The sequence below is a fragment of the Protobothrops mucrosquamatus genome, unplaced genomic scaffold (genome assembly GCF_001527695.2).
Source record: "Protobothrops mucrosquamatus isolate PMUCROS unplaced genomic scaffold, P.Mucros_1.0 scaffold6, whole genome shotgun sequence".
Taxonomy (NCBI): Eukaryota; Metazoa; Chordata; class Lepidosauria; order Squamata; family Viperidae; genus Protobothrops; species Protobothrops mucrosquamatus.
Genome location: NW_015386393.1, coordinates 6,142,923 through 6,214,821, shown reverse-complemented (window position 1 = coordinate 6,214,821; position 71,899 = coordinate 6,142,923). Strand labels below are relative to the sequence as shown.

General features: G+C 43.0%; 1 protein-coding gene across 1 annotated transcript; it reads left to right on the top strand.

Annotated features, from left to right (window-relative positions):
• Positions 1 to 30,813: 30,813 nt before the first annotated feature.
• Positions 30,814 to 69,973, top strand: MKNK2 (MAPK interacting serine/threonine kinase 2). The gene is made up of 13 exons (XM_015810024.1): positions 30,814 to 30,916; positions 42,075 to 42,156; positions 43,378 to 43,479; positions 46,168 to 46,265; positions 51,893 to 51,972; positions 53,182 to 53,255; positions 53,579 to 53,683; positions 55,065 to 55,120; positions 55,383 to 55,478; positions 65,092 to 65,286; positions 65,446 to 65,610; positions 66,746 to 66,789; positions 69,510 to 69,973. The coding sequence occupies exons 1-13, from the start codon at positions 30,869 to 30,871 to the stop codon at positions 69,760 to 69,762; spliced, it is 1,398 nt and encodes a 465-aa protein (XP_015665510.1). The 5' UTR covers positions 30,814 to 30,868; the 3' UTR covers positions 69,763 to 69,973.
• Positions 69,974 to 71,899: the final 1,926 nt, after the last annotated feature.

Here is a 71,899-nt window from a genome sequence, read left to right as displayed (position 1 = left end):
CTTTTTCACTGGTTGATCTTCCCATTGGCCATTTGCGATCTGAATTTTTATTTAAAATTAGACTTTGATCTAAACAACCTCTACCCATTTTAACTGGGAAGCCATACAGAAGTAAATCTGTGCCTGTACCATTCCTCTGGTTTGTATGTGCATCTGTGAAAAATGAGTTTAAAGTACGTACGTGGGCACAGTAAGACTGGAGTTTGTTTGAATGTTATGTGAAGAGCCAGTTTGGTGTACTGAATATAGGTATCAGGTTAAAAACCAGGAGACTGCGAGTTCTAGTTCTGCCTTAGGCACAAAGATTGCTGAATGGTGCCGGGCCAGTCACTTTACCTCAGCCCTAGGAAGGAGGCAATGCCGAACCACTTCTGGAAAAAAAAAACTTGCCAAGAAAACTGCAGGGACCTGTCCAGTCAGTCTCCAAGAATCAGACATGACTGAACAGGGAGGAAAAAAACCCTGTAAAACAATTTCTGTGTGTCTGTTTGTGTGTCCCTGTGTGTGTCTCTGTGTTTGCAAACCCTTAGACTAATCTCTGTGTATTAAGGGTCTTTAGGTGTGTGTTGATCCTATCTGAGCTTTCGCTTTCTGCCTTGCTACAGAAGATTCCTATTTTTATCAACGCTGACTCTATTTCAATGTGGTTCTTGCAAGCACATTGTCCGGCAGCAGAATCCCGTTATTTGATGACATGAGTGACTGATCCCACCCCCAGCTCAAGGTGGGAGTTAGATCCACCTTGCCCCTCTTTCCCCTCTCTCGGTTCTGTTTTGGGGACCCCGTGGCCATGTATGGCTCGAAGGCAACACGCTGGCCGGGCTTCCTCTGAACTTTGTCTTCCTGGCTCATGAGCCAGAATTCCTAGAATCAGGAGGGTGTCTACTCTTTCCTTCTCAGAAAGAAATTGGAGCTGGTAGGCTTATGATTCATCCTGATTGGCTGTGGGGGGAAAGCTTTTGGGGCTTGGATTGTGGCCTTGGAGAAGGCCAGGCGTGGTTAACCACGGAAAGGGAGCTGTCGCAGAGCAGAAGAACAGCTGGCGCAGGGAAATAAATTTCTTTTCCATTGCTGTCTGTCTCAATTGTAGGCTCAATCCCATCCCCCTTCTACTGGCTTCTGCAGCAGCACGGAGAAAGTAATATGGAATAACATAACCTCTAGATCAGTGGTTCTCAACCTGTGGGTCGGGACCCCATTTGGGGTCGATCGACCATTTCACGGGGGTCGCCAAGCAAGGCTGTCTGCCATTTTTTTGTCCGCCATTTTTTTGTCCACCATTTTTTTCCCTTTTCCGGCGGGTGCCTTACCTCCCTTGGGCTGGGCCAGCTGGTGGTCGGCCTGCTCCGTCTCTGCCGCTTGCCAGCTACGCCTCGGCCGGCGCAGGGGGCGGAACCACGCATGTGCGGCGCTCCCAGGCAGAAAAGTCCTCGACTTATGACTGGTTGGGTAGTCCTCGACTTACGACCGGTTTAGTCCTCGACTTACGACCGGTTTAGTCCTCGACTTACAACCGGTTTAGTCCTCGACTTACGACCGGTTGGGGTCGTGGCATTAAAAAGGTTGAGAACCACTGCTCTAGATGCATGCAGAATGCTTTCCTCATCTCATTGTAGATTCTGAGCAGAGACGGGAGGCTGTAATTTGGGACCGACAAGATAAACAGCTTCTTTGCGCCACATGATGTGGGAATAGCTCCCCTTTTCAAAAGGTTTTAACCCCACTGTGGTTTAAATCAGCATACAAATAATAGGATAGGATAGGATAGGATAGGATAGGATAGGATAGGATAGGATAGGATAGGATAGGATAGGATAGGATAGAGCTGGAAAGGACCTTAGAGGTCTTCTAGTCCAGTTACCTGCTCAAGCAGGAGAACCTATACCAGGAGTCTTCAAACGTGGCCCTTTTATGTCATCATCATCATCATCATCATCATCATCATTCATAGTCAGACAGATGTTCAGACTGGATTTGGCATTTTTATCCACCTATCAAGTCCTTCCCAAGGACCTGGGATAGGCAGATGTGGTTGCTTGGTGGTATTAAAGGTATTGTGATATTAAAGGTATTGTAAGTTGTTCCAAGTAAAGCTGCCTTTTGCAATTCACGGATGCGGATTTTGTTGGCAGCCACACAGACTGTCCTTTATGTAACTAGAAGTTTCCAGGGGGAAAAGGATTGGGGAGCATCTTTCCATGAAGAAAAGCCAAGCAGACGGATGTTCATGATTGCCGTACTGTTCTTGCTAAGACATGGGTTAAGCAGGTGATTGGCTCAAGTAGCACTACCACCCCACATTTGGGTTTGTTGTGCCCAAGTGTGCATGCACTTGTGCGTGCACAAGTATAGAGGCAACAGGAAATTCTCTGCTTCGGATGTTGCTTTGCATATTGTTTTACACCACCATTTTGACTGAAGAGGTTACTTGATGAGTAACAAAATATCCCAGTTTTAATAAACTTTGGTCCAGTTGCCATGGTTTAACCTTTTAGATACCCACAAAGGGGCTGCCACAAAGAAGAGGGGGTCAACCTATTCTCCAAAGAACTTGAGGGCAGGAAGTAACAGGTGGAAAATAATAATAATAATAATAATAATAATAATAATAATAATAATAATAATAATAATAATAATAATAATAATAATAATAATAATAATAAAGTTGGAAGGGACCTCGGAGGTCATCTAGTCCAACCCCCTGCTCAGGCAGGAAACCCTATACCATTTCGGACAAATGGCTGTCCAGTTTCTTCTTAAAAACTTCCAGTGTTGNGAGGCAGGTTGTTCCACTGGTTAATTGTTCTAACTGTCAGGAAGTTTCTCCTTAGTTCTAGGTTGCTTCTCTCTTTGGTTAGTTTCCACCCGTTGCTTCTTGTCCTGCCTTCAGGCGCTTTGGAGAATAGCCTGACTCCCTCTTCTTTGTGGCAGCCCCTAAGATATTGGAACACTGCTATCATGTCCCCCCTCGTCCTGTCAATGAGAGCAATTAATCAACGGAACGACTTGCCTCCAAAAGTTGTTGGTGCTCCAACACTGGAGGTTTTTAAGAAGAGACTGGACAACCATCTGTCTGAAATGGCATAGGGTTTCCTGCCAGAGCAGGGAAGTTGGACTAGAAGACCTCCAAGGTCTCTTCCAACTTTGTTATATGCTTAATGTATTTCACATAACAGGAGCATCTGCAGGCTGATCAAAAAAGTCAAGATGGTGGGCATGTCTGTGCAATTGAAATCCTGCTTTCTGTATAAAGGGTAAGGCTTTGGCTGCACAGATACAATTCACTTGAGTGTCTGGACATCCTGATGTTACCCCTGGTGCACAGAAAATAACAATCATTCTTTAAGAAGTTACATTTAATGTTCTTTGCCCCCCCCCCATTCTGTTAAGGAGCCACTAGGCTTTAGATCAAGTGTTATTGGGTTTCAAATGATTAACAATAATGAAAAGCTAAATATACATTTTTTAAAAAATTAAGAGTTGGTTTCGTGTAGCATCCCCAGATGCTTCCTCAGATACCTCTCCAAATGTCAGCTCGGAGGAGGACGAACCAGTTTCAAGCACATCTGGAGGGGAATTGGTCAATACGTCCAAGCAGCCGTCTGAGAGGGGTTTGGCTCAAGCATAGCTGCAGCAGGACAGCCCTGAGGCTTCAGGTGGGGAAAGCATGCAGCTGCAGTCGGTCAGTGATGAGGAAGAGAAGCTGCCCTCTGCACCTGATCCAAGAACAGGTAAGGCAGAGAAAAGGCAGGAGCAGAGAAGGTCAGCCAGAGTACTCATGAGGAGGCAGCCTTGCCCTTCTTGATGGGCTGCATCAGAAGCTGGCTATTTAGCATAGCAAACAGATGGAGGCGATGCTGGGAACAATGTATTCATTTCCTAGCTATGTGTTTCCTGGTTGTTGATTCCTGCCTTGCTTTGGATTGGCACCTTGACTTGGATTGTGCCTTATGAACTCTAGACTTTCCTTGCCTCATGAACCCTCTTGTATTGCGGATTTAATTTTGCCTGGTGGATTTATCTCGTTTGGGAAACTTTCAAGTGCCTCGTGGACTCATTAGCCATTGTTCTATGGACTAACATTGGTCTGCTTTTGGCCGGACTTAATTGGGACAGTTCTGGGTTTGGGGTGAAGGGAATTGCTGGGGAATATTAATAAACCCATTAAACCACCATTATGTATATGTGTGAGTGAACAGCACAGAACCTTATGCACAAAAGCCTGCTTGGTCGCTTTGGACGAATTGCCAGGAGACTGTGAGTTCCAATCCTGCCTTAGCATGAAAGCTGGCAGTCATTCTCTCTCAGCACAACCCAGTGGCAGCTGTTTGCTGGTTATCTGACACTGGGGAAGAGTGACCTACAAGAGTTGAACCACCTGGAGAAGCAGCCATCGCAAGGATGCTCACATCGTTGCCTGCATTCAGACTGGCATTTCGCAGGGAGCTGCAGCAACCAGGGTCAAGGTACTGGCCTACCCCAGGATCTAAAATTAAGTTTGAAAACCAAAGGGGGGATTCAGCATAAAGCATCTGCTTCATCACTCATGCGCTTTGAAACCTATAGAAAAAAAATCACTCTGCAATTTTATGAGTTGAGATATTTTGATCAGACCACGATTTCCAAAGCAAAACTTATTTCTGTAGTGCAAAAGGCCGCCCTGCACCAATATTTTATTCGTTTCACATATTTCTGTGCTAGATTTCTTTCTTGTCTTTCCACCAGAATCCTAAATCAGCACATGACCTTTATTTTTTTCACTGTTAAGATCTAACTCACCCCTGTATCTTCCCGGGAGTGTTAATCATGAGGGAATTCTGGGAGATGAAGTCCAAACTCCTCTGAAAGACATTCCTGGGCCGCCATCTTGTTTATAAAATATTGCTTGATATTCCTGTCAGTTCTTTACAAAATCGTAAACTCACACAAATTATCTTCTCAGGTTTATTATCTATCTATGACTGTTATTAATGCAAGAGAGCATATGGATTTCAACACAGGAAGCCAGAGCTTTTTATCACATGAAATTATTGGTACATTTTTAGTTGACTAACATTTCCTCGATGGGTGACTGCCTTCCGGAAGATTTTCTCAATCCCTCTAATGTTTGTTCCTGGAGATGTGAAGACCAGAAACTATTTTGATGCCACGAGGCATCCTGCCAAATTTGGGTTCCAATGGTGAACCACAATCCTGAACATTTTTGTCTAGCATTTGGTGTAAACCCAGCCTTGGTGTTTTTTTTAGCGTTTTGGGAATTCAGGCAATGGAGTTAACTTCATAAACTGTGATACAGGAAAACATATAAGCACAGGCATACAGTTCCATTAAGCCCAAAATTAAAGCTTTAATCCACATGTGTGCTTTTCAGAGAGGTAAATTTTAGGGGTTTTGAAAATGGGGAGGGGCTGTCCCAGTTCATTAATTGATTGTACACAAGTAGTCCTCGACTTGCAACAGTTCGTTTAGTGACCACTCAAAGTTACAATGGCACTGAAAAATGTAACATGACCGTTTTCCAAAGTTACGACTTTTTGCGACATCTCTATGATCATGTAATCAAAATTCAGCCGCTTGGCAACTGGTTCATATTTATGACCGTTGCTGTGTCCCAAGGTCATACGATCAACTTTTGTGACCTTCTGACAAGCAAAGTCAATGGGGAAGCCAGATTCACTTAACAACTGTGGCAAGAAAGGTCATAAAATGGGGCAAAGCTCACTTTACAAATGTCTCACTTAATAGAAATTTGAGGCTCAATTGTGCTGTACTGTATGCAGATCTGGCATGGCGTAGCTCTTCAAGTTGATTTTCTTTTGGATAAGATTCCAGTTTTTGCAATTATTTTTCCCTCGTGCCATGGCTATTTTAGGTTCGCATTGCTGTTTTCATGAGTTTCCCTCTGCAGAAATGGCCAGGAAAAAAAAAATACCAGAAAAACAGGTTTAGAGACATAAGCAATGAAACTTGCTTTAGGAAACCATATGTGAGTTTACTCAGCTAGCTAATTAATCTTGTGTGTGTGGATACAGACTACCCAACTTTATTCTCCTTCCAAGGTGAACATCTCACGATTTTATTATAATTGCACATCTACAGGCTGGCGTGAGAGTGATTTGAGCCAGGCACAAAAATATGTGGAGGCAGGCCTGTTTTTCTTAAACTGGAGTTCTGCAAATAAAGGCTAGGAAAACCTGTAATTACTAATCTGATGGTTTTTCTGTGTTGCCTTGGTTTTTTTTTTCTTGCACATAGTAGCATAAGAATTTTGCAGCTAATTCTTGTTGTTTTTTTTAACAAAAACACTATTAATCCGAATTTGAAGCAACTGCGCTTTTCAAGATGTGTGCAAAGGACAAAAAATAAAGCTGTGAATAAATGGATCTATATCAATTTATAATGGGACAAATGTACACTGTGTCTCTGTTGAGGAACATACCTTATTTTAGATCTTTCATGGAAATATGTCTGCCCTACTCTGCTCCTGCTGGGAGGATTTCTCTGCACGTATCAGAAATGCTCAGACCCAGAAAGTTTGAAAACAAACTGCAGACTTGTGGGGTCTGTTCTATTTCTTCAAGCTCCCACCCCCTTTGGCCGTTCTCCAGGGAATTTTGCAAATACCAACAAACCAACGTGGACAATTTGGGTTCCACTGATCCACAGCAATTTTCCCCTGGTTGCAATTTTGCAAAGGTCACATTGAAGTCAATTTGCATTCCTTGGCTATTTTGCCACTGGGGGAAAAAAGTGTGTGTGTGGGGGGGGGGAGAGAGATCGTTGCTTTTGAACACAAAAAAACGGCAGCTTTGGAAGCAGTTGAGCCAAGCAGTGTCCTGGACGTGGCCCCACGCTTTGGCGTATCCTTCAGAACGTTCTGTTTCCACAGGGTCATATGCTCTGGACCGCCCGGTTGCCAGCAAGTTGATGGACTACGGGTTTTCCAACTGGGCTCTCTGCCAAACACGCAAACAGAATCTCCCCAGCATCCTAAGAGGGGTGGAACTGCAGCATTTCGACCTTGGGCTGGCAGAATTCAAGTCAGGGAATATCACCACCTGTGTTTCTGTGTTGGGACTGTGTGACAACTGACAAGTTTCTGGTTTCTTTGGGTTTTGTTTTGATTCTAAAACAACAACAACAATAATAATTGTATGCTGAGACAAATGCAACTTTTCTGCAAAATGATCCTTAGAGAGAGGCAGGAGTGGTCTAACAACAACAACAACAACAACAACAACAACAACAACAACAACAACAATAACAATAATAATAACAATAATAATAATAATAATAATAATAATAATAATAATAATAATAATAATAATAATAATAATAATAATAATAATAAAGTTGGAAGGGACCTTGGAAGTCATCTAGTCCAACCCCCTGCTCAGGCAGGAAACCCTATACCATTTCAGACAAATTGCTGTCCAATCTCTTCTTAAAGACTTCCAGTGTTGGAGAATTCACCGCTTCTGGAGGCAGATTGTTCCACTGATTAATTGTTCTAACTGTCAGGAAGTTTCTCCTTAGTTCTAGGTTGCTTCTCTCCTTGATCAGTTTCCATCCGTTGCTTCTTGTCCTGCCTTCAGGCGCTTTGGAGAATAGCTTGACTCCCTCTTCTTTCTGGCAGCCCCTGAGATATTGGAAGACTGCTATCATGTCCCCCCTCGTCCTTCTCCTCATTAAACTAGACATACCCAATTCCAGCAACCGTATGTTTTAGCCTCCAGTCCCCTGATCATCTTTGTTGCTCTTCTCTGCCCTCTTTCTAGAGTCTCAACATATTTTCTACATCGTGGTCTTGCTTTTTACAAGAGCCGGAATTACAGCTAGTTCTTGACTTGCAAGCACAATTGGGACCAGACATTCTGTTGCTAAGTAAGGCAGTTATCAAGTGAGTCGTGCTCAATTTTATAATATTTTTGCCATGGTTGTTAAGTGAATCACTGCAGTTGTTAAGTGAATCACAAGATTGTTAATCGAATCCAGATTCCACCATTGACTTAGCTTGTTGGAAGCTGGCTGGGAAGGTCACAAATGGGGATGACATGACTCCAGGATGCTGCAACTGTCATAAATATATGTGGAGTACCAAGCACCTGAATTTTGATCACACAACTCTGAGGATGCTGTGATGGTCATGAATATGAGAACTGGTTGTAAGCCACTTTTTTCAGAGTCTCTGTAACTTTGAACGGTTGCTAAACAAATGGCTGTAAGCTGAGGAATTCCTGTACTGTTTATAATAGGAAAAAGGATGGGAGAAAATTAAATCTCCAATTTTTAGGTGGCGAAATAAGACTTAACAATTTCTCTTTCCTCCAGAATTTGCTCAAACTGGACTAATTCCCCACTTTACTTTAAGTTCTGTCTCTAAAACTATGTATCTGGAATAGTTTCTTTTATTAGCTTTCATCCTAGTCCTCAAAAGAAACTTTTGTTGGTGCTTAACAGACTTCATGCCCCTATTAATGTTTGTTTGTCCAATTTGATTTTTTTAAAAAATAAATGAGTTTGCCTGCTGCAAAGTAAAGCATTCGTGGTGCACGTACTTATTTCCCATAATTTATGTATCTGTGTATTTATAGACCACTACAGTAAACGAAGCAATCTAGTAATTCAATCTAACCAACCTACAACAGATGCAAATAACCTATGACACATGCAAAAAAGAGTCAGAGTTAGGATGACATGTGGGTGACAGGCAGGTTGAATTGTTTGAGTCCTCCAATAACCCTGTGGAACAAGAGTTCTCAAGGCCTACTTAATACTGGGGGATTGGGGTTCTTCCTTGCCAATTGGGATCCATGTCTTCCGAAAATGAGGATTCATATTATTAAGGCCGGGGGGTTGGGGGCCATGTCCTCCAAAAATGAGGCTTGCTATTAGAAGGTGCACTCTCAAGTCTTGACTCCTTGACTCTCTCATGAGTCACCTCCCTTGGAAGGTCCCACAGGATGGGGCAAATCTGGGTTGGAAAAATGTAGCTGTAGTCTCTAAATATCCAAGCTACCAGTATGGGTCTTAAGAGGGCCTTAAGAGGGGGAACATTGGATTGAGCCTGAAAGCAAACAGATGACCAATGCAGTCAACACTGCATTGTCACACAGTTGCATCTGCTACTTCAACAGATGGTCTTCTACATTTTGGACCAGTTGGAGCTTCTGAGTTGACTTCCGGGACAGCTCCATGTAGAGAGTATTAGAGTAGGCTAGGTATGAGGTGATGATGATAGGAGTCACTGTGGCCAGGCCAAAATGGAGCAAAGCATCTTCTGCTCTGTCAGGAACTCCAAGATGACCCTTATACTGCAGACATATTATTAAAGCTGCCATCCTTTGTGTGAGCTTCGCATTCACTAGCTGTCCATCTGCCATGAACTATGGGGGAGGGAGTGGACAGGAGGGGAAAACTACTCATCGGTAGGAGAGACACTTTCTCAAGGTTAAAACTCTGGGAATGCAACAGGTCACCAATTAGCCCACCATTTAAGAGACTGTTTCCAAAACAAATTATTCAAATATTTATAATAGAATAGAACTGGAAGGGACCTTGGAGGTCTTCTAGTCCAGACCCCTGCTCAAGCAGGAGAACCTATACCAGTGGTGGCGAACCTTTGGCACGGGTGCCAGAGGCAGCACTCGGAGCCCTCTCTGTGGGCACACGTGCCGTTGTCCTAGCCTTGCCTCCCTCCGCGACCCCCTCCTCTCCAGCAGCCCCCCTGAAGGAGACTTGCCCTCGAGCATGGCCCACACGGAGCAGCACAGCCAAGGATATGGCAGCCAGGCAGCATAGACATGACTCTGCCCTCACACCCCATCATGCAATTGATGCTGCAGGGTGCGGGCAGATTGTGTGGCCACCATAGCGCTGCTGGGCTGCCTGGATGATCTGCGGCGGACCCTGGAGGCAGTGAGTGGTCCTGTGGGCAGGCGGAGCGGGGGATGGGGGGCAGAGCGGGGGCGGGCAGGGGGCTGGAGTGGGGGCGGGGCCAGTTTTGGGGCACTCGGTCTCTAAAATATTCGCCATCACTGACCTAAACCGTTCCAGACATATGAATGTTCAGTCTCTTCTTCAAAATCTCCAGTGATGGAGTGCCCACGATTTCTGGGGGTAAGCTGTTCCACTGGTTGATTGTCCTCACTGTCAGGAAGTTTCTCCTTAATTCCAGGTTGCTTCTCTCTTTGATCAGTTTCCAACCATTGTTTCTCGTCCTGCCCTCTGGTGCTCTGGTGAACAACCTGGCCCTCTCTTCCTTGTGGCAGCCTCTCAGATACTGGAACACTGCTATTATGTCTCCCCTATTTCTTCTTTTCTTTAGACTAGCCAAACCCAAGTCCCGTAGCTGTTCTTCATATGTTTTAGATATAATTGGACAATGAGGAACCAGGGGAGGAGAGGAATGGTCGGGGAAAGTTAACCGGGAACTTTTGGCGTGAGAATTTCAGTTCTGGGTTTGCTATATTGTAATCCACTTGGCTTTTAGTAAAAAATATGCCTTTGACTACAAATGGGGTTGAGAGTCTTTCTTGCCTAAAGGACCAAGTTGGGGCAGGTCTGACACAAGTTTCTTTAGGGAGGATGGGACTGTGCCCAGAGACAAAGGTGAAACTGGGATAAGATAATCAATCCCCAACAAACCACAACTCTGGCTTGTAAGGACTTAATCTGAGTTTGTTTTGACCTGGCCATCAAAAAGGTAACGTCTCAGTCCGGGGGGGGGGGGGAATGCAAATGTTTATTGTATGCCAGCTTATGGAGTTTAGTGACTTTAAATAAANTTGACCTGGCCATCAAAAAGGTAACGTCTCAGTCCGGGGGGGGGGGGGGAATGCAAATGTTTATTGTATGCCAGCTTATGGAGTTTAGTGACTTTAAATAAAAAAAATCTGATTCCTACCAATAGTGCATCAACTGCTTGAGTTTCTTTCAACCATTATAATTCTGCAATATACTAATCGCTGTTATTCCTTTATCTGTAATAATTAGCGAAGAACCCCCTTTTGTCGTGATTGCCCCTCTCCTTATGCAACACTCTCCCTAAAGGCTGTGCTTCTCCGTGGGAGCCCAGGGGAGACAGTTGTGATTGCTTGGGATTTTAACTGCTGCTTATTGCTGACATTTAGATCAAATTACTCTACAGTATTGCATTTTATTGGCAATATTAAGGTATGGGATTGATGGCATTGTGACCTGGAAGAGTCACGCCAGACAATTCCATGCAGCTAAGCAATGCTTTGGGAGCGTTTGCCACCATCCCCAAATGGAGGTCAAAAAAGAAAAAAGAAAGAAATAAGTCTCCCCACTAACCTCTGAACATTCAAATCTTCCAACTCCATTCCTAGAGTTGCTACATTGAGCCACACCTTTGTTATTACCTATTATTTTATCTGCAAGAGGGATTCCTGGACCCAATATTTTCCCCTAGTGCAGGGGTAGGCAACCTTGGCTCTTTTATGACTCATGGACTTCAACTCCCAGAATTCCTGAGCCAGTCATAAAAGAGCCAAGGTAGCCTATCCCTGCCTTAGTGCAATTGGTGCACAGATTAGTACCCCGATTCAATGGGGGGGAAACCAAATTTGCTTAATGACCATATGATTCAGTTAGCGATTGCACTGATTTGCTTAACCATGGCAAAAAAGATTATAAAATCAAGCATGCCTCACTTAACAACTGCCCCACTTTGCAATAGAAATTCTGGCCCCAACTGTGGTTTTAAGTCAAGGACTTCATATAATTGTATACTATTTAGTATACAGCAGGTATCAACAGTAAAGGCAGAAGTTGAGATATACAGTATGCTGCAGATCGCACTTTCTAGAGTAGCAATGATACCTTGGGAAAGATATTCATCTATTCCTGGTATGTCTACTCAGGTAGTCCTCAACTTGTTTAGTACCCCGTTCAAAGTTTTAAAAAGTTGTAACTGAAAAAAGTGACTTAAGACCAGTCCTCACACTAAGGACTATGATCCTAAGGGTCACAGTTACAAGATCAAAATTCGGGTGCTTGGCAACCAGTATATATTTAGGACAGTTGGAGCGCCCCAGGTTCATGTGACTGAGCCGTGGTGGCACAGTGGTTAGAATGCAGTACATAATTCCACTGCCAGGAATTCTATCGTGACCGGCTCAAGCTTGACTCAGCCTTCCATCCTTCCAAGGTCGGTAAACAAGGACCCAGATTGTTACGGTAATATGCTGACTCTGTAAAACGTTTAGAGAGTGCTGTAAAGCAGGGGTCCCCAACCTATAGGCCGCGGGACAGGTTGGCCAGTGTGTGCGTATATGCCCCCTCACTTGTGGTAGCGCCACGGCTGCAGGGCACAAAACAGGCCACCGCTGCACCTCGGGGTGTGAAAATGGGACACCACTGCATCTTGGGCCATGAAAAGGGGACGACGATGATGCACCTTGGGGTGCCCCGTGGGGTGCAAAAACGGGCCGCCGCTACACTGCAAGGTGCAAAAATGGACACTGCCATGATGCGTGGAAATGGGCCACCGCCACACCGTGGGGTGCAAAAACGGGGCGCCGCCATGCCACAGGGCACAAAAATGGGCTGCCGCCACGCTGCAAGGCACATAAACAAGACACTGTGCCACGCAAGAACGGGGCAAGGCTAGTGAGTATCACGTGGATGTTAGCCCCACCCCGTTTGTGGCACACACAAGACATGGCCCTGTGCACACGCGCGCGCATGCACGCATGTAAAATGCTTCCCCCTCCCTTTTCCTCTGGTCCGCCAACTGACAAATGTTGGTGACCTCTGCTGTAAAGGACTATGAAGTGGTATATAAGTCTAAGTGCTATTGCCATTACTATAGCCATTTGCAACCTTCCCAACCCGGTTTTGACAAGCAAATTCAACAGGGGAGGCTGGATTTGCTCAAGATCATGTGATTCACTTAATACCCGCAGTGATTTGCTTAACAACTGTGGCAGTAAATGTAAAAAAAAAATTGATATGACTTACTTAAGAAGCAGAAGTTCTAGCTCCAACCGTGTTTGTAAGTCGAAAACTACCTATAAAGATCAGAATTCTGCAAGCCATGGTATTCCCTGTGACACTCCACAGAAGTGAAGGTTGGACTTTGCAAAAGCAGGTGAGGAACAATATTGGCACTTTTGAACCTTAGAGTTGGAGAAAACTCCCAAGAATCCCATAAATAGCCAAGAAAACAAACAAATGTATCCCAGAACAAATATCAACAGCAATAGCACTTAGACTTATATACCGCCTCACAATGCTTTACAACCCTCTCTAAGCAGTTTACAGAGTCATCATATTGCCCCCAACAATCTGGGTCCTCATTTTACCGCTCTTGGAAAGATGGAAGGCTGAGTCAACCTTGAGCCGGTCAGGATTGAACTCCTGGCAGTTGGCAGAATTAGCCTGCAATACTGCATTCTAACCACTACGCCACCACGGCTCACAAATCAATATACAGTGTTCTCCCTCAAAATCCAATCAACAAGCTCAGAATATCATACTTGAGACACATAATGCAAAGATCTAGCTCTCTTGAGTGGTCCATAGTGCTAGGAAAGTGGAAGGAAAGAGAAGAAACCAGCTTCAAAGGTGAAAAGACTTGTTTACAACTTATGATGAGTGCACCACTGGAAGACCCAAAGGACTAGATTGGGGGAAAATCAATCTGGTGAAAGTTATTAAGAGTCACCACCAACTTGATGGTACGTAAAACTCAGACTACAAATTCTACAATACAGCATCCTTCAGAGGAAAAAAACCTGCACTGGAAAATGTTGCAGGAATAATGTTTTTCAGATTGCTCTCTCTTCCAAGTAGAACATGCCAAGTGCCAATGCTTTTGTCTGAGATGCCCTCAACCCAGTGGTGGGATTCAGCCAGTTCGCACCAGTTTGGCAGAACCGGTAACTAATTCTTTGTTGCCCGGGCCCAGAATGGAAATAATAATAATAATAATAATAATAATAATAATAATAATAATAATAATAATAATAATAATAATAATAATAATAATAATAATAATAATAATAATAAAAAAGTTGGAAGGGACCTTGGAGGTCATCGAGTCCAACCCCCTGCTCAGGCAGGAAACCCTACACCATTTCGGACAAATGGCTGTCCAGTCTCTTCTTAAAAACTTCCAGTGTTGGAGCATTCACCGCTTCTGGAGGCAGGCTGTTCCATTGGTTAATTGTTCTAATGTCAGGAAGTTTCTCCTTAGTTCTAGGTTGCTTCTCTCCTTGATGAGTTTCCATCCATGGCTTCTTGTCCTGCCTTCAGGTGCTTTGGAGAATAGCTTGACTCCCTCTTCTTTGTGGCAACCCCTGAGATATTGGAACATGGCTATCATGTCCCCCCTCGTCCTTCTCTTCATTAAACTAGACATACCCAATTCCAGCAACCGTTCCTTATATGCTTTAGCCTCCAGTCCCCTAATCATCTTTATTGCTCTTCTCTGTACTCTTTCTAGAGTCTCAACATCTTTTTTACATCGTGGTGACCAAAACTAGATTCAGTATTGTAAGTGTGGCCTTACCAAGGCATTGTAAAGTGCTATTAACACTTCATGTGATCTTGATTCTATCCCTCTGTTAATGCAGCCCAGCACTGTGTTGGCTTTTTTGGCAGCTGCAGCACACTGCTGGCTTCCGGAAGCTTCTGGAAACGGCATCCACACAGAGAACCGGTTGTTCACATATTTGAATCCCATCACTGCCTCAACCCAGCCAAAAAAAGCTCCTTTATCTAATGCCAACATTAGGAATGCTGTGAGGATTATTTGCCAGTAACATCAAAGGAAACTGCTGGGAAGAAATGCCATCTCCCAACGAACGTTTGAATATCCTCAGACCTGGACAGAGAGATAAGAGCAGTCAGTGTGATTTGTCTGTTCACCCAAGGCAAGCAGAGAATTCTTCAAACTGTTACTGGGCCTGCAAACTCTTGATTATTTTTTTAAGCAAGATGTGTCTAATAGGAGAAGAACAGTGGAAATATCAGAACCCACCTTGAGTTGCACTTAGTACCACAGTTTAACAATGAATCCTGTCAAATGGAATGGGTACAATAAAGAGAAGCCAACAGAAATTAAATCCTAAAAGGAGAGATTGTGGGAAAGCGATTATGCTTAGCCTTAAGAAATTAGATGACTAAAAGGGGATATGATACCACCCTTCGCAATATCTGAACGCAGAAGGTCAAGATCTGTTCTTTTGACATTCCAGATGGGTTTTAAGTTGCCAGAAAGTAGATTCCAACTGAATGCTAGGAAATAAAAAAAAACCCTTCTTAATACAGATAGTCATCGACTTACAACTGTTTATTTAGTGGCCATTTGAAGTAACAATGGCACTGAAAAAAAGTGACTTATGGTTGTTTTTCACGGTTACGACCATTGCAGCATCCTTGTAGTTCACGTAATGAAAATTGAGATGCTTGGCAACTGGCTCGTAGTTATGACGGTTGCAATGGCCCAGGGTCATGTGATCAACCTTTGCAACCTTCTGTCAAGCAATGGGGAAGCCAGACTCACTTAACAACCAGGTTACTAACTTAACAACTGCAGTGATTCATTTCACAAGAAAGTTTGTAAAATGGAGCAAAACTCACTTAATAACTGGCTTGCTTAGCAACGGAAATTTTGGGCTCAGTTGTGGTCATAAGTTGAGGACTACCTGTACTTAAGAATAGCTGAAGAGTGGACTATAGCAAAGTCTTGAGCAGCCCCCTCCCCTCAAGAATTTAATTTTTAATTTTAGTTGATTTGGAGGATAAGTAGCAGAGCAGAGCAGGGCAGCAATCTTCGTGCCAAACTTATAGGCTTCTTGGAAACAGTATCAGACACTGGATTTGATTTGACAATATTTTTCTTATGGGGAAGATCACGGAGATCCAGAGATCCTTCTCTTCAGCTGACACAGCTTCTCTCTCTCTCTCTCTCTCTCTCTCTCTCTCTCTCAAATCAGATTATGGATTTCATAATGTTGTTGCCTCTAATTGATGCTCCTAGGAATCAGTTTGCGTTTTCCCTTGAGGCAATTAAGTCTGAAGAAATCAAACAATAATGTAGGTGTATATGCGTGTGTGTCTGTGTTTCTTTTATATTTTTTCATGAATCACTGAGCTAAGGTGTGGCTCCCAATTGGAGAGATGAACCCTGGATAGTGACTCATACAGAGCTGCAACAGACCCCTTTTGCAGAGAACCAAGTCTTTGCAATGGGAATTACGGGATAATTCAGTGATAGCTGGTATTATAGCATAAATTATATGCATTATTGAGATTTCCCATGAGGTCCGATGAAAGAAGAAAAACTTTAACCGAATAACAGAGTTGGAAGGGATCTCGAAGGTCTTCTAGTCCAACCCCCTGCTCAAGCAGGAGACCCTGTACCATTTCAGACAAATGTTTGTCCAATCTCTTCCTTAAAAACCTGCAGTGTTGGAGCACCCACAACTTCCGAAGGCAAGCCCTTCCACTGGTTTATTTTTCTCACTCTGAGGAACTTTCTCCTTAGTTCTAGGCTGCTTCTCTCCTTGATTAGATAATTGAATAACTATTAAACAATTAATTAAATAATAGATCATTAAAAGGCTAACACGGGGGAACTTTTATTAAGAACCAGCCATTCTGCTGTGTTCCTGCATGGAAAAGTGGGGTAATTTGCTGCTAGGAAGCAGCAGAAGACTCTCCATTCGTTATCAGAAGGAATCATCAAATGAGCAAGGCATCATACAGAGGCACAGAGGGAAGCCTCCTCTCCGGATGGAGGGCTTCAGAATTTATTGCTTCAGCTGCTCCAAGAGGATCTTCCAAAGTGCTTTTATGGAGAAGGCCAGCCTCGTTCCAGGGCTCCTCCGTTTCTCAGAAACCTCTCTCAGCTCTGTTCCGAGTTCTTGATGAAAACATGTTTTGCTGGCTTGTGGAGGGCGGGCCAGAGGCCGGAAGGGGAGGAAGCCAATGGGAGAGAGCAAATGGTCAGCTCCTCCTCGTGGCTGCTTGCTTCAAATAATAAATATACAGAGTGGATCTCTTCCTCCACAATCTTTTGCCCCTGGAGGGGAACTGCCTCCCTCCCAGAACGAATCAGCTTTCCATCTTCGTCTTCTTTAACTTCTAAGCTTTTGACAGCAGCTCATGAATGTGAAAGTGCAATATTGGTTTTATATTCTCAGGTTATCGAAAACCAATGCAAACGAAATCCCTCAGCATCAGGGTTATCTGGGAAAACGGAGAGGAAAAGCACGCTTGTCATTTTTGAAAACATGCCAAGCAGAGTTTCTAAAGCTGACACTTGCTAAAACACACATGTACTTTACATTAAGGTGACCAACTTTTTTACAATGAAAAGGAGGACACAAATAAATTGAAGAAGAAAATATCGTAAATAAAAGAAACATTTTATTCATTGCAACAATAATACAGAATACACTATAATATGATAAATGCATAATAAAAAACATTTGTAACAATAACATTTTATATTGTAATTATGCTTACATGCCACGCCCCCGCCCACAGCTGCCCCGCCAGGACCGCTGCCCCACCGTGTAGAGTGGGCCCCGCGGCTCCCAAAGCACCAGCTGCACCGGCTCTGGCCACGGGGGGGCAGCCCGCCATCGACACACCCCATCTGTAGCCGCCCTGCCAGCAGCACTGCCCGCCCTGCACGGCCCCGTGTAGAGCAGGCCCCGCGGCTCCCACAGCATGGGGGGCAGCTGGCCACTGCCGCCCCTCATACCCCCGCCCGCAGCAGCCCCACTGCCCCTGCCTCTTGCGCCCACAGCCATTATTGCCCTTGCAGGGCCGAAGATCAAGAGAAAGTTACCGTGGCGTCGCCGCTCCAGTCTCCTCCAGGTAGGAGATGGTGTAGTTGGGTAGCAGGGAGGGGTGCAAAGTTCCTGCCAATTCGCCTTCGCTGCAGACAACTTGCATGTGCAAAGTTTGCCGGCCGGGTGTTTTGGCGCGCTCAGCAGCAATTCCTATTGGCTTTCGAAAGCCAATAGTGGGAGTAGCACAGCTCATGCAAAAGTTGAAAAAAAACCATCAAAAAAGGGTGCCGGAACGCCGTTCTGAGCGTTCTATGAGGGAAAGAAAAGCCCTGCAGATTAGTCTTCAAATATCGAAAAGGAGGACATGTAGGAGGACACTTTTCGAGGGAGGACAGAACTCACAAAAGGAGGACTCTCCTCCCTAATGGAGGACGGTTGGTCACCTTATTTACATTGATGTCTGTCTCATCAAGCATGTGCCATCTTTTGTTGTAATTTTAAAGAGGGTTGGACTTTTTGGCGAAGAATGCATTGCTTGCATGAACTAACCGCACTGCAAAAGACAGAAGTCTGCAGATTTCAAATGGGAAACGCATTTCGAGTTCAGTTAATCCCTTGAAATCTGCTTAATTATCTCGGCTTGCATTTGGATGCCAACAAAGCATTGTTTCCTTACAGGAGATGTACGGGCTGGCATTCTCCCACCTGCCTGCTTACATAGCGCACCCTGGCAAAGCTACACGTTATTATTATGGACTTTCGTGTGCTTTGTCTTGTGGTAAACCCTTTGGTTAGGTAATATTTGGCTGCCTCTGTGTATATACAGATAACTCTCATCCCTTTACGTATGCAGGGTCCAAGGCTTGTCTTATCCTGCAGAAAGGCAGGCAAAGGAACTGAAGCCAAGGTCCAATCAAGGGGTGTTTCCTGCAGCTGGAGCAACAGGAAAGCCACCAAAGGTGATTGACAGCTGCCTGTAGAGCTGCTTTGCTACCTTGCTTTTTCTCCTGGTAGGGTGTTTGCTGTCTTTGGATACAGGTAATCCTCGATTTACAGCAGTTTGTTTAGTGACCGTTTGAAGTTACAACGGCACTAAAAAAAGTGACTTACGACCGTTTTTCACGCGTATGACCATTGCAGCATCCCCATGGTCATGTGATCAAAATTCAGATGCTTAACAACTGGTTCGTACTTATGACGGTTGCAGGGTCCCACAGTCATGTGATCAGCTTTTGCAACCTTCTGATAAGCAAAGTCAACGGGGAAGCCAGGTTCACCTAACAACCCCTTGTTACTATCTTAACAGTTGCAGTGATTCGGTTAACAACTGTGGCAAGAAAGGTCGTAAAATGGGGCAAAACTCACTTAACACTTGTCTCACTGAGCAACAGAAGCTTGGGGCTCAATTGTGGTTGTAAATGGAACCTGCCCATCACAATCCTAAGTTGTGATGGTGGTAGAGTGGGTGACCAACCTGATTTTACAATCTTTTTTTTTTTGTGGTAAACAAATCAGCACAATCATTAAGTGAATCCAGAGTCACAGAAACAGGTCCAGTCGTACGGCAACTCACCCTACAGTTGTCACAACGTACAACCAAAATTGTTGGCTCAATTACGGTTGTAAGCCGAGGACCACCTGTTTTTATTTAGAATGATGACACTTATTTCTAGTCTTCGTAAGAATTGAATGTTTCACAGAGGGTATTGATAACAAAGGGCAGCTGGCATATTCATTTTTTTTTACCCACCCACTCCTCCAATTATGCAGGAATGGAAGATTTTAAAATTGTGGTACAGTTAAAGATTCTACTCTTCATTGATTTAAAGTTTGAATTGTGTGCCAAACTAAGTTATTATTCTGTACTATTCTGCTAGGTTTTGGAAATACTGGTATATAATGAATAACAATGATTATTATACACCTATAACAATAGCAACAGCATTTTGACTTATATACCACTTCACAGTGCTTTACAGCCCTCTCTAAGCTGTTTTACAGAGTCAGCCTATTGTCTCCAACAATCCGGGTCCTCATTTTACGGACCGTGGAAGGATGGAAGGCTGAGTCAACCTTGAGCCGCTCAGAATGGAACTGGAGTGAGTTGTGAGTTAGCAATACTGCATTCTAAACCCTGCGTCACCATGGCTCTTATAATACTGGTACTAGTGTAATAGGCACCAGGCTAGAAAGCAGAAGACCACAAGTTCAAGTCCCACCTTAGGCATTAAAGGCGGTTGGGTGACTTTGGGCCAGTCATTCTTGTTTAGCCCAATCCACCTCATAGAGTTGTTGTTGTGGGGAAAATAGGAGGAAGAAGCTGTGTTGAACATCAAGGAGAGAAGCAACCTAGAACTAAGGAGACACTTCCTGATAGTTAGAACAATTAACCAGTGGAACAACCTGCCTCCAGAAGCGGTGAATGCTCCAACACTGGAAGTTTTTAAGAAGAGACTGGACGGGCATTTGTCCGAAATGGTATAGGGTTTCCTGCCTGAGCAGGGGGTTGGACTAGATGACCTCCAAGGTCCCTTCCAACTTTACTATTATTATTACTATTATTATTATTATTATTATTATTATTATTATTATTATTATTATTATTATTATTATTATTATTATTATTATTATTATTATGTTTGCTGCTTTGGGTTGCTTGTAAAAAGTAACAAAGGTAGGAGACAAACCAACAGGAAAATATAAATAAATACAGAAATAAATGTTTGTTATTGTTATTTCATCTTAAGTAGATTGTTGCCCATTTGGGACAAGGCATTGCCATTGTGTCATTTACAGCATTTCACTGAATGCTCAAAATAATTTAATAAGGACAGCAAGAACCATGACATATAATTTTATCACCAGGGAATGGGACCTGCAGACAGGGAGAACTTGCTCAGGAGCTCTGGCAAACCCATGCACACATTACACGCCCCACATACTGGGAAGATTATGTTTGAGCGACAGCAATTAAGCCAGCAATCAAGCTAAAGGTGGTTTCCTGCCACTGCTTTGTGAGTTCTTAGGTGCCACACCTGTGTCTGGGAAGTGCTGCCAAGTGACCTTGTTTTCTCCAATCCATAATCTTATTTCACAAATTCTGGTTCCCAAATTGCACGTGGCATGAGAAATCGATGACAGGTTTGTGTGAGCCAAAGAGACACTTCTGAGGTTACCTGCTGCTTTTCTGAATGAGCCCCTGCTGGGTTGTTTGAGGTTACAACGGCACTAAAAAAAGGTGACATGACTGGTCCTTGCATTTATGAGCATTGCACCATCCCCACAGTCATATGATCAAAATTTGCAAACTTGTTTGCAGTGTCCCAGGATCATGCGATCATCCCACTGGCTTCTGACAAAGTCAAGGGGGGGAATGCGGATTTGCTTAGCAGCTGCGTGAATCACTTAACAACTGTATTGATTCGCGTAACAACTGGGGCAAGAGGTTGTAAAATTGGGCCTAACTCACTTAACAACTGCCTTACTTAGCAACTGAAACTCTGGCCCCATTGTGGTTGTGAGTCAAGAACTACCTGTATATTATTTCATTGTCCCAGCCCCTTCCTCTAAGGAATTTGGGCAGGGGTGTTCACAATGACATCCCTCTTATCAACCTCGCATCGCACAACTTTGTGAGGTAGGCTTAATTAAGAGAGAGTGCAAGGCACTGAGATCAACAAGAGTCAAAGCTGGGGATTTGAATTCAGTTCTTCCTGCTTTTTTCCTAATTACTTCATCCAGGAAAAAACAATTGCTTAGTTATATTGTAGATGGCCTTGCCGTTCTCACTTTTTTCCAGGCTACTTCTGACATGAAGCACTATTTGAAGGGAGACAATTCCACTTTCTACCTAGAAATGATTGACTTACAACAGTCCATTTAGTGACTGTTCAGAGTTACAACGGCACCGAAAAAAGTGACATGACTATTTTTCACAAGACCATTGCAGCATCCCTATGGTCACGTGACCAAAATTCAGCCACTCGGCAACTGGCTCATATTTATGTGTCTTGGGGTCATCTCAAATAGCCACAGATTTTCATTTAGTTCTGCATAAACTCTTCTAAATCACAGAAAGTAATCTCTGAGGTTCAAATATTTACATAGCAAACCAATCAGCTGCAACAATGCAGCTATCTCTATTTGGAAAGGGAAGTATATTTGAGGGATAATGCCAACAATAAAATGAAAGATTTTAGTGGTCCCAGGGGTTATTGGCCCACTGGCTGCCATATCAAAGAGCCTTGGATAGCATTTAATATCTGCACACTGACAAAATTTCCATCTGTCCAATTACAAAAGACCCTTTGAAAGAGATCTGTTGCTTTTTCTGGAGTTGATAAAGGAAGGAGCACATCTTTAGGGACAAGCTTTTGCAGAAAATGGGGCTCCCCAAGTCCTAACTCTCCAATGTCCTTGGAGGTTGCACCCCAAACATTCTCTCTCGACCAGACCCTCCAGTGTGGACACATCAACCTGGACATCCATTCTGTGGCACCCTCAAAACAGTGGAAGATTTGGCCTGTTCTTCTGACTTTTTTCTCAGTGTTGGCAAGTTTCTTCTGCAAACCTCACATTTTCCCCTAAACTTATTTCAAGTGGCTCTGTTTCGACTACAGGCAGTCCTTGACTTACAACTGTTCGCTTACTGACTGTTAAATCGGGTTTATTTTAAGAAAAATTTTAAACAGCACAACTTTAAATATTTGGTTTTAATTGGTTTTATTTGGTGGGGATTGTAAATACGTTTCTGTTTTTAAATATGTAGTGAGCCGCCCTGAGTCCCGTTGGGAGAAGGGCGGGATATAAATCAAAATAAATAAAATAAATAAATAAATAAAGTTACAATAGCACTGGAAAAAAAAGTGACTTGTGACTGTTTTTCACACTTCCAACCATTGTCACATCCCCCCCGTCACATGATCAAAATTCGGACATTTGGCAACTGGCTCATATTTATGACGGTCGCAGTGTCCCAGGGTCATATGATCCCCTTTTGTGACCTGACAAGCAAAGTCAATGGGGAAGCCAGTTTCGCTTCACAACCATGTTACTAATTTACGTGTTATTAATTTTAACAACTGCGACGATTCACTTCACAACTATGGCAAGAAAGGTTGTAAAATGGAGTAAAACTCACTTAACAACGGTCTTGCTTAGTAGTAGAAATTTTTTGGGTTCAGTGGCAGTCAAAAAATCAAGGACTACCCAACAAACCTCATAGCCTCCTTTCGTAAACAGAAAGAAAGTGAATCCACTTTCCAAACTGTGATTATAGAATTTCCCCACAAACTTTTGTTTTCTAATCGAGCACAGGTGTTTTTTTGAAAGACTTTGCTTCGGAAATGCATGTTACTTTCCAGGTGGGTCTTTCAGATTCTGTGGGGACACCATTTCTGTTCCCTTTCCTCCTCTACTTGAGGTCCTGTCCTGCTCCCCCCAGGAAAAGGATCAGAGAGACCAGCGGCTGGGCGAACAGCTGTAAGGAAAACAGGTCCAGGTGTAGCTATGAAACGTCAGAAGCAGGAACCAGGCGGTACGTGTTCAGAGAGGCATGACGCTGGGAAGCAAAGGAAACAAACCGTCCCTGGATTCCCGAGGGGGGGGGGGAAGGAAAGGCAAGATGGGGTGGGGTGGGGTGAGGGGCTGAAGCCTCTTGTGCAAGACAGAAAACAGAACTTGTAACAGAAAGCAGAACTTGCAAGAAGGGAGATGCACTGCAGTTCAGGACTTAGGAAATTCCTGCCCGTGCATGTATTTATTTAAATGAATAAACAAACATTTCCCAGATGTTTATGCAATAGAAGTGTAGACTTGCAGATACACACACACACACATACATCAGTAACCCTTGCTGAGTCACATTACAAAAAAGACGTTGAGACTTTGGAAAAAGTTCAGAGAAGAGCAACTAAGATGATTAAAGGCTTGGAGACAAAAACATATGAAGAACAGGAATTGGGTATGGCTAGTCTAGAGAAAAGAAGGTCTAGGGGTGACATGATAGCAGTATTCCAGTATTTGAGGGGCTGCCATAAAGAAGAGGGGGTCGATTTATTTTCCAAAGCACCAGAAGGCAGGACAAGAAGCAACTGATGGAAACTACTCAAGGAGAGAAGCAACCTGGAATTAAGGAGAAACTTCCTAACAGTGAGAACAATTAGCCAGTGGAATGGCTTGCCCCTCAGAAGTTATGGGTGCTCCATCACTGGATGTTTTTAAGAAAAGACTGGACAGCCACTGTATGAAATGGTATAGGGCAGTGGTGGCGAACCTATGGCACGGGTGCCAGAGGCGGCACTCAGAGCCCTCTCTGTGGGCACGCGTGCCGTTGCCCCAGTCCTAGGCCTTCAGCTGGGTTCTGCCGCCGTGTGCAAAAAAAAAAAGTTCAATCAGTCAATTTCAACTTCTCGCTGGAAAAAAAAAGATCTTGCAAAGTTGGAATTGATTGATTGAACTTTTTAGTCCCACCCGGTCTGCCGTTACCACTGTGGCCACGCCCACCCAATTGGCCACGCCCAGACAATGGGCCATACCCAACCAATGGGCCACACCCACCCGGCACTCAACGATGCATAAGTGGGTTTTGGGTTGCAGTTTGGGCACTCGGTCTCTAAAAGGTTCGCCATCATTGGTATAGGGCAGTGGTTCTCAACCTTTTTAATGCCGCGACCCCAACCGGTCGTAAGTCGAGGACTAAACCGGTCGTAAGTCGAGGACTAAACCGGTCGTAAGTCGAGGACTTTCCCTGCCCGGGAGCACCACGCATGTGTGGTTCCACCCCCTGCACCGGCCGAGGCGTAGCTGGCAAGCGGCAGAGACAGAGCAGGCCAACCACCAGCTGGCCCAGCCCAAGGGAGGTAAGGCACCCGCTGGAAAAGGGGGAAAAATGGTGGACAAAAAAAATGGTGGACAAAAAAAATGGCGGACAGCCTTGCTTGGCGACCCCCATGAAATAGTCGATCGACCCCAAATGGGGTCCCGACCCACAGGTTGAGAACCACTGGTATAGGGTCTCCTGCTTGTGCAGGGGGTTGGACTAGAAGACCTCCAAGGTCCCTTCCAGCTCTATTCTAATTGATTGAGAGAGTGAATGAGTGAGTGAGTGAGTGCTGGAAGTGTAGGCAATTCAGCCCCGCCTCTTCAGGACAGACTGAGGGATGATCCAATCACAATCAAGCTGAACTCTGGCTCAAGGTTTGGATTAGTTAGTAGAAGACAAAGAAAGGGGTTTAGGGATAGCCCAAAGCCTCATTGTTCAAACGCATCAAATATTAGTTGATATATTAAAATGGGAAAATGTAACTCGGAAGGAACTAAAATGGAAAACTCGGAAGGGGGCACATGGAGAATGCCAACTCATGCTGAGTTGCATCAAGAAACGTTTTCTCTGTAATTTAACTCTGCCTGATTGGGACTGTGAGGGATGATCCAAGGCATACTGGGCTGTAATTATGGAGAAAGGCGATCTTACACAACTGCAGATGTTGTCTCAATTCCCGTTAAATGCAAAAAAGAAAACGCCTTCCCAAAACTGTCTTAAAGATGGCATAAGGATGAATGAGGATTCCCCCCACTTTTTTTTGCTTTTGCTATAAATGTTTAGCTTTCCTTACAGGAGAAAGTTCATCAGGAGAAAGTTTAATACTTGGAGATTCTTGTTTTGAATTATAATTACAGTTAGTCCTCGACTTACAACTACAAATGGAACCGGAATTTCCATTGCTAAGCAAGGCAGTCAGTTATTCAGTGACTCTTGCCTGATTTTACAACCTTTCTTGCCACAGTTGTTAAGCAAATCACTGCAGTTGTTAAGTGAATCGCATGGTCGCTAAAGCAAACTCAGCTTCCCCCATTGACTTTGCTTGTCAAAAGCACTGGAAGGTCACAAATGGAGCTCACACCGCCCCAGGATGTTGCAACCATAGTAAATAACGCCAGTTGTCAAGTGCCTGGATTTTTATTTAATGACCATGGAATGTTCTGATGGTCGTTAAGTGCAAGGACCCGTTGTAAGTCACTTTTTTCCATGATGTTGTAATTTCAAAGAGTCACTAAACAAGTGGTTGTAAGTCAAGGACTACCTTCATTCTTGCCTTGTGGTAGGATTACCATTATTACTGTACCAAATCTGGACTGCAAACATATATACCACTAGATGGCAGCAAGGTCAGTAATTGAAGACCATTTGCTGACATCTAATGGTGGTCCATGGATTTGTAGCCCTGATGTGATGTGATTTGATTTGTCCAACTTAGCTAATTTTGAGAAAGGCTAAATGTCAGAGATGGACACCTATGGCATATTTGCTTCTTTTCAGGACATTTTTTTTAAAAATCACCAGCACAGTGAATTTTGATGTAAAGTGCCCATGCAGATATGAAGTGAGGTTCTTTTAATAATCTGTGTTTTACTCTGGAATTTTCTGAATTAGATCTCAGTTTGTAGTATTAGGGGGCAGACAATAATTTAAAGCAGGAAGACAAGATATCAGATTCAGTACTTTGGAATACTTGCAGAAGTTTCCTTGACTCAGTTCAATCAATATTTACAACTTCAATAACTTTGTATTTCAGCTCCCAGAATTCCCCAGCCAGTATGCTGGGAAATAGTTTTGGATTTTTGCTTAGCACATTGTTCCTTTGGTTTAAGGTTTTGTGTATTGTGTTCTCCATTGAGTTGTTTAAGGATACAGGCACCACTACTGTATTGACCTATAAACTGCAGGCCAAGTAAACAAAGCAATCTCGATTACAACAAAGCTAGTTTGTGGTGAACCTGGCCAAATGAAATTGTATCCTTACACATATGTGGCCTATACAATTATTTGGTTCATCAGCTGTTAACTAGCCTGGGAAGTGGAACCTCCACGTTCAGATGCAATACAGGTAGTCATCGACTTCAAACATTTCATTTAGCGACCGTTTAAAATTACAACAGCGCTGAAAAAGGTGACTTATGACGGTTTCTCACTTATGACCCTTGCAGCTTTCCCATGGTCATGTGATCAAAATTCAAATGCTTGGCAACCTACTTGTATTTATGATGGTTGCAGCGTCCTGGGGTCACGTGATCCCCTTTTGCAACCTTCTGCCAAGCAAAGTCAATAAGGAAGCCAGATTCACTTAACAACCATGTTACCAACGACTGCAGTGATTCACTTAACAACGGTGGCAAGAAAGGTCGGGGAACGGGGCAAAACTCACTTTAACAAATGTCTCACTTTGCAATAGAAATTTTGAGCTCAATTGTGGCTGTAAGTCGAGGACTATCTGTATACCTTTATATTTTATAGCAGGAACGAAGCATGTTCTTCTTCCCCGTGCTTCGCTCCGGTGGAGGGGTGGCTTCCTTAAAATTCCTGCTTATGCAGAATTGGTTTTAGCCAAATTTTAGTAGTAGTGGCCGATTATATATTTTTTTAATGATTTTTTAAAATTTCTACTGTATTGTATTAAATTGTTTTTAACTGGCTGTAAGCCGCCCTGAGTCCTACGGGAGAAGGGCGGGGTATAAATTTAATAAAATGAAAATGAAATGAAATGACCCCTTCGTATAATCGCTACGTTCTCGTTGCAGACGTGAATTAGTGCATACTCGCCGGCGGGCACGCACCCTCTCTTCTGAATGAGTGAGGGTAGATTCTCGTGACTCTTGTGCAAAGGGAAGGGAGCCGGAGGGGCCCGCGGGTGGGGGAGGAAGGCGAGGAGGCCTTTGCAGCTGGAGTTAATACAAGGTGTGTGTGTGTGGTGGGGGGTGTGAAATTTGCACGGTGCAAATTGGCCCTTCGCAGTCTTCAAAGGCCGGGTGGGAGGAAATGCGCGGATCTTCGCAGCCCTGAAGGGGGCGGGCAGGACCATCCACTAATTGCAAGGGAGAGTTGGTTTTACGTGCCCGCCCGCACACGCACAGGCCCGTTTGTGTGTTTACAGGGGGGGAAGCTGCTTCGCACGGCGCGCTGAACCCGCAGGGAAGCTCCCTCCAGGCCGTGCCTCTTGCCACTTTTACAGTTCAGGGTTTCGTACGAATTCAGGAACGGGGTTTGTTGAGTAAACCCCCGTTGCGTTAAGCACCACGTCCAGCATTTTCGTGCGAAAGCGCCCAGAGAAAAGACTTTATTCTTTTGCCTCTTGTCTTAAAAGTCAGCCTTGTGATCCCCCCCCCTGGAAGAAGCTCGTGCTGGACGGCCGCCTTTGCAGAAAAAGGAAATTAGGAAAAATGATAAGTCTCGTTTGTCCTTGGTATATTCTCAACGCGCGTAAGACGCCCGTTCCGCTTCAAATAGTAAATTAATCCGGGGGAAATCAAAGCTGCCCCTTTCAGATAAAACAATATATACTGTAATGGGACGCTGGTTTTCTTCGCAAAAGGCCAATCCGTGCTAAATAGGACCGCGCTTTGCCTCTTGGCGCAAATCCCAACCAAGCGCGGGCAATTCCGCAAGCCGCGGCAAAACGTTCCAGGGCTTCATGCGTCGTGTGAAGACGGCAGAGACGCTACATGTGCACACACCCCCCCCCGAAAGCAGGGTGCGCGTGTAAGGAAGGAAGCGTGTTTTATCTTGGCAAACAAACCGTAACAGTTCCTCGTTGTCTCCCACCCCCTTTTTTTCCCCCTTCCCTTTCTGCAGAAAAAAAGGCGGTAGTTACGACAAGGACAGAAGCGCTCTGCACACGCTCGAGAGAACTACTCTACGCAACCCCGCTTATTTGGCTGAATCATGGGAAAGTCGGGCAAATCAAAAGAAACGCTCTGCGCCTGCTTGAAAGTTAATCGGCTTTATTTGACGCGGCTCTCTTTCCCTGCGCTGGGGGAGATGCGCAGGCTGGGGCGAAGCCACTCTGCACATGCTCGGAAGTCCTTTGTCTCTGGCTGGCTTTTCTCCCGGAGGAGGAGAGGGGAAGAGAGGAGGAGGAGAAGCGGAGGCGTTGCACGGGTTCCGCGGTCGGCTCCGCCTCGCCGCCTGGCTTGGCTGAATGGGCGAGCGGCGGCTCAGCTGATGCAAGCGGCCCTCCCCGCCGCTGCCTATATAAGCCGAGCTCGAGGCGCCCCCGCCGCGGAACCTCCCTTCCCGTGTCTTCGAGCCGCCAGAGGCGGGCTGGGTGCCTTTCCATCAGCAGTGGCGCCAGCGCTGCGGGGCCCGAGCTCGGTAGGCAAGCCGGACGGGACGGGACGGGGGTGGGTGGGCAGGCGGGCGCGGAGGGGGCCTAGAGACGGCTGGCTAAAATTTTGCATCTTCCGACCTCATCCTTGCAACGCTGCCCTGTTTTTTTGCAAAAGCAACTGCGCGGCTTTCCTTTAAAAAAAAAAAAAAAGCAGCTGCATTCCGAAGATATTCTTGCACGGAAATTGGGGGGGGGGCGAGACGGCGAGAATGGGTTCTCCCCCCCTTCCCAAAAAAACCCCCCAAAAACAAAAACCCCAACTCAACCTCCCGCTCTCGCAACTCTTTCCCCCCCACCCCTCCTTTTATGCGGTTGCAAATTTCGTAGCGTTGCAAAGAAATAAAAAAGAGCCGGGTTTCTCGGTGCGTTTGAGTCCTGCAAGGGAGCTTGCGGTGTGGAATGGAGGCAGGCTGGGGAAACAGCTTCGTGGGGGGCCCCCCCGATTATTTAGCACTGAGGAGGTTCTCTCTGCGCCCCCCCCCACCCATCATTTCCTGGGGGAATAATGAAGGTCTTTGCAAAGGACGGGGCTGGAGGCTCCCTTGCTTTCTGTCTCGCATCCCGTCTTCTTAGGCGAAATTCATAGCTCAAAATTGATTTTCTTACGAGCCTGAGATTTGGGGGAGCTTAAGTGCCCCCCCCACCTCTAGTTCTCGATATCATGCCGGGTATTCCCCCCTTTCACTTAAGTATATAATAGAAAATGAGAGTGATCACGCCCCCTTTCATCTACGGTAGAATATATGCGCGGAGGAGGAGATGGGGGGGGGAATACTTGGATTTAAAAGAAAATGCATTATTGCAAAAAAGCCCACTCCTAATGGAAATCGGGGATTATGGGTCTACCGCCAAGAGATCGCCCTATTGCTGATGCAGAAAGGGGGGGGGGCGTTTGGAGCAGTTGGTTTGGTTTTCTAGACTTGGCGACTACCCCTCCCTCCGAAAATTTACGGATTTCTCCCTTTCCTGATTATGCTACATATGTGTCCCTAATGTACTCCTATATAGCCTTTGGGATATTTGTTGTCTTTTTTTTTTTTTTTTTTAAAAGTAATTATTTTACAAAATCGGCGGATGTATTTTCCGACGGTCATTTTGTAAATTAAAAAAGAGGTGTGTATATTGTACACACCCCCTTCTTTTAGGATGCCCCTCTCTCCCAGCCCCTGCCGTCTAAATTTGCTCGAATAATACCGTACATAACACTGCAGATCTACTAAAGGAACCCAAAAAAATATATCTCCCATTGGGTGCATTGCTACACAAAGGAATACAAACCTACTGCAATCTACTCACACCCCCTTCCATCTACTTTCCTCTGTAAAAAAAAAAAGAAGGTCCCTGGATCCAACAAATCAGAGGAAAATTGTTTTTGAGGTGGGGGATTTGAATGCCTCCTATTATGTTTTGAAGAATAATTTTTCAGTATGTTGCCCCCTAAAAGGATGCAAAGGTCATTTTAAAAGGATGGGTTTTTTTGCAGAGTAAAGTGCCTCTTAGCTATGCACATTAGGAAACATCTGTGTAGCTTCCATTGTAACTCTCCCCCTTAAAAAAGAGCAGAGTGTGTGTCTGTGTGTTTGTTGGGGGGGGAGGGCAGAATTCACTTTCTTGGAGGGAAGGGTGCCCTTTTCTGGGTCTCTGTCTAGCTCTTCTTTGTCCTCTGTGTGTTTATAGACTTGATATGTTTCACTGTCATGTTTTGGTTAGCCTGATCATTCTTTCAGCAGCTATTTAATCCAGCCAAAAATTGTTCTATGAATCCTGACATTTGTCTTATTTTTTTTTCCCCTCCTCTCTTCCAGGGTCTTTTTCAACCAATCCGGACAAGCTTCATCCAAATTTTTTTCTCTCTCCTCCCTTCCTTGTTTCTTTTACTATTTTTCTCCCATTCTCTTATTTGGAATATTCCTGCATTTTTAAAATCTCAAGATGGTGCAGAAGAAAACTGAGCTTAAAGGCTTCCATCGTTCTTTTAAGGTACAGTTGTGACTTTCATTTTTTTTAAAAAAAAAAATGATATAAAATAAGATGAATTCCTTTTGTTTTCAATCTTTGCTACTTTGCTTTTGGTTGTAAAAATGAGCCATGGGGTTTAGTTTTCTCTCTAGCAAATGGCAGCCGAGTTCTGAATTGCAGGGGGAGAGAGGCTGTTGTCAGTAAAAGAGGAAGTGGGGAAGAAACTACACTTTTGTTGGTTGTGCTTGCACGTTTCTGAGTCACACCAAAGAGTTACGGTAATCTCTGAAGAAGTGAGGTTGCTGTCCCTTGGGAATACATAATACTTCCTAAAATATTTACAACAGGTAGAAGTTTACAGGTGTTTCTGCAAAAGGTTGCAAGTGATCCGTTTCTCCAAATTTCTTGATGTTCTCCATCCTGTTGTAGCATATTTTGTAACTACTGAATAGGCTCTGTTTCCATTGGGACATTTGTAATTTTTTGTAAAATACATTTAATGGACACCTTCCCTATTCAGTGTTGTTGGTACTCAAGGTTTCTTGGTTTTGTAGAAAGGAGTTTGTGTTCTGTCACTTCACATTTCAAGTGGTACTGAATTTGGGAATGTGGCACTTAGATTCCTAGGGAAGAAATGGAACTGTCAGGGTTCCCAAATACAGATAGTCCTTGACTTATGACTACAACTGAGCCCCAGATTTATGTTGCTAATTTGTTAAGTGAGTTTTGCCCCATTTTACGACTTTTCTTGCCACAGTTAAGTGAATCATTGCAGTTAAGTTGGTAACACAGTAGTTAAGTGAATCTGGCTTCCCCATTGACTTTGTCAGAAGGTTGCAAAAGTGGATCACATGAACCTGGAACACTGCGGCCGTTGTAAATAGGAACCAGTTGCCAAGCATCTGAATTTTGATCATGTGACCATGGGGATGCTGCAAGGGTCATAAGTGAAAAATGATCATAAATCATTTTTTTCAGTGCTGTTGTAACTTTTGAACAGTCACTAAATGAACTGTTGTAAGTCAAGGACTACCTGTAGTCTCGGTGTTACATGCTCGTTGTAAAATCAGATCATGGATATGAATCATTAAATCCCTACTACACCACCATTTACCTTCTTATCTATTCTTGTTCTTGCCAATACTTTGTAAATAACTGGTGCCAAAAGTGGTACAGTATATTATTTACATAACACAATCTATCCCATGTTTCTCAATCTTGGCAGCTTAAAGACTTGTGAACCTCAACTCCCATGCTGGCTGGGGAATTCTGAGAGTTGAAGTCCATACATTTTCAAACTGCCAATATTCAGAAATACAGGTCTATCCCAATTTGTAATCTTCCAGTGCTATCTTAGACGTTGATGTTCAGAATTTCTTGTGGTCAGGTTTGGTATATATCAAATGATTGTTGCAGTTTAGAATGGCACTGTTGTTTAAGAACATTAGATTAATTCCTAGTTTGCTTAACCATGTATAAGACAAGTTCTGTGCTATTAATCATGGTTTCCAAACCCCAGTTCAATTGGCTGAATCAAAAGCTGTTACTTCGTGAACCCAGTGAGCCCTGACTTCCAAGTATATATTTTATTTTAATAAGAAATAAGTTTGTGGGGAGGGGCAGGAATAGAGAAAGTTAAGGAACAACAATGTTGAGAAAGCAAATGGCAGATTTTAAAGCAAAATACAATAAAGGCTTCTGTAGGTGTTGAATAGAAGAAGAAAAAAGTATGTTTAGGACATTGCAGGCTGGATTCACACATTCAGCTAAGACATGGTGTGGTTTGCTTATCGGTAATTATGCTGTTGTGTTACCAACACAGCGAGCTTTGTAAACCCTGGTGTGTGGGTTAATAAATGTGATTTTAGCCATGTGTAGTTAGTACAGTGCAGTTAATCAACTCTGGCTTAGTTTGCCACATGAACACAGTTACAGTGTTTATAACATGTGCTCTCAACATGATGTGTGTTTAGAGATTATAATTTTGGCTGCAAATCAGTTTAATTTTATGTTTTTCCATAGCAATGGGTTTCAGTGTGCCTTTTCTGGACTCAACAAGAAAAAAACCTGGCTTGGATTTTAAAGAGGATATATCCTTGTTTGTCTTGTCTTGCTTTTGAGAAAGCTTGACTAAGTGTCATCCTAGGCTGTGATTTGCAGTTTTAGCCCTAATGTGGCTATTGCAACCTCTGACTTTGCAGAAAGACCCAAGAAGCATGTTTGTAATGCCAGCAAGCTCACCTGTTGTTTTTTTTAAATGATAATTTGCAATTGTTCAAACTCAATTTTTGATTCATTTTACAAAGAGTCCCTTACCTCTTTCTTCGTTGGAGTAACTCTGGTTTGAAATTTTGTTTGCACCCCTCAAAATGTAAAAATAAGCTTCTAGTTCTTTTGAGTGATGTAAAGAAAGCTTATTGCTGACATGTCCAAACATGCCTGAAGATTCGGGGATATACTAATGCTATGTGGGTAGCTGAAAAAAACACCAATAGGGTTTGAAGAATGCAGATTGAAGGGCCCCTTCTTGGGGCATACAAAAGAGGGGTATGTCTGGCAAAATAAGTCAGTAAAGTAATGGAAGCCTTGTGTGAAAATAATTAGCATTTATTCATTTATTCTGTGCTCCTATACTGTCAGGTAGAAATTCAAGTTATTTATAGGTGTGATGTGCATAGTTTGTGTCTGGTGGAGAACAGAAATTGGAGAACAGAAATTGCAACAGTGCAATTGTGGGCTTCCCGGCCTGTCTCTTCCAATTTGCTGCTAGCTGCCTTGTTCCCATTGTGCAGGTGGAGTAACTGAGCCTGAGAGAGCCTCCCAGCCAGTTCAAAACCTGTCCTGCTTATGAATTCTACCCTGCAGGGATGACAGTCAGCACTCTGCTCAAAGCACAGGGTTCAGCCTATGAGGCATTCTCCTCTTTCCTGTCAGTCCATGTTCATCTTTTGCTGGCTGATGGCTGCTCCTAATTATGGGATGTTGGCATCCTGGTTGGCAGCATGTGCAGGCTGGCACTGTTGGGCACTGATGTAGGGCAGTTGAGCCGGTCTCTACTTTTTAATAGAAGCTTCTGTGGCTTAAGTTGGATTTCCCCTCCTTGAAAGCTGGGTAATTGCTTGTCTTCATCACACAAGCTGAACTAGAAGGTGCATAATTGTACTTGGAATGCCTTTTCCCTTTGTATCACTGAGTGTTGTATCTTAAGATTTATGATTATTGTATTTTATGATCATGATTTATCACTTATTGCTTGTATGTACACTGAGAGCTTATGCACCTGAGACAAATTCCTTGTGAGTCCAATCACATTTGGCCAATAAAGAATTCAATTCTATAGTTTGGGACAGTTGTTTGCAAGCTGGCACACAGGTTAAAATAGCTCCCACCTGGGCTTTTGTGTGTGTGTGTGTGATTTCAATGTCAGGTTGCTAGGCCTGATGGGGCGCTTCTGAACAATAGACGACTGTCAAGAATTGAGTATGGGGGCAGCTTTGAAATTTGCACAAACCTTCCTAGAGTCCAGATAATGGTCCTTTGATTGTAGGCATGTAGTAACAGACCATCCTGGTTTACTGTATATACTATGCAATATATACAGTATACTGGTTTACTGTTATAACTGTAGTTGGAGGATATAGAGAGATTTAATTCTATTTGATAATTGTCATGTGACAATAGAATAAGTCACCCTTCATCCCAGGTTCTCCAAGTTCTCCAAATGATTTTTGCAGGGTAACTACTAGTGCTGGTTTTGTGGATACTCAGACAACCTGCTTCCTTTTAGACCAGAATTTCTCAACCTTGACAACTTTAAGATGCATGGACTTCAACTCCTAGAATTCTGGCCAGGGAATTCTGAGAGTTGAAATCCACACATGTTAAAAATTGCTAAGATGGACAAATCCTGTCTTATATTAAGGTTTCATTGAATAGGCCATTTTAGATTTTGTTGGTACTTATTAAGTAATTAAGCAATTATGCTCTGGCATTAAGTTTCAAGATCCTAGTTTAGCTTAAACTCCTGCTAGTTAGGGTTCAAACTCCCTTCTTAGGGAGGGCTTATGAATTTTGACAAGAAATGCTCTCTTTTGTAGTTTATTCCATGAAACTGCCTTTTACTCTCACAACCTTGTGAGGTAGTCTACAGAGAGATTTGAGAGACAGGAAACAGTTAAAGTGAACTAAGTCTGTTAGGCCCTAGCTAAGTGTGTAGTAAAATTCAACTGCTGTGGCTTTTTCAGCCAGTAGAAACCATGATGACCTAGCCAGGGCTTACGTAAGGTTGACGTCCTGGGAATATTACAGTTGAATGAAAATTTGTCATCCTTGCTCCCAGTCAAAATTCAAAGCACTAGCTAGAAGTAACTGAGAAAGTAACACACTCCAGACCTGAATTCAAATACATTTCCCCCTCTTTTGGTCCATGGCCTTTCAGCAAATAAATAAATAGATGATGTAGGACACTAATACTCCTGTTAAAGGAAACAATGTTGTCTTAATTTGTCATTTCACCATTAAGGAGATCCAGGTTCAAACCCTTTGAGGTTTCAATCAATTTTAGCCTATCTAGCAAGATAATAAAAAGGGGCAGGAGTTGCAGAGTTAACTATGATGTCTAGGAAAAAGGGTACAATGAATATTTATTTTCATATCCCCAGTTACTCCACAAAAAGAGCAAATAGCTTCATGCCACAGAGGCAGAAAATTAATTCAGAATTGGAATCTTGATTCTGGAAGAACCAAATCTTCTGGTTTTTTCTTCCTTGCAAATTAGGGGTATTCATGAACACACAGTCTGTTTGCATTTTTCTTCCTCTTTCTCCAAAGTCTTTGCTGAATCAGTGGCTTGTTCTCCTGATGTCTTTTTTTGCAAATTAAATCTGCATTATATAATACCCATTCTCTTCACTCTGGACTCTGAATTTGATCACGGAATTTGGTTTGGGTTGGCTGCACTGAACATTTTGGGCAGTAACTTGAATTTCTTGCTGGTGTTTTTCCATCAGGTTTATAATTGCTCCAGTTGCCTTGTGGGTATTACCAACCTGTTTTTACTGCCTAACCTTAATTTAGCACTGTTGTGTTGTTGGGGTTTTTTTTTTTTTAAAGAGCCAATCAAGGTAGATACTTTGGTGCATTGGTTGTGGTGTATGTGTGCGTCTGTGTGTTTTCAGGGGTGGGGGAATTTTGCTGCAAAATTCCTGTCGGGTGCAGTCGTTTTCTGTTTTTGTTTAAATAGCACAGCTTCCTGGCGTGGAACCAAACAGCAGTGTGGTTGTAAAGTTCTGGGTTTATGAGTGCGTTGTGGTGGAGAGCAGCTGGAAGGAAAAGACTGGGAGGGGTGGGGGGCTGGGAGGTCCCAAATGAATGGACGCGCTTACGTTTGTGTGTGTCCTGGTGCTGCTGTTTGCCTCCCTGTGGGTGTCCACACTTTTTTTTTAAAAAAAGCTACTTTGTGTTGATGTAACTTCTGTTGTACCTTGTGGTTTGGATGCCAGCGAGGCCCTGGAAGGGGTGGGTGGGTGGGTGGAGCCAGTATGTTATGTAAGCTCCCTTTGCGTTCTGCAATGTTGGGCCTAGTTTTTCCTGCAGGAGAAAGCGGATGCTAGGAAAGGAGAAAAAACAACCACCCAGAAATATTTTCTGGACATGTGGGACCACCAGAGGGTAGCAGGACTTGAAATAGGAGAAACCTTACTAGGTCTTTTGTAAAATAAAAAAAAAAGAAGAAGAAGAAGAAGAAGAAAGTCCCAAGTGGTGTCTGAGGCTATGCCAGGAAGCTAAGCAGAGCCTCACAATTGTAATTTGATGGCTGAAGCTATCAACATTTAAAGCAGGGGCAGTCAACCTTTATGGTGGCTGGGGAATTCTGGGACTTGAAGTCCACAAGTCTTAAAGTTGCTAAGGTTGGCTGCCCCAGCTTTAGAGCAGTTGTACGGACTGGATTAAAAAGGGGTAAGAAGCGATCAAGCCAGGACTGCAATTGTGACATGTAATTTTGCACGGGGATTGCCCAAGAACACAGTGTGCTGCATATCACACCCCCTGGCCCCAGCCTAGACGCCTTGTTTACTTCTGAATCTTGCTTCTCCCTAATGCCAAGCTTGTCTCCTGCTTCTCCCATAAGACATGGCAAGAGCTTTTTCTAATTTTATATTTTAATACACCCAGGCCTTCTAAACAGTTCCCTTCCTGGTACTGTCTTGGTTTCTATTTTATCTTCTGTAATAATTATTTTAATCCCAAAGCAAAGCATTATGGGATTTGTGGACTGTTCTGGTCAGCTTTTTCTCCTGGCTTAGTGGTGCTCATGCAAATCTCTCGTGTGTCTGTTTGTGTGTTTGTGTGCGCGCGCGTTGGCCTGTGAAAGCACATATGAAATTTCTAGATAGTGAAGCAATAGTTCCCAAGTGTGTCTGACTAGCTGATACTGCTAAGTCTGGGTTGGTGTCCTCATCAACGAACTTGAGTTTTTATTTATTTTTTCTGCGCAGTTCTCCCTCACCTCAGCAGATTTTGTAAGAATGTTTGTATGTAGGTTGTGAGTCAATAACGTTTATTTATTGACAGGAAATCTTACTGAACTGGCAGTGCCATACTTGTTCTTACGCACTTCCACAACTTTTTATATAGATTTTTCAGTCAGACTGGGATAAGGTTAGTGTGTCCTTTTTCCAGCTTTGTGTGGACATTGGGCAACAATATATGAAAGGCTTTTAAAATGTGGTGGCTAGTTCTCCTGTCAGCTCTTATTAACTCTTAGCTGTATTAGAGGCAGTAATGAAGAGATGATTGTGTGATTTACAGAATTGTTTGGGGCACTCAAGGAGTCCCTTTTATTGACAAAATTAATGAGATGTTTGCTCCTGTTTGTATATGACTGGAGTGCAATTCTTTTTAAAACAGGTAGTCCTTGACTGACAACTGTTTGTTTAGTAACCATTCAAAGTTACAACAGCACTGAAAAAAATGATTTATGACCATTTTTCACACTTATGATCATTTTCACACGACCATTGAAGCATCCCCATAGTCACGGGATCAAAATTCAGATGCTTAGCAACTGGTTCATATTTATGGCGGTTGCAGTGTCCCAAGGTCATGTGATCCTCTTTTGTGATCTTCAGAGAAAGTAAAGTCAATGGGGAAGCCAGGTTCGCTTAACAACCATGTTACTAACTTAACAACTGCAGTGATTCACTTGATAACTGTAGCAAGAGTGGTCGTAAATTGGGGCAAAATTCACTTAACAAATGTCTCACTTAACATAAATTTTGGGCTCAATTGTGGTTGAAAGTTGAGGACTATCTGTATATTATTTTTTTTGCTTTTAAAATAATAACAAGCAAAAACCAAAACACCAAAATACCAAAATATATACATTGTCAAAAAATATACAAGTGCTGAAAAAATAAAGCAAAAACAAGATACAGAGAACAATGTGTTGCTGGAACAGTAGTTACAATTCTATATACAATTATTGAATATAAACATTCAAGTGTGTATGTTTTTATTGTATTTATATGACTATCATACTTATAAATGAATCCCATATTTCCTTAAATGATTTTATTCATACATTTATCTTTCTAATGTTGCAATATCAGCTTCTTACTTATAATAAGGGCCTGGAGAATCAGTTTAAGTTGTCCAATTGTCAAGTTCCATATACTAGGCATGTAATTCAATAAAATACTATCCTCTAAAAGTTTTAGGGTTTCTTGCATGGTCACATTAACAACAACAACAACAACAACAACAATAATAGAGTTACAAGGGACCTTGGAGGTCTTCTAGACCAACCCCCTGTTGTCTGTCCAGTCTCTTAAATAAAACTCCCAGTGTTGGAGCATTCACAACTTCTGGAGGCAGGTTGTTCCACTGATTAATTGTTCTGTCAGGAAATTTAAATTTATTTTCCCTACAATGTTCAAAGCATTCTTACTGGTTAAAATTATCCCAAGGTTAATTACCTTAAAATATTTAAATCTATTTTTATGTCTTAAAAAGTAAGTAAAAAAAGACACAAAAGAAAAAAGAAAAGATGAGAGAGAGAAAAAGAATAAAATAGGTTGCTTCTCTCTTTTATTAGTTTCCATCCATTGCTTCTTGTCCTGCCCTCCAGGTGCTTTGGAGAATAGCTTGACTCCCTCTTCTTTGTGGCAGCCCCTGAGATACTGGAACACATCATGTCAATCCTAGTCCTTCTTTTCATTAAACTAGACATAACCGATTCCAGCAATATAGTCTATTACTTTCTCACAAAAGTAGTAATAATAATTAATGCTCTTTTTCCTTTTGAAAATGCTGATAAGGGTTATTTGAAATAAAAATCCTTCCATGTGAAAATGTAGCTAGGCAAAACTGATTTTTCCTTGTTGCCCTCAGAAATGATACTAGTGTGCTGAAGCAGTTAAGGTAATGTTTTTCAAACTTAAACTTGAAGCTATGTGGACTTCAACTCCCAGAAGTCTGGCTGGGGAATTCTGGCAGCTGAAGTCCACACATCATCTTGGCCAATGTTGCCAAACACTGCAATAGAGACGACCTTGAGGTCTTGTGTGGCAGGATACAAATCTACCAATTGAATAAATTAATTCAACTGTATTAATTGAAGTATTCCTGAAGTCCCTCAAGACTTGGCATGTCATCAAGTTTGGGAGCTTCAGCGGACCGGTAAGATCTTTTGGTGGCTCCATTGCAGGCAGTCTTTAACTTACAACAGTTTGTTTAGTGACAGTTTGAAGTTACGTCACTGAAAAAAAGTGATTTATGACCATTTTTCACACTTTACCACCGTTGCAGCATCCCCATGGTCACATGATCTCAAAATTCGGAAGCTTGGCAACTGACTCATATTTATAACGGTTGCAGCGTCCCAAGATCATGTGATCCCTTTTGCAACCTTGTGAAAAGCAAAGTTAATGGGGAAGCCAGATTCATTTAACAACCATTTTAGTGACTTAATAACTGCAACGATTCACTTAACAACTGGGGCAAAACTCATTTAACAAATGTCTCACTTAGCAACAGAAATGTTGGCTCAGTCGTCGTAAGTCGAGGAGTACCTGTACAGGGTTAACATTTACTACTCTCTTTTATGCCTTAGGGCAGAGGTCTTCAAACTTGGCACGCTGGCTGAGGAATTCTGGGAGTTGAAGTTCACAACTTCATAAAAGGGCCAAGTTTGAAGACCCCTGTCTTGGGGGGTGGGGGTGCATTCTAATAATGACTTCTTACATGTTAATTGTTTTTATGCCACCCAGAGTCACTTTTTCTGATGAGCAGCCATATAAATTTGATACATTCATAAATAAATATAAACATGTAAAGAAAACAAGTTGGAGAGAGACTCTACCAGCTGCTTCTGTGGAATGTGTAGGTGGGGTGCCCTTCCCTCTTCTGGGGTTTTCCACTTAAATTCTCAGTCGGAATTCCAAGGGTTGCAATCCCAGCACATCTGAAAAGTGCCAAGTTGGGAAAAGCTGGGTTTTGGGTGTAGCAAACGCCAGTTGCCTTCCCCAAGTGAATTACCTGATGTTTGATAGTGGCCTTGGAAACGCCTGGGAGATTTCCTTGAAGCTTATCTATTCTAAATAAACCTTCTCCTCATTTTGGGATGGTTCTGGGAAGCTGGCAGGAAGGTGTTCCAGCTTGTTAGACATGCCTGTGGCTGGTTCTGCCCTATAGCTTCGTCGTCTTCCTAGTGACCACCTTTCGGGAATGGCCCTTTCTCATTATATTTCTTTCTTTCTCTGACATGTTTGAACCTAGTTTGTATGTCAAGGTTCCCATCTAAGAAACACCAATCCAATCTCCCAACATGTTACTAGTCCACAAGAATGTCCTTTTATAATATTGTATCTTAATTGAAGTTTTTAAACTGCCCAGTAGCTCAAACTCTGTTGATCATGTATGACTAAGTATGCTAAAAATACAATCTGAATAAAAGCATGTGCCGTAAAATAAAAAAAATGTGAAATAAAAGCACTGTACAGATAGTCCTCGACTTAACAACCATTTGTTTGGTCACCATTACTAATGGTTGCAATGGCACTGAAAAAAAAGTGACTTATGTCCATTTTTCAGAGTTACAACTGTAGCAGCCTCTCCACAGTCATGTGATCAAAATCAAGGCCCTTGGCCACTGGCCTCTATTTATGACATTTGTTCCCAGGGTCATCTGAGTACCATTGGTAACCTTCCCAGCTGGCTTCTGACAAGCAAAATCAGTGGGGGAAAGTCAGAGCCACGATCTCATGACTCATTTAACAATTGCAGTGATTTGCTTAACAACTGTGGTAGTAAAATGGGATACAACTCAGTTAACAACTCCCTTGCTTAGCAGTGGAAATTTTGGGCCCCCTTGTGATCGTAAGTCAAGGACTACCTGTATAAACTAGTCCAGCAGCACATCAGTCGTAGAAAAATTGATTAAAATACTACTGAAAGCCAATTAAAAAGCCTGGGAAAATAGGAAAAGTCTTCACTTGTCACCAAACTGATGCTCACTGGTTTATCGATTGAGCCTCCCTGGGGTAAATGGGGTCCCACCATGGAACAGGCTCTCCCCCCTTTGCAGAGTCCCACTAGAGAGGCCTCCACTAGGTGACATTAAGATCATAAACCGAAAAATATGCAAAATGGTTTACAGGAAAAATGAAAGTATTCTCTTTCTCCTGCAGTGAAATGATTTAAATATGCATGATACCCACTTGGCCTATGCATGCTTGTTAGAAGAAATATATATATATATATGTATGTATGTTAAAAGCTGTACAACGACACTGGAACACCAGGAAGAGTTAAAACCAAAAAAGTTTTAATAAATATTTATTAAATATATATATATTTAGTGGGGTAGGGTTTCTTAAATACACAAGGATCTGCTGCAGGTCTTTATTATGTGTTCATAACATGCACTGTTAAGAGTCAAGTTCAGTAAGCCAGAATTGTCAAGAGAGCATCCTTGACAGCGTTGAAAAACCATAACTGGGACTGACAGCAGTTACGTTTGCCTTTTCCCAGCAACTGGATTTGGTTGTGATCCAACTGGTTTTAGAAAGAAAATCCTGTAGGGAGATTCTGTCTGCTCTTCTAACGCTATTTCAACTGATTTTTTTTTAAAAAAACTTTTATATCACCTTTTTCTTTTCTTTTCTTTCCATTTCACCAGGGCCAGAATCCTTTCGACCTGGAATTCTCTCAGTCCACTCACCTGGAATCTGTCTTCAATTTTGAATGTCCCTCTCGGCCCGGTGAGCTCCGTTTGCCTTTGAAAAACCAGTGGGAGGGACAGGGTGAAGCAGAGATGGGCAGTTAATTTTTCCAGGGGACCATGTGAGAAACTGGGGACTGTTGTGCAGGGCTGAACCAGTTGGGCTGTGAAGGTGTGTAGGCATGCAGATGCAAACATAAGTAAATTGGGGGGGGGAATAGCAGTCGTCTTGAAAATAAAAGCAACTCGTGTAGAGTTGGATAGGGACAGCCAAAGGGCCAAATGTGGCCTTGGCAGCTGTATAATGCCAGGCCTGGGATGAAGGCTAGTTAGGAATGAATGTATGCATTTATCAAATTCGTAAGGCCACCCAAAGGACTGGGGTCTCCTTCCTGTTTTTTGCATTCCAAAGTGAGTCTGTTTTAATCCTTTGAGGAGAAATTGGATCATTGTGTATTTTCACAGCTAGCATGTTGCTTCTGAGCCCTGGGAAATGGGTTGAAATCCGGCTACAGGAACAGTTTGTTTAGTGACCTTTCGAAATTGCAACGGCACTGAAAAAAAGTGACTTCTGACTGTTTCTCACACTTCCAACTGTTGCAATATCCCCATGGCCGGCTGATCAAAGTTCAGAGGCTTGGCAACTGGCTCCTATTTAGGACAGTTGCAGTGTCCCGTGATCCCCTTTTGTGACCTTCTGGGAAGCAAAATCAATGGGGAAGCCAGATTCACTTAACAACTGTGTTATTAACTGAACACCTGCAGTGATTCCCTTAACAACTGCGGCAAGAAAGGGTATAAAATGGGGGGGGGAGAGTTCATTTAACAACTGCCTCTCAGCAACAAAAAGGCTGGGCTCAATTGTGGTCGTTAAGTCGAGGACTACCTGTATTGGGAATTGGCGTGTGGGGTCATACGGCCATCTAATCTGATTCAGATGGACTTCCCTTTGGCTCAGTGGTGAATGCTGATGAAACCTGACATCTATAAGCTTTGGACATGTGGTTGAATTAAGATCTTTACAAAGGATGCTAAGGCTGCACTTGAGGGGGGGGGCTCTTCCCCTTTTCTGCAATTGGTGAGAAATGCTAGCCTGAGAAAGAAGCTCCTCCCCATGTCCTAGTTTATGGGCAAAATGTAAGCTTGTCTTCAAGATCTGGCTTGCCTATAATTGTGGTGTGTTAATTGCTTCTAAGTTTGAATGTTATTATAATGCTTCTATCTTTTCATCTTCCTTTAAAAACGCAATATTTGTTGACAGACATGCCTTCGAGTCAGCCCATCGACATCCCCAATGCCAAGAAAAGAAACAAGAAGAAAAAACGCTGCAGAGCCACGGACAGTTTTTCAGGGAGGTTTGAAGGTGAGGTGAACATAGCCAACTCACTAGTCCACATTGTTCAGTCTCCAGGCGTGGGAAAAAGTCAGGTGGCTCTGAACCTCTTCTTGTAAAAATATTTTATTTTAAGCTTCAGTGTCGGCTCACAGATCTATGAGGGTATTGTCTCGATTCCTGTAGTAGAAGAGGAAGTTCGCAAGTGTATTTATATACTAATTTCCAAAACGGTTCACAAACTAAAACAAACGGGCGGTTTTCTGAAGAATCCAAAAAGAAACTAAAAGAAGGAACTGACAACTGGCAAAATGATGAAATCTATTCATGGGCCAGAAAAGAAACTAGGTTAATTTAAAATTCAACCCAAAGAACTGAAAAGAACAATAACAAGGACTTGTTAACCTGTTTTCAGTAAGCTAACTGGGAAAATCCTTATGGATCTTCTCTCCTTTTCACTGGATTTTTCATATACCAAGGCCAGCGAGCTTGTTTGCAGACAAGATAGTGTTTCTGATTTCCATATCTGGTTATATAAATACCCATTAAGCTGCTCCCTTTTGGAGAAAACAAGATAATGCAAAGTACAAAACAGAAGAAGAAATAGTAAAGAAATTAAAAGCGGGGAATTTAAAAAAAGGAAACATAAGTAAAAATTAGCGTACCCCAAGATCACCCTACTAGATCCATCCAGCCACAATTTCCTCCATTTTTCTCTTTCTTTCAGCCCATTCAGTCTTTCGTTTTGTATTTGTTTCTGCAATTGAGTTCTCATTTGTTATCTCTGTGATGTCAGTTGTGCTTTCCAGTGATCACTCCCTTTTGTATTCAATTAATTTGGAACTTACTCATCCTTGACCCTTTCTCGGCTGTGTTTCAGTACACACCCATGACAACCCATTCTCACTACATTCGGCTTATTTTCGTGCTTCTCCTGACGTACCCTACTTCCATGTGACAGAGTGAACTGAGCCACGCTGTATTTGGCCCTTTTCACTTGGCTTGACCAATATATATATATATATATGTTTACATATGTTCCTTGCCACAAGCTACAAACTGCCCACAACGTTTCTAATAGCGTTTGAATGCATAAATTTCAACCACATTCCCATATTTAGTAAACGTTGGACCAGGGAGCCCAGATTCATCGGCTTGAGTTAGCTGGTGGTGATTGTGAGTAGTGAGTATATAATTTCATTTGCCCTATCAGACCCAACTTATCGATATGTTGATACATCGATCTTCAGATTCTTTGTTGCTTGTTGCATCATGGAAGGGTAACATTTTCAGCAATATTCTCAGACAACAACATAATATCCCCATTTAGTCAACATCTAAGACTACCACAAGTACTTGTACATTAAACAAATAAAGGGACATGACACACCTTTGTCTTAGTCTTTCTTTGAAGTTGAGTCATTTGCTAAGTGTCCTGCTGATCGTCATAGTTTATTTCCATCTTATACTACCTTCAGCAGCTAACCTTCATATTTGCACAAAACACTCCATAGTTCAACCCTATTCACTTCATCATATGTGGTTTCTGAATCACCAAACGTGCAATACGGTTAGTCCTTGTTTAGCAACCATAGTCGGGACCACCATCTTGGATGTTAAGCCAAGCAGTCACTAAGTGAAATCACAACTGTGCTTAATTATTTCAGCTTTCCTTTGCTTATAGACCTGCAGAGGTCGTAAATGCAAAGATTGGCCGTAAAGTTATTTTTTTTCATTATGGTTGTAACTGTGAAAGGTTGCTAAACAAAGACTACTTGTAAACTCTTTATTTTTATATTTGTATATTTTTTAGCTTTGGTATATTTTGGTTAGCTTGCTGTAGATACAACTGTCGTTTAGTTTTACCCCAAGCATGTATACACTAGTCTATGCCGGGGTCTCTAAAATAGACACACAACAAGGTGGTGTACTGTTGCCCTCAACTCATCAACTAGAAAGTGATCTGAAAAGAGTTAGCCTGAGGTTTCTTTGTTAGGTTTGGTTATCTTCAGTTTACACTGTTCTTTAATTTTGCACCAAAACACACTCAAACAACATGCTATACAAGCCACGGACAGAGATGTCTGTAGCTTTCCTGTTCACAGGAAGAAGGAGTAAATGTCATTGGCTTGTGCCATCCTTGTTTATACAGTCAGATCCCACCTGGAGAATTGTTTCCAGTGATAAACCTGAAGCAGGTTCATAAATGAGCAAGCTGGATGAGCGAGACACATGTCCTAAGACAAGATAAGGAAGGAATCGAAAATATTAGGCCTTAAAAAGAGAAGATTGAGGAATATGGTAGCATACTTTGAAAGGAGATACAGATGTTCTTTGCCATGCAGAAGGTGGAAGACAGAATTATGGGTTAACTTATTAGGATGAGGTGATTTTGGTTAAGTGTAAGAAAGCTTCCCATCATAGTTGTTAAAGTAACCTCAGAGTAGAACCATGTACTTCCCTGGGGGTTGGATTTGTTGACTGTGATCTGATTAGATCGATGTTATTTAGCAATTAAGTAGAGTGAAGCTACATTCGTTGAAACAAAACTAGAAACTGGAGAACTTAGATGTGGGTGAATTCTGGAATGGTTACCTTTGCATTTTTGATCTTTTGTGGGTTTCCCCCCAGATCAGTGGGGGTGCTGTCTGAACACTCTGTTGAAGTCTGATTTTGGGATATGCTTTCTCTCCCTGCCCTTTCTGCCACCACGTTCAGATGTTTACCAGCTCCAAGAAGAGATCCTCGGAGAAGGGGCACATGCAAAAGTCCAGGCCTGTGTTAACCTCATTACTAATAAGGAGTACGCAGTGAAGGTATGAATCCTTGGTCATAGTGGCTTCTCTGAGGAAAGGGAATTCTGGGAAATAATAAGGCCTGTTGTTTCCCAAACACTGAAGCCAAAAGAGTTGAGCTGAAATGTATACATGGGTGGGAATATCTGAATTTTGGTCTTCTGCAATAATAGAATCCTGGTGCATTATAGTCAGCAGCCATGTTTTTGAGAAATGCTTTGTAGTTCTTGGGCATTGGAGAAAGTGACTTGAGAACTGGGTAACACCGAGATTCCTGTTTGGTCTCAGTGGTTCCGCTCTTTACAGCCTATCCCCTCTAATCTACCCCAAACTATTTGAGGAAAATGCTGAAGTGCTACAAAACCTGTGGCAGGCTTTGCAAAAAAGTTCATTTTGATTGAAGAGTGGAGCCAGGATTCGTAACTAGCTTCCAAGCACTAGGCAATTTGCTTTGATCTTGGTATACTTGGGTTCTTAACCTTAATCTAGCTTTGTAAATAAAACTCCAGTTCCAGTTTGCCTAAGTCTGTGTCACGTCTACCGCTTGTTTGGAGGCTTTGGCTGATGCAAGCAAAAATGTACACAAAGTCTTTAATCATATAGTTGGACTTGGGAGGCAGTTGGTTTTGATCTGTCTGTGTCATGTTAATCTTTCCTACCTTACAGGATGGTTGAGAACATTTCAGAGACATCAGGGGGGTGAAGAAGGTTTTAATAAAGATAGTAATTCTCTGAAATGGTAGATGAACTGTTCTGCTACCTAGAGCAGGGGTAGGCAAACTTGGCTCTTTTATGACTCGTGGACTTCAACTCCCAGAATTCCTGAGCCAGCCATGCTGAGGGGAAAGGGAGAGGTTTCCAAGCTGAGTCATGCTGGCTCAGGAATTCTGGGAGTTGAAGTCCACGAGTCATAAAAGAGCCAAGGTTGCCTACCCCTGACCTAGAGGCTTCCTTCTTCAAACCCTGATTGTGTTATTTAAAATATAGTTCTCAACGTAAAACCACAATTGAGCCCAAACTTTCTGTTGCTAAGTGAGGCATTTGTTAAGGGAATTGCCCCATTTTACGATCTTTTTTTGCCACAGTTGTTAAGTGAATCACTGCAGTTGCTAAGTTAGTGACATGGTTGTTAAGTGGATCCAGCTTTGCCATTGACTTTGCTTGCCAGAAGGTTGCAAAAGGTGATCAGATGTATGGACACCCTAAACGTCATAAATATGAATCGGTTGCCGAGCATCCAAATTTTGATAACATCACCATGGGGATGCTACAACGGTCATAAATGTGAAAAATAGTCATAAGTCCCTTTTTTCAGTGACGTAACTTTGAACAGTCACTAAATGAACTGTTGTAAGTTGAGGACAACCTGAACTTGATGCCAGTTGCAATGACCAGAAATGATGTGATTGAAGCAGCTGTTGGGGTAATAATAATAATAATAATAATAATAATAATTAATAATAATAATAATAATAATAATAATAATAATAATAATAATAATAATAATAAAAAGTTGGAAGGGACCTTGGAGGTCATCTAGTCCAACCCCCTGCTCAGGCAGGAAACTCTATACCATTTCGGACAAATGGCTGTCCAGTCTCTAAATCCTGTAATGCACTCTTTCTCTCTTTTTAATATGCATGTGCTAGAAGCAGTGATATAATATATTAAATGTTTAGATCAGGGGTCTTCAAACTTGGCCCTTTTATGACTTGTGGACTTCAACTCCCAGAATTCCTCAGCCAGGCATGCTGGCTGAGGAATTCTGGGAGTTGAAGTCCACAAGTCATAAAAGGGCCAAGTTTGAAGACCCCTGGCTTAGCTAAACGTTGAAAAAGGATCTCTGCAAGTAGAAAGTTAGTTTGGTTCATTCTCTGGAACGCTAGCTACTTACTTCCAAAAAGATAATAGCCTTTTTTTTAAAAAAAAATGTGTAGAGTTAGTAGAGTTTCTTTTTAATAATTACCACCATCTTTTGGAAAGGGTCTATGACAATTCACCACAACTTACTCGCCGCGGGACAAGAGTTACACCAATATCAAAGAGATGGTGGAGTAGAAGCAGTAAAGAAAAAAAATGCAAAAAGAAGGACAAAATGAAATGTGAATGACAAAAATTAAAATAGTTTTTTTTTTTATTTATGTTAAATAATTAAAATTGAATTTTTAAATTATCCCACAGCAAGATGTCTCGCTGTAAGTTGGCTGTGGTTAGTTGTCACACTGTGAGTTGGCTGTGGTGAGCTGGAAATGTGGCTAATTGGCATTGCCAAGGCATCAGGATATTTCTTGATCTGGAAAATAAGGATTGATTATTCCTTCCAGAGTATATTTATTATTTATATTTATTGAAGCTGTTCAAGCATTAGGCAGATGCAAATACAGTTTGTATGCAAGAGAGGTCTACTCTACATATCAGCTGATTAGCTGATTCCTCTAATAATAACAACACACCAGCCACATAACTGCATGATTAATAAGAATGAAACAGCTCTTCTGTTCCTAGCTTCTTTTGAAAGGCATGCTGCTGCCTAAAATAAACAGGACGTCTGTCTTCTCAGTCTTGAGAAGAATGATTAAGATTCTCTAGTTAGTCCCTTCCTTTCCTCTGCCTCTGCCTCTCCATTTTTATTTTTATTTTTTAAAACCTGCTTGGGAAAACTGCCCCGTGACTCTCCTGCCTAAGATATTAACATAAAACCAAGCCTGCTTTTGAATTCTTAAATGAATAGCTGTATTTAGTCAATTACAAGTGGGAGCAAGCAGGATGTCACGGTTGGTGCCAGACTAACAAAGAGATGATGGCAGAAACTTTTGTGATCTAAAACTGGCAATGTATTTAAATTCATAATAATTTATGTCCTATTCTATTCTATTCTATTCTATTCTATTCTATTCTATTCTATTCTATTCTATTCTATTCTATTCTATTCCTATTCCTTTCGCCTCAGAATGAGATGGGTGACAAATAAATTTAATAAAATAAATACTCTACATTTGTTGAACCTCACCCCCCCCCCCCCGTCTCCAAGCTAGCATCTTCCAGGAGAGCTTAAACTACAATTCCTGGCCTGTATGGCAAGGGATGGTTCCAAGAAATGAATGTGTGAACATTGGGGGTGGGGGGGGGAGAAGCTTTTTAAGTATTAATTTATCAAACCCATATGACAAAGACAGATTCCCAGTGGAAGCAGTTCCCAGAAAGGCAGTGAGCTACCCTGTGGTGGCCGGGTCTAGCCATCTGTTTGGGGTACTATTGTTCTTTTTCTGAGCAGAGAATTGAATGCTACAGGACTTCTTCCACACATAGGACCCCACGATTTATGTCCTTGGTTCAAGATGCTTACAGCTCAATTCAGCCTAGATTTCCTCCGTTAATTTATGGCGGACTTAATCTCTTTAAATCAGTTGTTTGGTAAATAGACAACTTGATAAAAAAAAAAAAATTAACAAAGCAGGCAAACCCCCTCCCCCCGTAATTCCCCTGCAGCAGCTCTCTGCCAAAAGGCCTAAAATTTAGTTTTCTGTTTAAAATTTCACTGAAAGGCGTCTGTCTCAGCTGCCTCTCCCAGCTTGACCTTTTCTTCTTTTCAAACCCAATTGTTCCTCCCCCAGCCTTTTCTCCCCCCTCCCTTAATCCCTCCTGCCAGCTTGTATTAGGGCAGGGACAGTGACGCAGATGATCTAAAAACGGGACAGGGAGAACCTGGCACCAGCCCGTTTGTGTGTGCTTGTGTGTTTGTGTTGCGCAGATGCCATGGCTTGGGGGGGGGAGGGGAAGGAGGAGAGGACAGTTGTAAATCTGATGGAGGAAAGAGAAGCCAAAAGGGTGGTGATGTTGAAAACCTCCCAGGGCAGAGGGAGGAGAACACAGCTGCTGCTGCTGCACACTGCGTTCCTGCCTCTCTGGGGAGGGTGGCTTTAAAAAAAAAAAAGAAAGAAAAAAAGTTGGCAGACAGCGAGAAACAACAGCTCTTTCATTCATTGCAGGCTGCAAGTGGCAACTTGGGGAGCAGAGAAGTGTGGGGCCCCATAGACAAATCCTTTTTCCACCCTTTTGCTCTTTCGAGTTTCTTACCCAGCCGTTTGCACATTGCTGCAGTTGCAAAGGGGGTAGGCTGGAGAAAAAAAAATCCTTGGGACATTTCAAGGAAGGAAGGAAGGAAAGGAAGGAAGGAAGGAAGGAAGGAAGGAGAAAGGAAAGAAAAGGGAAGAAAAAAGAAAAGGAAGAAAGAAAAAGGAGGAAGAAAGAAGGGAAGGAAGGAAGAAAGGAAGAGAAGAAAAGGAAGGAGGGAGAAAAAGGAAAGAAAGAAAAGAAAGAAAGAAAAAAGGGAAAAGGAAAGGAGGGAATGAAGGGAAGAAAAGAAAGGAAAGAAGGAAGAAAGGAAGGAAGGAAGGGAAGAAAAGGGAGAAAAAGAAAAGAGAAAGAAAGAAAGAAGAGAGAGAGAAAGAAAGAAAGAAGGGAAAAGGAAAGGGGAAGAAGGGAAGAAAAGAAAGAGGAAAGAAGGAAGAAAGAAAGGAAGGAAGGGAAGAAAAGGAAGGGAGAAAAAGAAAAGAGAAAAAAAGAAAGAAGAAAGAAAGAGAAAGAAAGAAAGAAAGAAGGGAAAAGGAAAGGAATGAAGGGAAGAAAAGAAAGAGGAAAGAAGGAAGGAAGGGAGAGAAGGAAAGAAAGAAAGAAAGAGAAAGAAAGAGAAAGAAAGAAAGAAATCAGCCACTCGGAGAACAGCTGGAGAATCCCTTCCCTTCCTGTTCCTCTGAATAAGTTAGTGAGGTTACTGTTGTTATTATTGTGCAAGGCTGGGGGGGAGCGCAGAGACTTGCCAGATGCATGTCTGCTTCCCCAGACTCTTTTGAGTACAGTTTCACAGGTGGAATCTTGCCATTCTGAGTCAAAAGGCCCAATTTGTTCTACAGATTGCAAGAAGCTAAAGGGATTAGGAAGGGAGGTGGGGCAGTGGTGGTGGGGGATTGAGGAGGCAAGGGATGGGAAGAAAGGGGGCATGAGAATTGCTAGCAGAGAAACCATCTGAGGCTGGGGAGGAATTTAACTCGCCCTTCTGTTGTTAGTGTTTGAGATGCTAGGAAACTGTTTTTGTGAAAAAGAAATATTCAGTTCTATACCTTAAGTAGATGGGTTTGAGGTTTTTTTAAATTACCAGTTGAAAAAAAATGACCTTTTCTTCATTGAGTATAAAAATGAATAAAGAAAGAGCCTACTTTTCTTTGCATAGGAAAAACTAATGTTTTATAGAATTGGTTTCCCTAGTTTTCTAAAGTTTGGGGTGTTTATGAGTTTGGAGCTTGGGTTGGCTTCAAAACGTATCTTGTAAATGCCTCCATAAACGTTATCTCCAGCGCCTGTTGTACTTTGCTCACGCTTCATACAGGATCATAGAGCATAATAGCTGATACCACCCCCTCCCCGTGGAATATTACTTCAGATCAGCCCTCCCCGTCCCAGGGAAGATTGAACAGCAGTTGGAGGGGGGGCAAGTTTGAGCAGCGTTATACGCTTGATGTCAAAATCATTGCTCATTTTATTTGTTGAAAGAAGCAAACTTTTGAACGCAACCTACCTGCTCAGAATATTTGCTTCAGTTTGACCTTGTTGTAACTGTACCCTTTCCCTTGTTTTTTTTTCTTTTAAAGATAATTGAGAAGCGTCTTGGACACATCCGAAATCGGGTATTTCGAGAAGTGGAAATGCTGTATCAGTGCCAAGGACACAGGTACTGGGCAGAGGCGAGCCAGTTTTAAGCTTGATTTTTGTATCCTTGCATTCGGTTGTATCCTAATGCTGACTGCAGTAATCGGGTAGTCCTCGACTTACAATCACAATGGAGCCCAAAATTTCTGTGGCTGAGACATTTGTTAAGTGAATTTTGCTCCAGTGAATCGCTGCAGTTGATCAGTTAGTAACCCGGTTGTTAAGTGAATCTGGCTTCCCCATTGACTTTACCATCATAAAATGAGTCAGTTGCCAAACATCTGAATTTTGATCATGTGACCATGAGGCCGTATGTGTAAAAAAAACAGCCATAAGTCCCTTTTTTTCAGTGCCGTTGCAACTTCGAACGGTCATTAAACGGACTGTTGTAAGTCGAGGACTACCTGTAATCAGGTACAAGTAATCCTTGACTTAACGACCACAATGGAGTCCAAAATTTCTCTTGCTAAGCAACACAGTTGTTAAAGTGAGCTGGGTCCCATTTTATGACCTTTTTAAAATCACAGCTGTTAAGCAAATCACTGCGGTTGTTAAGTGAATCCTGCAGTTGTTAAGTGAATCCGGCTTCTCCCATTGTTACTGCTTGTCGGAAGCTGGTTGGGAAGGTTACAAATGGTGCTCATGTTGACCTGAGGAGAATGCAGCTGTCATAAATATCTGCCAGTTATCAGGCACCCAAATTTTGATCACGTGACTACGGGGATGCTGCAAAAACGGTCATAAGTCACTTTTTTCAGTGCCATTGTAACTTTGAATAGTCACTAAACGAATGGTTGTAAGTCGAGGATTATCTGTACTTCCATATCAAGGGGCACTCTAGCCCTGAATATTAACTCTAGGGAAAGGAAAGTATGGACTTCATTCTCTGCATTGTGACTGTTGAGAGGTGTTTTGCCTGCCATGGGAGAAAATAGGAGGTTGATCATCAGGATTGATTTTTGAATGAAAATGTAATGGATTTAATTTCTTTCTCTTAGCCCAGGGGTAGGCAACCTTGGCTCTTTTATGACTCGTGGACTTCAACTCCCAGAATTCCTGAGCCAACATGGCTCAGCATGGAAACCTCTCCCTTTCTCCTCAGCATGGCTGGCTCAGGAATTCTGGGAGTTGAAGTCCACAAGTCATAAAAGAGCCAAGGTTGCCTACCCGTGTCTTAGCCTGTCTCTTCTTATCCCTAATTATGTCCCGCCCTTCCTTATCTTTTCTTTAGAAACATCCTGGAGCTGATTGAGTTTTTTGAAGAAGAGGACCGGTTCTACCTCGTGTTTGAGAAGATGAGAGGAGGTGAGTGAGTCACTGGCCAAAATGAGTCGGATTTTAGGTAGGAGAGGGAGAGCGTCTTATTTTTAAAAACCCATTTTTTCCCAGTTTAAGTAAGGAGGGAAAAACTATAAATTATACATGTTGTACTTGTCCATATATAATTTACATCAGGGGTGTCCAGCCTTGGCAATTTTAAGACCTGTGAACTACGATTCCCAGAATTCCCCAGCCAGTTGAAATCCACAAGTCTTAAAATTGCCAAAGTTGGACACATTTTATCTAAATCTTTAAGCCTCAGATATTGGTCCATGGCTTAATTGGGCCTTTCAATGTATCTTTTTCAGGCTCCATCTTAACCCATATCCATCGTCGACGCCATTTCAATGAGCTAGAGGCCAGCATGGTGGTGCACGACATAGCCAGTGCCCTTAATTTCTTGCACAATAAAGGTGGGTAAAAATGCTGGGGGCAAAAGTATTTTTTGTTTTTCCAAAGCATTGTGCAACTTAAGTCTCTTTGCAGTCCTGTAAGCCAGGAGTTTCCAGCCTTGGTAACTTTAGCACCTGTGGACTTCAAGTCCCAGAATTCCTCAGGCAGTTTTTAAATTTTATTTTATTTTAATGAGCATATCAGCCGAGCTTAATGTTGATATCTCAGATCATCTGTTTTTAAGATCTGTGGGGTTTTTTTTAAGTTTACCCCAATAACAAAAACTACATTAGGTGTTGTCACTAATAAGGTGGAATATAAATATTTTTAAATAACACCTGCTTGGGGGCTCTCACCTAAACCAGGGGTCCTCAACCCATGGGCCACTATTGCATGGAGCCTCCTCAGAACTGGGCTGGCATGCATGTGCAGCTCCACTTGCGTAAGCGCACCCCCAAAGGCTTCTCTTTTGTGTGAGTGGAGCTGCGCGTGTGCGCCGTCTCTCTGTTCTCACGGCCTGGTTCCCCTGTCTTCCCCCAGCCGGGCCGCCAAGCCACCTGCTCCCGATGTTCCAAAAACGGAGTGGTGAGAGCAGAGGCTGAGTGGGACGAGCGGGCCCTGCTCAGCTTCGCTGACTCACTCAGGCTGCCTGCACAGGACACCCGATCTGCTTTTGGAGCGTCGGGCAGCCTGGGTGAGTATGAAGGAGCATGAGACTGCGCCCCCAAAGGCTTCTCTTCTCCATGCCCAAAGCTTTTGCAAACGGATGAAAGGCTTTGGGGAACAATCTTGTGCTTCAGGCCTTCAATCCCTTTGCAAAAGCTTTTGGTGCCTGAGGGAGTGCGAAACTGTGCCCCAAAGTCTTCTCTTGTGTGAGTGGAAGTGCGCACGCGCACGCCGGCCCACTGCTCGTGCAGCCTGGTTCCCCTCTTCCCCCCCCCCCGCGCCGCCAAGCCACAAATGTTGGGGACCATTGACCTAAACTAATAAATGAACCCTTTATGGCTTTTGTCTCTGAATGGCAAATGCTAGAGCCAGGCCACTGGAGAGAACTGTTGGGAGTATTCAGTTCCATGTGAAGAAGAGACAGATGGAAGATTTTTTTTAATTAAGCCTACTCTTTGCTTCCTAAGTAGCTTTCTAAAAGGGATCTGGAATAAAACAAGGGACGGGACCCTTCTGGCTTCTGTAAACAGTAGGTGTTAAGGGTGTTTGTGCTGACCATGGTTTGATGCTTGGTTAGATAGAATTATGGCTGCTTCCAGCATGATCAGATTACATAACTTGGCTCAACTTTTCCGTTGTCTTTTCCACTCCGGCAGCTGTTCGGTCATGTTCTTCCAGTCAAAAGCAGAAAGTATTAACTGCTAATGTTAAGCTTCTTTCTTTCTTTTATTACAGGAATAGCACATAGAGATTTAAAACCAGAAAATATTCTCTGTGAGAGTTCAAATCAGGTAAGCAGTAGTTTTAATTCTTCCTTGATTACTTCCCAGTGTCTGAGGGGGTCACGTGTGCTGCAAGATAGGGAGATTGAAGGAACTTGCTGATGCAGGATACTCTGATAAGTGGGCTAATAAAGTACAAATACGGACTGTTTAGATTGTGCATAACAAACAGGGATTGAATTTATGACAGAATGTTAAATTCCAATTAGCATGGAGTTTCCTTTCAAAAGAGATGACCTTTCCCCCCCTCCCCCATTCTCTCCAACACCAGGTGTCTCCGGTGAAAATCTGTGATTTTGATTTAGGAAGTGGGATCAAGCTGAATGGTGATTGTTCTCCCATCTCCACCCCAGAGCTCCTCACTCCGGTAAGTGGTTCCCCCCCCAAGGAGAAATGTATTTCATAGAATCATGAGGGAGGGAGGGAGGGAGGGAGGGAGGAAGGACTATACAAACATTGATCACCCAATAAAATAGATCAAGTGGATGTTTAAAAAAACCTCAAAACCTTTACCCAGTCTGGTAGTCTGGAGGTCTCATTTAGGGAAAAATTGCTTTTAAATGGAAATGGATTTTACACAGTGTATATTGACTTTATGGGATTGGCTGTTAAAAACTTAGCAGGCTTTGAAATGAGATTTCAGTTGATTCTCAAAAAGCAGGTAATCAGTCAATACGGTAAGTCTAAGCCACGACCAGCACATAGATTTCATTTAGCAATCTCTAAGTAATACCTCATCCCAGTAGGAGAAGGAGGCCATCTTGGGAATTCTGAAGGCATCTGAGCTGTCATGGAAGCAGGATGCTAGATTTATAGATCTTCCACCATCCTTTTATAGGCTTGATGTGGTAATTGATGGTTACATAGGTGGAAGGAATCTCTGGGATTTAGTGTGAATTGTGTATGTGTTATCCTCAATATAGTGCTGTGTAGTTTAGTGTCCTTAATGTAGTGCCTCATAAGAGCTGTGGTGTAGTGATTAGAATGCAGTATTGCAGGCTAATTCTACTGACTGCTAGCAGTTTGATCCTCACCGTCTTCCATCCTTCCGAGGTTGGTAAAATGAGGACCCAGGTTGTTGAGGGCAATATGCCAACTCTGTAAACTGTTTGTGAAGCACTATGGAAGTGGTACATAAGTCTAAGTGCTATTGCTATTGCTAGTGTCTCCAGAAGTCATGCCTCAGAATTTGCAGAGAAATTGAAATATCTGCTTGCAATCCAGCATGCATAGGAAGCCACCAAATATAACCCTGAATAAACTTTTCTAGACCTGTAGCAAAATGGCTTCTCTGGCAAGTTTATAGTTTAGGACTGGATGCCATTGGTTTTCTTTGGGCAGATGTTTTGGGAACCATTTTTAATCGCAGTCCTTGAAAAGTTTTACACTTGTATATGGTAGTGTAACATTCTAGTTTCAAAGGAATCCTGGGATTTGGCTTCAACTACTTTCTTTTCTGGGGTGTCTTGTAATCAGGGTTTTCTGCATGCATTGATTTCTTAACTGTTATCAGAGGAAATGGATTAAGGAAAGTAAAGGTCATGGTTTGAAAACTACATATGCTTTCTACAAACCTGAAGGATGAACCTTGACCTCCTTTGGTGAGAAATGCTGAGAAAAGTAATCAATTGTTATATATAGGTAGTCCTGGACATTTTTCATAGTTACGACCTTTGCAGCATCCCCATGATCACGTGATCAAAATTCATATGCTTGGTATCTGGTTCATATTTATGACAGTTGCAGTGCCCTGGGATCATGTGATCCCCTTTTGCTATCTTCTGACAAGCAAAGTCAACGGGGAAGCCAGATTAACTTAACAACTGCGTTACTAACTTATCAACTGCAGTGATTCACTTAACAAACTGCAGCAAGAAAAGTTGTAAAACAGGGCAAAATTCACGTAACAAATGTCTCACTTAACGACAGAAATGTTGGGCTCAATTGTCATAAGTCAAAGACTACCTGTATTATTTACCCTGCGATAATTACTCCCTTTTTGCATGTACCAACCTATCCTTTTGCACCATCCTTTTGAAGTTCTTGCTTAGAATCTCCTTAATTTGTAGAGGAACATTAGAGACTATTTTGCGTGCAGCTGTCAAATTGCAGCTAGACTTTTCCTGGAAAACTCTAGCTCAGCGGTCCCCAACCTTTTGGGCACCAGGGACCGGTTCCATGGAGAGGTTTTTCCACAGACCGGAGGGGGCGTGGTTTTGTGTGCTGCCTGCATCCCTCAGATGGGGCTTTGCTTGTTTGCGTGGCCCTTTGTTGGCATGCTGTGGACCACTGCCGGTCCACGGAGCGGAGGTTGGGGACCTCTTTTCTGGCTAATTAAGCCTGCTTAATTTAAAAATAAATCAATCTTTAAGCTTCATAGGAACCAGCCTTATTACTGATAGCTTTCTATGCAGAGGCACTGTAGTGAAATACTTTGCATCTTTCCTCTCCCATGACTTAGGTAGCCAAAATTTATATCCAGCCACACGCAAGGAACTGCATGATGAAGTAGAGAAAAGAAATCTCACAGATTGAAGCAAGTAAGAGCAGCAGATCCTGGCTTTCTTGTCCTATAGAAAGCCATTTTGGTGACCCTGCCCCCTGAAAGCTCTTCAGACAGTCTATAGAATTTTAGTGATGCAATTTCTAAATATTGTTAATATGATTTTCTGCTTGAGAATGCATGCAAACGTTGTGCATTTCACCTAGTTTTTAGTTGTAAATTAGAGTTGGCATTTTTTTAAAGTGCCACTTTTGTAAATTTTCCACGCCTAGTGTGATCTGCACTTGCTCTTCTCAAATTTGTGAAGATATTTGTCCATCTGATAAATCTCTATTTTAAGGGAAAGGATCTTTTAATATAGGCCCTTCAAGGAGCATCCTGATGGACTTTGGGTAACCCCAAATATTGAGGAAGACAAATAGTTGGAAGAGTAACTTTATTAATCCTTAGGAAAATTGCCCTATTAATCCTCTGTCTTGGCCCCATCATTGAGTCTCTATACTTTTTCTACCTTGCAAACTTTGTCCCAATCTCCCTGTTCCCTTCAAGATGTGCAATAATGAGGCAGGTTCTGCTGAATGAAAGTAACTGATTCTAAGGGCCTTCAGTAGATTGCTTCCCAAAATACACAGGTTGCAGTACCTTGGTAATCTTCTCAGGGTTTGGAAACTAAGTAGGATCCAGCTTGGTTATTATTTGGAGGGGAAACCTTCAGAATGTAAAATATTCTGCTACCATGGTGGATTGAGTTGCGGTGCTGTGCCCTAGTTTCACTTGACTGATTTTGTTTCTGGAAGTTTGTGTAGAAATGCTTTTAAACACACACACACACACACACATACACACACCAGCCTTTCTGAACATGCCTGGTTGGTTTTATCCATGACTTCTCTCAGCACCAAGGCTGATCATTCTCTCTGTTTGTGTGCTGAGGATGTTCTGATGCACCGGCAGGTTTAAATGAGATTCTGCCCTCCATCCATCTCTCTTATCCCGTCCTCCCCCCATAGATGTGGGAGGCAAAGAAGCTTGCTTAAAGTGGGTCAGCAGAGGCTTGCCTATGGGGTGATGGGAGGAGCAAGGAAAAGGTGGAGATGTGGCTACAATTTGGCATCTTTATTGTGTAGCCAGGCTAACCCACCTGTCTTGATGGGCAGGTTTGGCTTGTGTGAGTGGGTATGTTTGTGTTCATGCATCTGGTTGGACACGATCTTGCCTTTCCACATTACTCAGAGGAAGTTGCTTTCTTCCTTTTGTATTATCCTCCTCCCGTATGGCTAAGAGGTACCTAAACAAACAACAACCACTTTCTTAATTTTTACACGTCTTTGATTTTATTCAAGGTGTTTGGGGCGTTTGATTCTTTCTGGGAGTATTCCCCTTGCCCCATAAGCATATTCACAGATGGATGGAAATTGCTGCTGCAACGAGGGCTGTGTTTAATTTGAATTTTCCTCTCTCTCCATTCCCTCCATCCTCCTTGCCGGTCATAATGATCCCAGGAAGACCCATAGAGAGATTTATGAACTCTATGCCCTTCTCATTCAGCGCAAAGCAATAAAAAAGAGGGCCTTCCTGAACCCTTCAGTCTTTTCCCCCCATCTATTTTGTACTCCTCGGAGTTACGGGATATTTTATCTTGTTCCCATAGTAGCAGAGATCTTGAAGAATGAGTGGAGGGGAAAAAACTCTCTGTTAAATTCAGCTGTATTTTTTTCTTTGTAAGACTGGTAATTACAGTTTATTTTGCATTTTCTTCCTCTCTCTTTTTTCTCCAAGAGGCACACAGTACAAGTACTACTTTGATTTACAACCATAATGGAACCTGTTCATTACGGTAGCAAGTTGTGTGAGGGTTGTAAAGCCGGTCATCAGGTGACTGACCCGATTTTTATAATATTTTTGCAGCATTTAAGCAAATCATCCTGGTCCTTAAGCAAACACTGCAGTCGTGAAGCAAAGCCATTGTTCTCTGGAGGATATTTTTGCCAAAACCCAAAAGACTGGTTTGCGGGGGGGGGGGGCAGTAAATTGTGGTCATGTGACCATCGATTGCTTTAAATCAGGGGTAGGCAACCTTGGCTCTTTTATGACCCGTGGACTTCAACTCCCAGAATTCCTGAGCCAGCCATGCTGAGGGGGGAAAGGGAGAGGTTTCCAAGCTGAGCCATGCTGGCTCAGGAATTCTGGGAGTTGAAGTCCACGAGTCATAAAAGAGCCAAGGTTGCCTAACCCTGCCTTAAATAGTAACTCAGGCCAGTTGTCAAGCACTTCAGATATGGTCAAGTGACTGTGGACACACACACACACACACACACACACACACACACACACACACAGGTTATCAGAACTTCGGAACCAGATCATAAATACCTTTTGAGAGGCGGGGCATCATAACTTTGAATGGTCGTTAAGGGAATGGTCAGAAGTTGAGGACTACCTGTACACATTCTGCACGTATTGGGAGGTTTCGCAAAAGCCTCTTATTGCAGCTGAGCAAAAAGACTTTTTCTGAAACTCTGGAAGGACCCAGTCAGTGTAAATGAGCAAACATCGTTGCTTATCTCCGGTAATTGGGCACGCCAAAGATGATCCAAACCCCCTTTCTTAAGTCTGCTGCATGAGCCAGACTGTTGCCCTTGGCTACCATGCGGTATCTTCATTTGGCTAATAAGGAATCATACGTTAATTCTATTTCAATAAATTGCATGAACCCAGCCAGTTGGTGTTTTCTGACCGGAGCTAGGACTAGAACGTTTTTTTAATTTGTTTCAGGCTCGTGTTGGGTTCTGGTTTTCGTTTGAGATGCAGGGTGCTTTTGCTAACCCTCTGAAGAGCCTGCTGGGTTAAGGGATACGTAGTGTTCTCTCTGGTGGCCCCCGCAGGCAACTGCTTAGCTGGGAAGTCGAACACAATGCAAGGCCACAGCTCAGCCCCAGAGTTGCTGGCCTGGCTCCCACAGGGCGTGCTGGTCGAGCAAGTTCTAGACTCCTGCCCTGCCCTGCCCTGTCCTGGTTTGATGCAATCGTGGGGCTTTTTTTTTCTGCTTTTGAAAAGGGAGGGATGGAATTTGGCAGCTGATGCAACCTTGGTGCAAGCAAGGGACGTGTGACTCCTTGCACCTGCTGGTTCAATCCAGCTGCATTCAGGGACAGGGGGGAGGTGGCCATGGGTGAACTCGGTGCCTTGTGCGTTTGTGTATGTGTGTGTGTGTGTGTGTGTGAGAGAGAGATATAGAATGAATGCCAGCTCCGTGGGCAGCTGCTATTATCTCCAGCGTTGATTTTTTTTAATCTCACAGAGAGGAGGCGGATTATGACTTGCATAATGGGAAGGAAACAGAGAGGGAAATGTTCATCGCTTCGCTTGTTGGACTCTTTGCTGTGGAATGTGTGAAAGGATCCCTTTGAGCATTTTCTTTCCTTGTTCAAGAATGGCTGTCTGTCCCCAGTGTTTCTCAGGTTAAGGATCTGCCACAGGCATATGCCGGGAATTCCTTGCCCAAATGCCTGTCGGTTGCAAATTCTGGAATTTCAACCCCCTCATGGACAAAAATTAATAGGAAACCGCTCCTAAGTATTCCTGCTCCCCACCACGTGCTTTACCTTGCTCTCATTTTTCATTAGAGGATAGATCTAAATCAGAGGTCCCCACAGCCTTTTGGGCACCAGGGACCAGTTCTGTGGAGAAAGGTTTTTCTGCGGACCGGAGAGTGTGTGGTTTTGTGTGCTGCCTGCATCTCGTGGATGGGGTTTTGCTTGTTTGTGCGGACCGGTTGCTGACATGCCACAGACTGGTGCCGGTCCACAGACCAGGGCTCCGCAGCGCCCGGTCTGTGGACCGGCACCAGTCTGTGGCATGCCAGCAACCGGTCCGCACAAACAAGCAAAGCAGGCAGCATGCAAAACCACGTCCCCTCCAGTCCGCGGGGGGAAAAACTGTCTCCATGGAACCGGTCCCTGCTGCCCAAAAGGTTGGGGGCCGCTGCTCTATAAACCAATGGTTTTACCTCAAGGCCTACCTGTACTGATTCTCTATCCAGGGGTAGGCAACCTTGGCTCTTTTATGACTCGTGGATTTCAACTCCCAGAATTCCTGAGCCAGCCATGCTGAGAGGAAAGGGAGAGGTTTCCAAGCTGAGCCATGCTGGCTCAGGAATTCTGGGAGCTGAAGTCCACGAGTCATAAAAGAGCCAAGGTTGCCTACCCCTGGTCTATCCCAACCCCTCTCCCCCCTTTTTAATGGAAAGCTAACTTCTTATGTGTGATGCACGGAACTCTCTGTGACGAGTCCTTTGGTCTATTGACTGTTTAAGAATACATTGATTTAAACAATGGTTCATATAGTGACCGTTCAAAGTTACAAGGGCACTGAAAAGAGTGATTTGTGACCGACTTTCACACTTACGGCCAGCCATTGCAGCATTTCCCCCGGTCACATGATCAAAATTCAACCGCTTGGCAATTGACTCACACTTAACGACGGTTGCAATGTCCCAGCGTCGTGCGATCACCTTGTCCAACCTTCTGTCAAACGAAGTCCATGGGGAAGCCAGATTCACTTAACAACCGTGTTGCTAACTTAACAACTGGAGTGGTTCGCTTAACAACGGTGGCAAGAAAGGTTGTCAAAATGAGGCAAAACTCAATAAACGTCTCACTTAGCAACAAAAATGCTGGGCTCAGTTGTGGTTGCAAGCCGAGGACTTCTCATACTATTCATCATCGTCGTCATCATCATCTTGGCAAGAGGGAGTGCAAATTTGGGGGCTCAAATTAGCCTTTGAACTGTGTGGTAAAAGCCACGTTCTCCCAAGAGGATTGGTAGGGCGAGGATTAAAAACTAAACTTTGATTACATTTCTTTTAGACTTCAAATTACAGCAAAGATGATTACTCTCCAATTACATATTTAACCATTTCCCCAATGCGCCGTCTTCCAAGCTAGAATTTGTTGGCAACCTCTGGAGTCCTCTGGGAGGTGATGCAATGGCTTTGGGGATCACATGTGCTCTTGGATCTTTCCTCTGCGGCATAGATCAAGGTTGAGAGCTCCACCAATCACAACACTTTGAAGACTAAACAAAGACTCATAGAAATTGGGGTGGTGCGTGTAGCATCGGTATAGGGAGCAGCTGAAAGACACATATTTTTTTCTTTCCATCCTCTCCCAAAGCCTCATTTCAACAAGCTTGGTTAAAAAAAATTGTTTAAGGTGTTAGAAAGCCAGAGCAACTAATAATGAATTTGGGCATCCTGTTTCCTTTTTCTAGGATCAGAGATGAGCCAAGCACCCCATTTTTTGCATAACCATTGAATGTTAGTTAGGTTCTGGGAAAATAGCACCCAATCACATTTGGAACATTACAAATGTTGTAACGTTCCTACTCTTGTTTTAGGAGATGATAGAACAAAATTGCCCAGACAGCACCGCGAAACACATTACAAATAGTCCTCGACTTAGCGACCAGAATTGAGCCCAATATTTCTGTTGCTGAGTGAAACATTCGTTAAGTGAATTTTGCTCCATTTTATGATCTTTCTTGCCATAGTTGTTAAGTGAATTACTGCAGTTATTGTTAGTAACATGGTTGTTAAGTGAATCTGGCTTCCCCATTGACTTTGCTTGTCAGAAGGTCTCCAAAAGTGAGCACGTGACGCTGGAACAACTGTCATAAATACATGCCAAGCATCTGAATTCTGATCACATGACTATGGGGTTGCTGCAATGGTTGTAAATATGACAAACGATCATAAGTCACTTTTCCCAGTGTTGTTATAACTTTGAACGGTCACTAAATGAATTGCTGTAAATTGAGGACTACCTGTAGAGAACAAGTATTATCTATGTGCGCCTCTAGTATGAAAGCCCAATGGATCTGTGTCTTGCTCTCTGTACAGTATGCTACTATTTGTAGATTAGAATAAGGTAAATGTATAGATTACTATTAATATTTTTGGAAAATGCTGGCTTGGGACAAGGAAGAATCTTGGTGATCATTCGAGAATTAGCAGTTGGACTTGCCAACTTAAAAAAAAACCTATGAAAAACCTACGTTTGATTTCGTATTCAATTCTCTGCATTGAAAATGGACTGCATGATTTGAGTCATACCACACTGATTACATTAAAATAAGATTGGATAATTTGTAATTTACTACTTTAGGGATCTCAGCAATTAATGTTGCATAGTAAGTGAACCATACTGTGTTTATGTAAAATAGCAATTTTAATGGGTTAACCTGTGTCTCAGGATAAACATGCCATGTGAATCCAGCTAGTACGTTTCTGTGGTTCAGGAGACTTTGGGGGAAAGAATGCTTGCAGGAAATTTGAATTTGGTACTCTGATCTTTCCGGGCTTCCATGCTGGGGGCTCAGATTTTTCCTAAGATTGTGAGAAGTGTAGGTGGGTGGGGCTGTGTTACAGGAAAGAAGACATGGCCAACTTGGCTGAAACTGTAGGCTATAGTCCTTGGAGATAAGTATATGTGGGTTCTTAATCCACTTCCCTCAACCTCTTCACCAGGGGTCTCCAAACGTGGCAACTTTAAGACTTGTGGACTTCAACTTCCAGAATTCCTCAGCCAGTTGAAGTCCACAAGTCTTAAAATTGCCAGGTTTGAAGACCCCTGCTCTTGGCCATTCTTGCTTTGAGGTTTGGGGCAGTCTTGGGACGTCAGAGCTCAGATTTGCTGCTTCCATTTTTCTTCCAGGAACTCGTTGGAAACAAATGTCCTTAGGTGGCAAACTGTATTTATGTTGGGTGAGGTTATGGTTATGTGTGGCTAGTAGGTTTTCATTTTTTCGCCAGCTAAAACAGAAGGTATCTAATCTAGAGAACGCGAAGGGTATAATTTCCTTGCTGAGTCCATCTGGCCTCATATCTGGTTTCTGTTTCTGGTCAGGCTTGTATTTTTCCCCTGCAGTTTGTGGCATTTGTGGCTTGCAGGAATCTTCTGTTCTTGCTTGTTTTGAGCATTTGACAGCTGAAATAGACTGCATCTAGGCATGGAGGTTCTGGTGTCATTGTAGAGGACGTAAGAACAGGCCACTAACCAGCTTCCTGTTTCCAGTGGGGTCAGAAGGCAATAGCATCCCATGTTGCTAACTTCCACAGAATCTGAAGTTTAGAAATAATACTGAAACCTGGTTTCATTGAGCAATCATTGACTAGACCATTTTTGGCAGATATCCCTATGGCTGCCTTATCATTCCTGATTCTATTGCCAGTAAGTTTCACTGAGAATCGTTACAGATTAAGCGAGGGAGAAAAAGATAAGTCTCTATAGGTTTGCAAAAGAGTAACCAGAGATGAATCCTGGCAGAAATCAGCACCTTATCTTTCTTGATTATGCTTTCCTATAGTTAACTGGAGACAAAACCTGTGCATTTAAAGCACTCACATCTGCACAAACAACCGCATCTGAATCAGAGTCTAAACTGTTGGCTGTTAACGAATTTTGTTTTCTTTCCCCAGTGTGGTTCAGCAGAATATATGGCCCCAGAAGTGGTGGAGGCCTTCAATGAAGAAGCATCCATCTACGACAAGCGCTGTGATTTATGGAGCTTGGGAGTCATTCTGTACATCATGCTGAGTGGTTACCCCCCTTTTGTGGGTCACTGTGGAACGGACTGCGGCTGGGACCGTGGTGAAGCGTGCCCTGCTTGCCAGGTGATCATACCCAGATGGCACTTCCTGTTTGCCAGCAGTGCAAAGTTCCATTGGCTTCTCCCTCTTTTTAGAAATGTCATAATTGGTTCCTGTACGTGTTTCTTAACTATTTTTAGATCTGCTGGCTTCTTTTCGTAACGTAACTTTCTCTTCTCGCAGAATATGCTGTTTGAAAGCATCCAGGAGGGGAAGTATGAATTTCCAGACAAGGACTGGGCTCACATCTCTTTTGAAGCTAAAGACCTCATTTCAAAGCTTCTTGTAAGAGATGCCAAAAAGCGTCTGAGTGCGGCCGAGGTCCTCAAGCATCCTTGGGTACAAGGGGTGAGCATCCTTGAGTGAGAAAAGATGGACATGAGATCATTTCTTTTGCCTTTCTATTTATTTATCTCCATCTCTCTCTCTCTCTCTCTCTCTCTCTCTCTCTCTCTCTCTCTCTCTCTCTCTCTCTCTCTCCCCCCCCCCTCTCTCTCTGCCCTCCATCATCTCTCTGTTTCTATCTCTACCTATTTCCATCCTCTATCTATCTAACCATCCATCATCTACCTATTTCTATATCTATCTGTCTGTCTGTCTGTCTGTCTGTCTGTCTGTCTGTCTGTCATCTATCTATCATCTACCTATTTCTATTTATTTCCATTTCTCTATCTACCTATTTCTATCTATATATCTTTTTCTATTTCTTTCTATCTATCTGTTTATATCATCTATGTCTGTCTGTCTGTCTGCTTTAGAAATCACCCATCTCCCTCACAGAAGCACTTCAGGCAGTGTACAGATAAAATATTTAAAAAATAAAAACTAAATACAAACATTTAAAATGAAGGCAAGGATAGTTAAAATTCAAAAGTTAATGGGGGGGGGGTGTAGAGCTTTCAGGGGCTAACTGGTCCCTCAGCTGCATGCTTCCAAGGGAGAATATACAGTGTTAATGTAAATTAGACTCTGAAGTTTTTTAAAAAAAAATAAGGCATGGCATTTATTGTAGCCAAACAACGTGTGGATATATCCATGAAATCTATAGTTATCAGGCTTGATTGAAATGCAGCCTAGCCTTTCAGCAAGGTTTTTCAACCTTGGCAAATTTGAGGTGTGTGGATTTCAATTCCCAGAATTCCCTAGCCAGCCATGAGTTGAAGTCCACATATCTTAAAAGTTGCCAAGGTGGAGAAACAATTTCTTACAGATTTGGAAGCCCCAGACATCTCTTTTCTATAAAGTGAGTTTTCTGTCCATGTTCAGACTGCACCTCCAGTAGTAAACAGACACCTACGATATAGATAATTTGAATAGGATTGATGTATGTATCTCCATTGTATTTATTTAAATGGAACTTTAATTTTGTCATGGAAAAATGCAGAGAAGGTGTAGCTTAAAAGGGCATTGGGGTCTGCAAAGAGTTGTAAGCAGTCTTAGATGACTATTATGATGACAACATTTCTTCTTTTTTTGCTTCTAGTGTGCTCCTGATAACACGCTCCCCACTCCAATCATCCTACAAAGGTGAGTGAAGCATTACAGAAATGCTTTTAATAAATAAGAATATTGAGGTATACCTCAAATCTTTCTTAATTTCTCCTGTAGAGAATTATAGCCACTTAATGAGGTTTCTTATCGGCTGGAAATTGGTTTTTATTCAGAAACTAAATATATGGAAAGCAATAGCTTTCTAATCTTTACTGCATTATGAGTCTTTTGGTTCACAAACCAGTATAACATGTATATAATTACCATTATTTCAATAGTAATTTTAAGGTGTGTAGAACTTCAGCTTAATAACAGGTAATAGGGCGTACCAATGAAAAATGGGAAAGGCACGGCCAGAAAACACGGGCAATTCTGCCGCTATCACAGCCTTCCTTCAGTGAATTATTTTCCCTGAAAATAAGACCTGGACTTACATTTTTTTTTGCCTCCAAAAGAGGCAATAGGTCTTATTTTCGGGGAACGTCTTCAGTGGTGGCACCGACAGCCCTGTCTAGCAGGAGCCCGTGTGGGCACCGCCGGCCTACTTCTCTGGCTGCTCGCGCATGTCACACCACACCCGGCCTCCGTTTCACCAGTGGAGACTTTCAGGAAAGGCCTCTATAGCCGAGAACAAGGCCTGGGTTGATGCACGTGTTCACCCGCCCCCCCCCCCAGCCTCCGTTTCACCGGCAGAGGCCTTCAGGAAAGGCTTCTGCAGCCGAAAATTGGTTGACATGTGTGTCGCCCCCCCGGCCTCCGTTCTCGGCTACAGAGACCTTTCCTGAAAATAGACCATTCCTGAAGGCCTCTGCCTTGAGCGGCTTCGAGTGGCTGCACGTGAGCGGCTTCGAGTGGCTGCAGACGTGATGGCCATGTGGGCTCCTGGACAGGACTGTTGGTGCCGCCACCGCGACGCAAGGCGGGTGTCGGCATGGGAGGCCTGGCTGTGGGGGCCCTGAGGTAAGTGGGTATGGGGCGCCGTGGGGCAGCTCCACCCCCTCCCCCACCTGCCTCACCTCACCTTGCAGTGGCATCGCGAACAACCAGATGGAATGGGCGGTCAGTCAGCTGGGCAGACTCTTAACTAGGGCTTATTTGGTGGGGGGGTAGGGCTTATATTAGGCACACGCGCAAAAATCAAGCTAGGCCAGGGTTTCTTTTTGGGATAGGGCTTATATTCGGGAAAACACAGTATTTAGAAAACTGATATGATTCCCCACTTCAAGGTGGGGAATAACTCTGGGTGACTAACAATACAAAACCATTCTGAAACAAAATTTAGAACAGTGGTTCTCAACCTGTGGGTCGGGCTCGATCGACCATTTCACGGGGGTCGCCAAGCAAGGCTGTCCGCCATTTTTTTCCCTTTTCCGGCGGGTGCCTTACCTCCCTTGGGCTGGGCCAGCTGGTGGTCAACCTGCTCCGTCTCTGCCGCTTGCCAGCTACGCCTCGACCGGTGCAGGGGGCGGAACCACGCATGCGCGGCACTCCCGGGCAGGGAAAGTCCTCGACTTACGACCGGTTGGGTAGTCCTCGACTTACGACCGGTTTAGTCCTTGACTTACGACCAGTTTAGTCCTCGACTTACGACCAGTTGGGGTCGCGGCATTAAAAAGGTTGAGAACCACTGATTTAGAATATATTTAATAGCAAAGGGAATAAATACAAGAACTGAACATCTCTCAAGCCGCTCACAATTGCAAACATACATGCTTTACTCACCCAGCCCTAACGCCTAAGCCAGGGGTAGGCAACCTTGGCTCTTTTATGACTCGTGGACTTCAACTCCCAGAATTCCTGAGCCAGCCTTGCTGAGGGGAAAGGGAGAGGTTTCCAAGCTGAGCCATGCTGGCTCAGGAATTCTGGGAATTGAAGTCCACGAGTCTTAAAAGAGCCAAGGTTGCCTACCCCTGGCCTAAGCGATGAGTCAAGTTTTCATGGCCTTTTGGAAATCAAGTGCTGTGCAGACCCCAGGCCAGGCAAGATCACAGCTGACCACCAGAAACTTCTATAGTTAAGCAAAGAAGTAATGTAGGCCCAAATTGGGATTCCAGTCCCTCCCACAGAGCTCCGGGGAGCAAACCTGCAAAACAAGTTCCAGGTAGTCCTCGACTTACGGCTACAATTGAGCCCAATGTTTCTGCTGCTAAGTGAGACAGTTGTTAAGTGAGTTTTGCCCCATTTTACGACTTTTCTAGCCACAGTTGTTAAGTGAATCACTGCAGTTATTAAGTTAGTCACACGGTTGTTAAGTGAGTCTGGCTTCCCCATTGACTGTGCTTGTCAGAAGGTCGCAGAAGATGGTCACAAGACCTCAGGACCCAACAACGGTCATAAATATGAGTCCGTTGCCAAGTGTCTGGATTTTGATCATGTGACCAGGGGGACTGCTGCGAAAGTTGTACGTTTGAAAAACGGTCGTAAGTCACTTTTCTTCAGTGCCGTTGTAACTTCGAACAGTCACTCAATGAACTGTTGTTAAATCGAGGACTACCTGTAATGCCGTGTCCGAAATTATTCTTCTGCACCCACATTTTAACGCAGTGTTTCTCAACCTTGACAATTTTAAGGCATGTGGACTTCAACTCCCAGAATTCCACAGCCAGCAATGCTGGCTGTGGAATTCTGGGAGTTGAAGTCCACATGCCTTAAAATTGTCAAGGTTGAGAAACACTGTATTTAACAGTTAGTTGTGGGATCTACAAAATCGAGGTCCAGACGTTCTTAACTTGCTTTCTTGTCATTGCCCTTGGTAGGAACAGCAGTGCCAAAGAGTTGACATCGTTTGCCGCCGAAGCCATTGCTGTCAACCGTCAGTTAATGCAGCACGAGGAGGAAGCTGCGGAGGAGACCCACCCCATTATCATCAAAGCTACCTCATGCTCTATGCACCTCTCTCCTCCTTCCGAATCCAAGCTGGCCAAACGGAGACAGAAGACCAGCATGGCTAAAGCGAACGCCACCCAGCATCTGGTGACCCCCTTGGTCTTGGTTGGGGATCACATGTGACTGCCTTTCCTTATATACGTCCATTCTTCCATTCCTTCCCTCACCCCCCACCTCTTCCGTGCTTTTCGGACAAAAAGGTCTGCTTGAATAGCTTAACAAAAGATCAAGATCCAAATTGGCTGGTTTCCAAGAATTCTTTTCCGTCTTTGATCTTGTTCGACACAGGCTGTTTTGTTTCTTGTTCCTTTTTGTTTCTCCCTCTTTCTCTTTCTTTCTCTCTCTTTCTCTCTCTTTTTTTTAAAAGCTATTTAAATTCTATTCCTCCCTTCCCTTGTTTCCCCTCTTCGCGGTGCATTTTGATAACACGCATAATTTTTCCTTAAAAAGTAAAAAAAAAAAAAAAAGTCCCTTTCTCCCCACTGAAGGATAGCTTATCTGGGGGGAGGGGGGCTTCTGTTCTCTTTTTTTCCCTTCCCTTTCTCTCAGCTTCTTGTACTGTGAAAAGAGGGGAGGGACAAACCCTTTCCCTTGCCTGCCCCACCTTCCAAGCCTGAACTTTTAAACGTAGCATTTTTATGTTTTGGAGAGTGTTTGCTTTTTTTTTTTTTTTTACGTTTATTTTAATTTTGTTCTTGCTATTGGTTTCTTTTTTTTAAACAAACAAGCATAACTACTCGGATTCTGTATGGGTTGAGGGTCTTTTTTCCCCAAAAGCACTGGAGTGACTTAAGGCGCGGGGAGGAGGGAAACAATTACAGTCCGTGGATTGTATGAATGTTCATTTATGGGGAAAATGTAGGGAAAATTGCAGAGTCTTCCCTAAAACTGTATAGATTCTATAAGCTGAAAGTAGTGGTATCTGGGATATAAACAGAAGGGGGGATTTGGGAAGAGGAAACCCATACATATAGGGCAGAATTCCTTCTCCCCACCCCCTGGCACCGTTCACAGCACTTATTTTGTATTTTGTTCTTTTTTTTTTCTCAAGGGGCCAAGCTGCGGATAACACAAGAACCCTATTTTGTTTCAATCCAGATATGTCCTGTTAACATGGGAGGGGTCCAATTTTTTTTTAAGAGTAAAAAGCTTGTTTTAGGATCTACTATAGTGGAATCTAATCGCTTAATGGGTTTTTTTTTCCCTGTTTGATAAGGAGAGATAAAAGGTTAAAAAAAGTTCTACCGTAGTAAAAAGGAAAGATTTTACTACCTTCCATATAGTAACCCAGTGTTTCTCAACCTTGGCAGTTTGAAGACTGGACTTCAACTCCCAGAATTCCCCTGGTCAGCATGGCTGGCCAGGGGAATGCTGGGAGTTGAAGTCCACATGTCTTCAAGCTGCCAAGGTTGAGAAACACTGGAGTAAGCTATTGGGGGAAAAAGTGAGGCTTAATCTGACCGGAAGATAGTCAACATTAATTAAACCATCCTCTGCGGGGCTGTAAAAATCTTTGCAAAAATATTCATAGAGATGTATAATTGCTTCAGAGTTTGCAACTGTAGGATGCCCTCTCGTATAGGAAATTCTTATTGTGGCAGAACAGTTTATGGCAATCCTTTACAACTTTTGGTGAGTGTTTTTTAATTTTTTTTTTTTTAAAAAAAAACCAAGACAATGCGTTGTTTGAGCTCCCCATCTCAAAGGCAGACTGTGGCTCGAGGGATTTATTTTGAAATATTTCCCAGTCTTGGGAGCCTCTGGTTCCTCTTATTCTGAACCAGTATAGATAAAATTCCTCAGGGATGGTTGCTTCCTACGGGGACTAATTAATTTGGGGAACCTCTAGCCTCCCCTTCCCCCAATCTCTACAGAACTACAGTTCTTACAATTGTGGGTTTTGTGTAAGAAAACAACAATGAATCTAGTTTAAAGCTAGGCCTGCTGGAAGCCTGTGAATCTGGGGGAGCAGGGGCAGAACTGTAAATCAAACTCAGGATGGTGCATTCAGATGTGCTAAAATGGTCAAAAGCCTGCTTTTTGGAATAGGGGAAGGAAGACAAACACTTGTATGCATGTGGTGTCTCTCATTACAGAGAAGGAACTAGAAGATTGAGTGATTTTTTTTAAAAAAAAAATCTGTTTCAACGCGTGAAATTCAAGGAGTTAGCAAGTAGCATATTGGGGTGAAATTCTGGTAGAAGATTCTCCAAGAGGGATGTGAAAATAGTATTTGGTGAGTGGTCCCCTTTGGCGTCCA

Excerpts from the sequence above, each read along its gene's own strand:
- MKNK2 (XM_015810024.1), top strand. The coding sequence starts at position 30,869 with ATGGTGCAGAAGAAAACTGAGCTTAAAGGCTTCCATCGTTCTTTTAAG. Across the intron at positions 30,917-42,074 it reads GCTTCCATCGTTCTTTTAAG|GGCCAGAATCCTTTCGACCT; the intron begins GTACAGTTGTGA and ends CCATTTCACCAG. Across the intron at positions 66,790-69,509 it reads ACTCCAATCATCCTACAAAG|GAACAGCAGTGCCAAAGAGT; the intron begins GTGAGTGAAGCA and ends TGCCCTTGGTAG.